The following is a 72,089-nucleotide window of genomic DNA, read 5'->3' on the forward strand; positions in this document are numbered from 1 at the left end:
TATTACACTAGCTCCTAATCCATATAGACAATGGATCAACACAGTCCCATGTTATGAAGAGTGGAGAAGGAGATACATTGCAATTGGACTCTCCTCAAATTCAGTGGAAAAAGTAATTAACAAATGGTTCAGGATTTTTACTATAAATAAAATAAATTATAAAAGACCATACTTTCTCATAAGAAGGGCATTATAATTTGTGGTTGAAAAGATATGACATTAAATAAATAAAAGAAAGAATAAAGTCCTATAATCTTTAAAATGGAAATATGCTTCAAGTCATAGAAAAGAAATATAAATGTGTTGCACACATTGATATATGATATTTTTATTTTTATTAACATTTATAAGACTTTATGACTTTTGAATAGTTTATGTTTTATGAAAACATAGCTTGTGGAAGTTTGAATTGCTATCCTCCTTTTTCCCTTAGTAAATGTCGTTAAAGTTAGCAGAAATAATTTAAGTTTTTCCACCTACCTTGGAGGACCTAGCAATGTTGAAATCATTATTCCTGCTGCGGGGCCTAAGCATTTGAAACTTTTCCAAAGAAATAGAGTTCCCCATTGCCTCTATCCTGCAGCATTGGATGGGTAAGCAAGTCACATCAAGAAAGGAGTGGCATAAAGGACAAGTACAGCCCTTTGGCTTTGGGCATTGGTAGGTGTTAATGGACACTGAGACACACTGTTATCCTTTGTCCTCCTCCTCTGAGTTATTACCCAGAGTCAATAGCATGAGGCACTACTTCAGAGACTGTGGAATGAGTTAATTATTCACAAAGTGAATTATAGGTGTTAATTATCCAGTTACACACATACACACACACACACACACACACACACACACACTTACCATCTTCTATATTTCCTAGTCACCTATCTTTCAGTTTTCTAAAATATCGTTTCTTAACTCTATATGTATTGGTTCCCCCCACTTTTTTATTTTAGAAAAGAAGAGGAGAGAGATAGAGAGAGGAGAGAGAGAGAGAGAGAGAGAGAGAGAGAGAGAGAGAGAGAGAGAGAGGGAGATCAGTGTGAGAGAGAAACATCAATGTGAAAGAGAAACATCAATCAATTGCCTTTCACACATGCCCCAACCGAGGATTGAACCTGCAACCTGGGTATGTATCTGACTGGGAATTGAACCTATAACCCTTTGGTGCATAGGATGATGCCTCAAACAACCAGGCCACACCAGCCAGAGCATATATATGTATTCTTTAGTGAGTATACATGAAGAAGAACATTTCAGAATTATTATAGTCAGGAATGTTATAAATACAGACTTTTATATATATGAATATTGAATCAAAAATTCAGTTCCCTCAGCTCTGGCTGGGTAGTTCAGTTGGTTATTGAATTGTCCCAATACACCAAGTTTTCAGGTTTAATCCCCAGGCAGGGCACATATAAGAATCAACTAATGAATGGATAAATATATCTCTCTCTCTCTCTCTCTCTCTCTCTCTCTCTCTCTCTCTCTCTCTCTCTCTCTCTCTCTCTCTCTCTCTCCCACCCCCCCTTATTCCTTTTCTCTCTCTCTTTAAAAATCAATTTCCTTCCTGCTAGAGGCATGTTTTTGGAAGTGATTTCTGATGCACATGATTAGACTTCCTTCTGTCTCCATATTGTGACTGTCATAATTACTGACAATTTACTGAAGCCTGCCCTTGAAGGCAAGTTGCAGTTCAATAATTCAGTAAAATTTTGGCTCTTCCTATAAGGGGTGTTTAGGTGTGTCACAAACTCAATTCAATGTGGCAGATTTTGCAAGTTAAGTCAGTCTCTTCATCCATCCAGCCTAGTGTGGTTCCCTAAGGGTCCATTTGCTGCCTCTTGGGACAGTGTGACATTTGCCTTTTCTATTACAGGTTTAGGATTACAAAGCTAATATTTCAGAGACTATTCATTTCAACCCAGAGATGTGACCTAAAATACAGGTACTGCCAAAGGTGAGTAATGGTGCCTGGCATGGGAATCCACAGAGGTATGGATTACTAAAAGGAAAAAAACAGCATACTTTGCAACTGAAAATGTTTTGTCTAAACAATACATTTGTTTCCATATTTAAGGCAATAATGTTAACTCATTCTTGATCATTAAGTCTAAAAAGTGGCACCTAAAGCAGCACAAAGAAGAAATTCAAACTTTCCAGTAGATAAAGTTCTCAAATAAGCATCTACAGTAAGTCAGGATCCACCTCATACTGAACTAAACATCTCTGTTTGACATAAGTTAACTTATCATCTTCCAAAAATGGCTCGTCTCCACTCAGCTAAGCCAGCCAACCTCTGAGTCTGCTGCTGCCATCACGACCCAATCCTTGGATGGAAGTTTCTGAAGGATCAGAGCATAATTTCCTGTCCCCTGATGTTCTTTGCCTCCCACAGCTGAGGCTATTTAAGCCCAGCCTACTCCCATTCTACAGCAAACCTAGATCCTTTGAAGCAGAAGTACCCAGGGAGTTCTAGCACCAGACTTGATCCAGCCCAAAAGCTGTGGCCTCCCAGATTCATGGCCACCCCTCCCCCATACCCATACCCACAACCTGGCCTGTAGGCTGCCTCTGTGGCCCAGCTCTGGCCTTTGACTGCTGCAGGTGCTACTGGAAACTGTGTGTTGATAACCTGCATTGATTTTCAAGGGTTTAACCAGGGCACGATGGAGAACAGGGTTCCTGAAATTGTTTAACTATAAGGTTCTCAGCTGTTCATAACAGAGCATCTGCATGAGGCGCCTGACCTAAATGAGAACTTGAGAGAGGCAGGAGAAATGGAAAATTGAACTTCATACTCATGTAGACTTTCTGTGTGATGTTAACACCAGTTTAGCACTGCATCGTTCTGACCACATTTGAAAAGTTTGTCAGTAATATTTCATCATACTTTCTTCTCTCCCCAAAAAACATTCCTGCAGCACATTCAGCAAGTCCATATTATTTCTCAGGACTTGCCATGAGTTTTACAGATTGCTTCTATTGTAGTTGAGCCCACCCAATCTCTGACTTTGCCAAGCCTATACCTGCCTTGACCTTTGCCACTGCTGTTCCTTCTGCCTCGAATGCTCTCCCTACAGAAGGTTGAATGGCTCACTGACTCCTCATTCAAGTCTCAACTCAAATATTCTGCTTTCAGAGAGGCTGCCTTTGACCGCCCTACCTAGCTAATGTTGTTCCCTCCAACAACATTCACTAAAGTAACATCCTTCTTTAGCATTAAACACTATCAAAACTATCTCATTAATTTACTTGTTTATTATCTGTCTCCTCCACTAGAATATTTATTTCCACGAGGACAGAGATCCTATCTCAGTTACTGATTCTAAAACAGTGCCAGGCACTGAGTATTTATTTAATTAATTATTTCTTTTAAGTTCATATTATGTTTTAATATCTGGTAGAGCTATGTCCACTTTATTATTCTTTTTTTTTTTAAAGAGGGAAAATAAAGTTTATTGAAAGACATAAAAGGAGACATGAAAATAAATAACATGATTCTGAAGATGAAAGAAAAAGGTAAATTGCATCATTTCTCTTTTTTGTCCTAATCTGTTCCAAATAATGTTCTAGCAGCAATTATTCTTTATAGTGTACAAACTGATAATAAAATGTTACAGAAAGAATTATTGTTAGCAATGAGGCTTTTACCCCAAATTATAATTTTTATTTTCACTTAATATTTCCTCACAATATCTATTTCTTCTGGATTCCTATTTTCTATTTCAAAGCCATCTTTTTATCTTGGAAAACACATCAAAATGCCTAAGGTTTCTGGCATTCATAACAAAGATTTGTTTTAAATTCAGTATCTTTCATCAACATTGGAAAATAGATTTGTGTTCCTGTAACCATTTCATATTAAATCTAAAAATAGGATAGTCAATGAAGGGGAGAGGTTTAAAAAGAGATGCACTTAGCTGAGCTAAACCTTTGAAATATGAATTAAGAGACTATACAAGTAAGGTGAAATTTTTCAAAGCTTCTGAAAAAATTAGTCTTACAACCCATGGGACTGATGAAACACACACACACACACACACACACACACACACAAAATCAACAAAAATAGTGCAGTTTCAAAAAGTTTGTGAGATTCTGTATCTCACAAATGATGAATGGCTTCATGACAGAAATATTTTGAAATTACAAAATTTTTTGGCAACTGTATTGCATCTGGCAGATTAAAATTTTTAATTTAACCATTATTATAATCAACATAATTTTTTCAATAAGTTTTTATTGTTCATATTATTACAAATGTTCCTTCCCCCCGCCCCCACCATTGCTCTCCTCCACCAGGTTCCCACCCCACCCTCTGCCCTTTCCCCACTCCCCATTGTCCTCATCCATAGGTGCACAGTTTATGTTCAGTCTCTTCCCACATCCCCCTCTCCCCTTTTCCCCAAGAATCGTCAGTTCACTCCCCTTCCATACCTCTGATTCTATTATATTCAAAAGTTAATATTGTTCATCAGATTTTTTTAATTTCCTTGGTTTTTAGATTCACTTGTTGATAGTTATGTATTTGTTGTTCATAATTTTTATCTTTATTTACTTTCTCTTCTGAAAGAACCCCCTTCAGCAATTCATATAATTCTGGTTTGGTGTTGATGAACTCCTTTAGCTTTTTTTTAATTAGTGAAGCTCTTTATCTGACCTTCGATTCTGAGTGATAGCTTTGCTGGATAGATTATCTTTGGCTGTAGGTTCTTACTATTCATCACCTTGAATATTTGCCATTCCCGTCTGGCCTGCATGGTTTCTGTTGAGAAGTCAGCTGACAATCGTATAGGTGTTCCTTTATAGGTAACTACCTTCTTTGCTCTTGCTGCTTTTAATATTCTCTCTTTGTCTTTTGCTCTAGGAATTTTAATTATGATTTGTCTTGGTGTGGTCCTCTTTGGATTCATTTTGTTTGGAGTTCTGTGCGCTTCCTGGACTTGTAAATCTAATTCTTTCACCAGGTGGGGGAAGTTTTCTGTCACTATTTCTTTCAGTATGTTTTCGATATCTTGCTCTCTCTCATCTTCTGGGACCCCCATAATTCTGATGTTGGTTCGCTTGAAGTTGTCCCAGAGGTTTCTTACATTATCTTCAATTTTCTGGATTCTCTTGCCTTCTAGCTTCTGTGGAGGAGTGTCTTCTGGTTCTTTATGTTCCAAATCTTTGACTTGATTCTTGCGATCTTCCATTCTGTTTTTAGGACTCTGTATAATATTTTTTATTTCAGACAATGTATTCTTTATTTCTTGTTGATCCCTTATCATTTCTTGTTGACTCCTTATTAATTCTAGTTGATCTCTTTTCATATCCTCATAGGTCTTATCCATCTTTTCTAGGAAATTATTGAAAAACCTTATAAGCATAGATTTGAACTCTATATCCAGTCGCTTTTTGTCCTCCATTTCTTTCGTTTGTGATCTATTTCGTTGTCGCATTTCACAGTTACAGATGGGACGGGATTTCAGGGTGGAGCCTACAGTCTTGGCTTCTGTCAGCCCCGCCCTATGCGGCTCCTGTGTCTCAGGGTTCTTCAGTAATCACTGCAAAGCGCCTCTGAGAGATAGGTGCCCTCGATTTTCGCCTGCTGCCAAACAGTCTATGCTCTCCCACAATGAGCCTGGTATTTGGGTTCAGTTCAGTTGGAAGTGGAGTTGGAGGTGGCGTTCAGAGCAGACTGGAGCCCCAGTCTCCTTCCGGCCAGGGCAATCCCGCTGCACAGCCCACCGTCCCTTCTCTGCACGCAATGTGCGCGCCGCCAGGACCTCCTTTCGCCGCTTCCCCGGGGTTCTGCCTTACAGCCCAGCTCCCTATGGATGAGCCTGGGTCCCCGGGGTCTGGCCTAGAACTGGGGTTCAGAGCAGTCAAAACTGGGGTCCAACACATTCGGAGTTTTATCTCCTTCCCGCTAGGGAACGCCCTCCAGGCACTCGGCCTCCCTCCTCTCCGGCTCATCCTCTCTGCGCACCGCGTGTCTCCGTACCTTGGGCTTTTACAGCTCCTCCGCGCTTCCTTCTGGTTTTCTTCTTGCTTCTCATTGTAGAATTTCCAGTCAGTCAACTTTCCTGTAGTTCTGGGTAATGTCCATTTTATATTTTAGTTGTATTTTATTGAAATTGTGTGCGGCTGCGGCTAGGTGTTTACCTGGGCGCAGCCATCTTGGATCCACTTTATTATTCTTTCTTGTCACCTCATTTTGATAAATGTGTAGCAGTGACTGAAACTGCTTCAATTGAATTGGACATAAAATCTGCTCTACACAGATATATGACTTAGTAAAAATAATTTTATTTTCTGATTCTCAAATTAATATTTGTTAATAGAAAACTTAGAAAATATAGCATAGTATAGGGGAGAAAATAAGAAGTCAACCATACTGCCACAACTCAGACATGGCATAATTAATATGTGATTCCTTCTAGTATTTTTTTTTCTAATTATATGTGTACATGTATACAGGATGTGCCCTAAAAAATGTATATATCCTTTATAGCTGATAACTCAATTGATTTATTTTTCACACTTGACCTATTAGAATTAATAATTATTCAAAGTATGTATACATTTTGGGTAATGTATACACACACACACACACACACACACACACACAAAATTAAAGGTTCTATATCCAATTCCACGATGTATATATTGGGGGCAGGGTTCCCCATACCAGCAATCAGTACTTGATCACCAGCTACCTGTCCTACCATTATACTCAATTCTGACATAAGGACATGTGGGATAATGAAAGAGAACTCCCTTAAAAGATGGAAGGCATCATAAAGGACTACAGAATACAATGCAGTGAAGGGGATCTACTGTGGCTCAGAATTGGGGCCTAATCAAGGAATATCCCCACCTGGTGTAGAGGTGCTTGCAGTGTCTGCCTGGTAGGATTCCATAATTGCCACATGCTGTTGGTTGCTATCTGAATCCTATTCTTCTCCTTTTTGAATGAGAGTGTTTGTGGTAGTTATCCTGTTCCTGTCTACCATTATATATTAGACTAGAGGCCTGGTGCACAAAATACGTGCACTCGGATGGGGGGTCCCTCAGCCTGGCCTGTGTCCTCTCACAATTCAGGAGCCCGTGGGGGATGTTTGACTGACAGCTCCTTAGCACTGTTGCAGATGCAGCAGAGGCTTCTGCCACCGCTGCTTCACTCACTAGCCATGAGCTCCTACATTTAACATATGTCCCCTGGTGGTCAGTGTGGGTCATAACGACCAGTCATTCCACCATTCAGTCTATTTGCATATTAGCCTTTTATAATAAAGGATATATAGGATATGGAGTGGGTGGAGAAGCACAGACATTTTGATTATTAGTTCATATGCCTCCATAAAGAGCAGATACATCCAGGCTCAACTACTATGAGATCACAAACTTTGAACTTGATACTGTCATAGGAGAGAACTTTTTGGGTTATTTTCCCAGAGGAGAGTATGCATATATTTTGTGTGTGGAAAGAAAGGTAAACCTAATACCTAATGATCAGAAGTGCTGAGGGCAGTAGTCACTAGTCTTACCTGCTCATGCTTCACCCTTTGGGCACTTTCTAGGCTCCTAGTGAGTAATAAGGCTGGCCATGTGACTGGTTTTAGAAAAGGGGTTGTGAACATAAGGGAACACTTAAACATGTATTTGCCATAGTAAGTTTCTCCAATACACTTTTTTTTCTAATAAATAGGTTGGCAACCCTTAGCCTGGGTTCCTAAGTAATGATGAGGAGCAAATTCCCCTACAACTCATAATTGACAGGTAACATTAATGAGATAAACCTTTTTGTTTTAAGCCACTATTATTTGGGGGTGGTGGTGGTGTATGTTATTGCAGAATATATTTTGTTCCAAGTAGCCTATCCTGAACAAAAATAACCTATTTATTGTCTGCCTTTTGTATTAGAAATAGACTTAATGAGAACCAGAATCTTATTTTTCTTACTGCAGTTATACGCCAGAAATTTATCACTACCATGGCTCATAGTAGGTGCTCCATAAATATTTCTAAAATTAGTGGAGGGGGGAATTCTCTTAGAATAATCAAGGTTTTTGTTCTAGTAACAAAACCTGCTGACAAAAATTTCTATATCAGTCAAGATTGGCTCAATTTTGAGAGCATTTGAGATCTTGCTCCCCAGCATATGTTACCAGAAAGAGAGTAATAAACACCAAAATATCAGTGTCTGTAAACAACAAAAGCTTAATTATTGTTTTACTACACATCTGTTATGGGATGGCAAGAAAGCTCTGCTCATGCTAGTCCTTCAGGAAACCAGATTGACTGTACCCATTGTCTTGATAGTTGCTGGTCGCCATAGCAGAGGGGTTCCAGAGGTCTATAGGGTCTTGTGTTGACTCATATTACTTCTCCTCATCGCCAATGTGACTCATGTTACTTCTGCTCATAATGAATAGGCCAAAATTAGTTACATGACATTACTCAACCACAAGGAAGCCAGAAAGAGCAATTCTCTCTTGTGCCCAGGATGTCAGACAAAAGGAAACATTTCTGAAACACCATGAATGCCAAACAAAGTAAGTAATCAAAACAAAAAAAGTAATGAAAATATTTGTAATAAGTGAGATGGAGGGGGAAATAAAACTGGGCTATATGGTAGAAATAATTGTGGGTGGTTTGGGAGGTCTCTCTGAGGGCACATTTGCATTAAACCTCAAAGGTCAGGAGTGAGCAAGAATTAAAACAATATTCCATACAGGAAACAACAAGCATAATGGCCCTAGGGTAGAATGAACTTGGTTTTTACTGAAACTGGCAGAAAATGGGATCTATGGTAACCAAAGAAGCAATGTAGGTAGGTCATGAAATCAGAGAGACCATCATGGTCAGGGTCAGACCATAAAGGGCCTGGAGAACCAGACAAATAATCAGGCTTTTATCCTAAATGCAACAGGAAGCCAATGAAAGATCTTAGGACAAGAAGTACATGTTTGATTTATGTTTTAAAAAATTGATTCTGGCTATATGTGGAATTTTTCTGGGTGGAGACTTTCATTTGCATTCCGGGATGATTGACAGAAAAGGGTCAATCATCCCTTTTGACTGCATTTTTTCTGTGCCTGCTCTTACCCATAATGCATATAGAAAAACCCACGGGGAGGTCAAAACTGTAATGCAAACTTTATTATAATTAGTCCAGGACCCTAGTAAGGTTGCATTGAGGTCATGTCGTTTTCCTCTGAGCTTGCACCAAGAACTAGCTCATTCCAAACTTGCCTGGAACAAATGGTAAAAATAAATAAATAAATAAATAAATAAATAAATAAATAAATAAAAATTAAATAACAACAGCAGCTTTGCGTTTTATGAAGCAGAACTTTAGGGGGTGGGGAAGGACAAGAGTCACCTTAGTGATGTGGTCTTAAGCTGTTAGGAGCTATGTTAGTGTTTGTTCAAGTCTTTATAGACCGAGGATGAGGCCTAGTTGGGAAGAGGGTTCCTGGTTAGTGTTGGGTCACAGAGACAGGGAAGACTAAGCAAAGCTAGGTTTAGAATTTAGAGGAGACAATCCTACTTTGGGTATGTTAAGTTTGAGACATTCTAATGGGTCACATAGGAGAAGTTTGAGCTGGAACTATAAATCAAGAGCTATCTATACCATATTTTCCCATGTATAAGACATCTCCATGTATAAGACGCTGCCCACTTTTCCAACCCAAAAATAAGAAATCAGTATTTCAAACACAAAACAGAACATACCTTTATTTAGTAATTACCGCAGGTAATGTTTATATGCCAGTACTATGATATTATGCATCATATCACTTTATCACTGCTCTCTTCTTCATCACTATTAGTTCCAGATATATTAATTTCTTCAATTTCTATTTTATCACTGCTGTCTTCTGAGTCCCTGACTATATATGTGAGATTGTCATCATATACTGGTGGCATTTTCTGAGCTAGCTTTATTTGTGTTCTCATGGCCAACCTCATGAAATTGAAGCACCATTTTGCCTTTCCTATAAAATCAACAATGTTCATTTCACTTGCAAACATTCTTGCCTGACATTGAATAAGCTTTGTTGACACACAGAAGCCACTCTGGCACTGCTCCATAATTCAAGTCTTCAGCCTCTGCACCAAGTTTGCCCATTGTGCTGGTTTTCCTCTTCAGGCCTTCTTCTTTTTTGGCATCTGAAGGAGTTGTTCTTCCTGTTTTCTCCACTGTTTGACATCTACTCAGAGGAAAGAGGTCAAAATTGTCTCTCTGCAGCTCTATTTCTATGCTCTTTGGCATAGCTGATTACATTCGGTTTGAATTTTGCAGAGTAAGACAATCGCTTACCAGTATTTATCTTTTTATTTTTTGGCATCTGTATGGACTTAGAACGCTTGGGTCCCTGTTGCATCTGCACACTCTCCACCTCCACTTCCACCTCCACCTCCAATTGTGGCATTAGCAGATGTTGGAAACAATAAGGCTCATGATTGGAGGAAGCCTATTTGACAAGGTATGGGCAGCTAGCACCTTTGTGGCTCCTTCCTCTGCTGACTTCCGTGTATAAGATGCCCCTCCATTTTTAGTCTGACGATTTTAGAAATAGTGTCTTATTCACAGAAAAATACAGTAACTCAAAGTTCACACAGGTCAGAGTGGGAGGCAAGAGAAGACTTGGGGATTTGCCTAACATATTGCTCCTTGAGATTTGTTTCCATCATTGTTAGGTATAAAGTTGTATTTCTAAAGGTCACAAAATAAAATGAACAGAAAAACAATGGTATGTATGAAGATTTCCTTCTGATTTCAAACCTACCTCTATTTGCTATTTCTAAATGATAGTCCCAAAATTACATTTATTGAACACTATTATTACCCCCATTTTAATTAGAAAACTGAACATCCTTATGAGTATTGTGAAGTAAGTCAGTTTGCCAAAGGTGACACAAAATAAGTAAGGGTTGGGTCCTCTATTCAAAACTAATCAATCTGGTTCCAGAGACTGTTCTGAGCCCTTATACTATATGGCAATAAGCATGATAAAGTAGTTTGGCTTAATAAATAGTAGTCTTTATACATGTATAATCTTTCCAATAAGAGTTTTATTGGACCTCGCTATGGTCATGTGTGTATATCTGGATTATTAGGGTTGAAGCATAATTCCCCTGGTGTCTGTGCCTCGAGGTACTAGAGACAAATTCTGGGGAGAATAGACTGGCTTCACTAGACCAGTCTCGAAGCTTCAAATCTTTTTTAAGAACAAATGAACATAAAATATTAAAAATGCAATTGTACAGAACAGTTAGGTTTGCTGTGCCCTATGGCACCAAACTGAAATCCTAGTCGTGGAACATAACTGCTCTCTGGAAGATGAATAAAGTTTTCCCCCAACACACGTTAAAGTTTTTCCCTCCACAGAAATTATACATAGTATTGGCATGTATTAAATATGTCCTTGCACACAGGAATTAGTTTATTTCATCTCTTTCTTTTTTTTCTCCTTCTTCCTTTATTATTTTCTTTTCTTACTATATCCTAGCAGTCTTAGGAGCCCAAGAGATGCTGACAGCTCAGAAGAGAAGGAGAGAAAGAAAAAGAAAGAGGAGAGAGAACTAGACAGTTCTACTGGAGACTTTCAGGTGAGCAAGATGCCTTCCAAGTTTTTCTGTTGTTTTTACTTTTTCCCTTTTATGGTGTGCACTGCAGGAACGTCCTGATCCCATCAGCAATACAGGACTCTTAACTCTCCCTTCACAATCTCACTCTGGGATTCCTGTCCTCTGACGCCTCCTTCCCCCTCTTCTCCTCCCCCCACCCCTGGGCCCCTGGTTGCCGGCCCAGACACCGCGCCTGCGCACACAGGCGGCTCCGCCAGGGCCCCGGGGCGGGGTCCCAGAGCGCTCGGAGGGGAAAAAGGAAGAGGAAGTTGTGGGAGGGCCCTGGCTGGGGGAGTGAACCGGAAGTGCAAGCGCCCGGGCTGCTCCTCGGCCAGGCGGAACCTGCTCTGTCGGGCCCGGTGGCTGCAAAAGAACTTTCTCCCGCCCCAACTGTCGCCTGGGCCAAGCGCCTCGCCCTCCTGGCAAGCCTCCCCCGCCGGCTCCGCTCTCCGCTCGGCGCCGCCCGGCTCCCTCTCGCCCGGCAGGACCCGCTCGCTCCCGCCGCCGCCTCGCCTGCTGCCGGCCCGGCGGCCCGCCCCGCTGCAGTGATGTGCGACAAGGAGTTCATGTGGGCCCTGAAGAACGGGGACCTGGACGAGGTGAAGGACTACGTGGCCAAGGTGAGCGGGCGGCTGGCGGCGGCGGGATGGAGCGGAGGCTGGGGGAGCCGCGGGGAGCGGGGCGGGCGGAGGCGGGGGGCGGGGGGAGGCGGCCCCGGGGAGAGGCCGGCGGGGGGGGCCGCACCTGGAAGGAGGGTCGGGATCGATCGCGGGGGCGCGTTCCGTGTCAGGTAGCGGCTGGGGCTGCACCCAGGGGCGCCCCTGCTTGCCTGGCCCTTGGGGGAGGGGAGGCGTGGTAACGGGCGCCTAGCCTCCCTCCCCCGTGAGCGCTGACCACTCGAGTCCGGCCCAGTCTCTCTTCCCGGCCATTGAGTTGTGACTTCAGTCTGTCTTTGAATGAAGTAAGTCTCCATCTTGAACCTGCCCTTGACTGAATGAAGTGACTCAGTGATTAGAATCAGAGGAACTTTTTTTTTTTTTTTTTAGCCGTGGGCCGTTAATGAGTGTAAGGTATTCAGTGACCGTGAAAAAAAAAAGGGGGAGGGAGGGAAGGAGGGGAACCAGAGGGCGGGGGGGAAGTGGGGTACCAGAAATAGCAATGGTTAAACTTAAGAAACTCGGTATCACTTCACCCTCGAGTCTACACTTTGGGTGTGGCCTTTTCCTCTCTCTCTCTCTCCCCTCTACAGCAAATACTTCATTTGCTTCAAGTGGGGAGTTTTCAGCAGCGTTGAAGGTAATCTAAGTAGCTTTCGCACAGGCACGTTCACTTGATTCTTTCTTCCGGATTCCGTCTGAAATGCTTACACGTGTGGTAGCAACGCAGTTTTAACCACAGTGTGCTTGAGGGTGGTGAAATCGTGATGAGGACAGTTCATCTCAAAACTAAACTCCAAATACAAAAACAGAATCCACGTTGTGGGAGATGGGTCCGATTCTAAGCTGGCCTGTCTTTGGACCTTAAAATTGTGCCTTTTCGTTAGGAGAGAACTTACACACGTGATTCTGGTAGGATGAGCATTGAAGAAGAAATCTTCTAAAACAAAAAGTATTTAATTTTATTCCTTTAACCGTGGAGGGCGTCTCGCTCACCTGAAAGTGTGAGAAACCCCATCCAGATTTTAGTTCCTCAGGGGGTGTGACCACTGACTGATGGGGTGCTGTGTTTTGCTTCAGAGATCTGTTAGGAAGCAAGTCAGTAGAGGCAGAGTTTCTTCTACTTGTAGGCTTGTGCAAGGTAAACTACTGATAGTTTTTACTCTCTCTACCACTACAATTCGGCCTTTTTGCACGCAGCTTAGTTGTTGTTTGCAGTGGGTTTTTAGGACACTATTCACCACCTTCTCAGGTAGTGGCGGTCTGAAACCTGACTTACTGGATATTTCAATGTAAATTCAAAGGGGAGAAATTACTTGGAACACTTCAGCCTGTGGTGCCCTTTCCAGTGGCGGATACTGCAGTACTCTGGGAGTGAGTGAGCGTTCGTGTTTGTGGTGTTACTGTGGAACCTTGAAATACGGAAAGTTTTTAAGTACTGAGCTTACACTTACAAAAACTAACACAATTTATGTAGTGTCTTCCCGACACTTTGTTTTTATGTTATCGTCCTTGTCAACCTTGCGAAGTAAAGGCCTTTCATTAGTTCCATTGTACAGATAAGATTACTGAGATGCAGGGTACTTAAGGGAAAAAAATTCAAAGTTGCAGAGATGAATGATGCAGCTAGAACTGCTGACTCCAAACGTAGCCTCTTTGCTCCCTGCATTCTCTCATTATCTGAAGTGTAGTTGCAGAGCATCTGATACCAAGATTTCTAGAAGGACATTCCCAAGGTCCATGTCCAGGCAGATAACTTGTACAGAGTTGTCAATCACACAAACACACTTATGAAAAAATAAGTGCCAATAACAAGGGATTCATTTATTTTCAGTTTTTTAAATTAGGTCATTATGTTCAGTTTGATTTTGGCTTTTTCCTAATGTACGTTACTGCCTATCCTCGTTAACAAAAAAGATGTGCACATATTAAGAACTTTTTATCCAAAAAGGTTGGACTGTAACGTAATCCTATAAAACAGATCATTGAGCTTTTTCCTTAGTTTTTGTTTTGTTTTTTCCCCATATGGTTTTACTGACTTCAGAGAGAGGGAGAGAAAGATAGAAACATCAATGATGAAGGAGAATCATTGATCAGCTGCCTCTTGCATACCTCCTACTGGGGACTGAGACCATAACCCGGGCATGTGCCCTGACCTAATAAGCAAACCATGATTTCCTCATCTGGTTCATGGGTGGATGTTCAACCACTGAGCCATACCAGCCAGGCATCCTTTCTTAGTTTTTATTAACTTGAGTCAAAGTATTTCTTGCTTTGTTAGTGAAAAATAACAAAAAACAACCCAAACCCAACTTGTAGGAATCTCTTTCACGTCCCGCATGGAAAGGGTTTCAATTCAGGGTTCGGGTTCTGGAGAAGGGCCACACACAAATGAAAAGAGACTTGAAGAAATTCAATTTGGCGATATGGGGGGCCAGGCGGTAGTCCAACTCTAGTGGGAGAACTACTCCTGCTCTGGCCCTGCCATCCCTTTTATTGAGTCTTTGGAGAAAACATCTTAGGCAAGATAAATAAAAATTTACATGTAGCCCTTTGGCAGGAAATAACAAACTTACATGGGACAAACAAGGTGGAGGCTGCTTCAGCTAACAGTGTCTCAACTAAGGAAAGGGTGAGTGGTTAGAGCAATTAAGGTTGTTGACCAGCCTTCCTGGCTTCCTGTCAGCATCTCTCTTTTAGTGAAACTGATTTGTTTCGGGCACTAACTCTAGTTTTTACTGACTGAGCTTCCTTACTGTACCTATTCACTCGCAAGTCCTTAGAACAGGGGTGGGGAACCTTTTTTTTCTGCCAAGGGCCATATGGATATTTATAACATAATTCGTGAGCCATACAAAATTATCAACCTAGAAATTAGCCTGCTGTATTTGGTCAAACGTTTAATTAACTCACATTATCCTAATGCCTTGGCAGGGCCAGACCAAATGATTTCTTTGGCCTTATTCAGCCCTGCGGGGGGTGCCTTAGAACATGGTTTCTCCTGCCCAGAGCCTTCCCCCTGCTTATTCATTGACTCACCCTTTTTATCCACCAATTAGTGAACACTTGTTACCATTTTCTGAGTTTATGTAAGTTTTATGCAAAGGAATTATAGTTTTAAAAGTTGAACTTGTCTAATTTTTCTCTTAAGGGGTTAAGAGCCTTTAAAATACTCTCCCATGTTCTCTTGTGAAGATCTCATTATTAAGTGAAATATTTTAATAGGCTCCCTTTTTTAAACTATTATATTTTTTAAATCAATAATTGTATTTTTCTACCTGCTTCTGACTTTTACACAGAAATGTAAAGTATGGATAGGCAAAAGTTGTTGGTTTGGGTGAGTTCCTGAACTCTGAAAAATCAGTTCAGAATTCCCAAACCGTTGAAAACTGTATAGTTCTAAATGGAAAAAGAAAAACAGCACATAAAACTCCCTATTAAATGTTCATCGGTAACATTAAAACAATACCTGAAACATTTTGGCTTTTTGATTGACCCTTTCAAAGACCATATTTAACTTATTGGTCCGAGGGACTTTGATGGTAAAGAAGTTAGACACAATGCTTCTGAAACTGAAGTGTCTTTATTCAGCAGACTATGTGGAATACTTTAAAAGTAGTATACAAGTAATAAGTAACATCCAACACAAAATTTAGTTTATCCAATTGGGAGAGGAGTGAAAGCTAACAATAATAGATATTCATAGCCCTATTTTTAATTTATATGCTTCCTCTGAGGGACATTTTTGCCTTCATCTTCCATTTCTGCCCTTATGTTAATTTCTCCCGTTGGAATTAATTCAGCTCTTACCTGAGCTCCAGAATGGATAGTTCTGTTTGATAAATTCCAAATTGAGGGTTCATTTTTTTTTCAAAAATTATTTCTGTTGGCTCCATTTTAACTAATGGCATCATGACCTAACCATTTGTCCAAACTAGAAATGGGGGGTATTTTCCCAAATTTCTGAGCGGTATCAAGACTACCTTCGTAGACTCTCTCATTCTCTCCTTATTGCTACCATTTTATATTAGTTGTTGCCTCTTTCTTGCCTGGACACTTTTTTCCTTGACTAATTTTTCCCTCCTTCCAGGTCAATTCGCATGTTTTAACTGGAGAGCTCTCTACAGTGTAAATCTGGGCATGTTATCTTTTCAGTCCCTTAAAATACTTTTGTGATTCCCACCCCCACCCTCATCTTTTTTTTTTTTTAATGGTCAACTCCTCCTTAGTTTGGCATACTTGGCTGTTCCAATCTGGCCTGTTCCTGCCTCTCTACACTCTGCTCCAGACTCTGCCGTGGTGTTTCTTGTACTGTATATGTGCAGTCATCCTCCTTGACTAAGTCTGCTCACCTCAATTCCTAACCCCCAACCTGGTGAGCTTCTGTTTATCCTCTTAGCTTAAATATCACCTCTTCTAGAAAATATTTTGACTTCTAATGATGTGCTGCTGCTTTTAGTGTTTCACTTATCAAATTGCTATGATTTTGTCTGCATGTCTGTTTTCAATTAGGCTCTAGCTTCTGGAGGGTAGATGTTACATTCTTTTTCATGTCTATATCCCCAGTATAGTGCCAAGGAATTTCACACATTAAAAGCATATGTTCCAAGGAAGAAATTCTTCTTATTCGTCACTTAGCTACAGTTATAACATACTTCATTAGTTATATAATGATAATTACCATTGACAGGATGACTTATGTTGCCAGGTACTATAAAGTGCTCTGCAAGATTTTTACCTAAGTTTTTATTTGCTTATTACCACAGCATTTCAATATAGGTAATAGTATTCCTATTTTAAGGATGAGGAGATTTAAGGGTTGAATTTAGAGAAATTAAGTAACTTAACAAGGTCACTAAGTAAGTAGCACAACTGGGATTTAAACCATGAGCTGTCTGAATTTACAGCCCGTATATTTTTCACCATATCAGTCTATCTTGAAATGATTATCTGATTTCTTAGCTCACAGAAGATTAGAATCAGCACATTAAAAAAAATGAAAAGAGCTTACAAGAGGCAGGCACAAGTTATCTCTGACTTTGAATGAAAAGTAGAAAAATGGCCATAATTAAACACTTTTTAATGTAACTATACTAATAAAAGGTTAATATGCTAATTAGACCAGTTCAACTGGCCATCTTCCGGATGTCCAACTTCCTTCTGGACAAAGCCACAGTGGTGGGGGCTGAGGAGACAGGTGGGTAGGGGCCATCAGGCCGGCAGGGGAGGGCAGTTGGGGGCCATCAGGCTGGCAGGGGAGGGCAGTTGGGGGCCAGCAGGCCAGCAGGGGAAGACAGTTGGGGGCCATCAGGCCAGCAAAGGTGGTTAGGGATGATCAGACAGGCAGGCAAGCAGTTAGGAGCCAGTGGTCCCGGATTGTGAGAGGGATGTCCTACTGCCGGTTTAGGCCCCTCAGGGGTCTTGGATTGGAGAGGGTGCAAGCTGGGCTGAGGAACCTCCCCCCCACAACGAATTTTGTGCACTGGGCCTCTAGTTTGAAAATAATTAGCATAGAAACAACAGCTCTGTAAACTTTAAATCTCATCAGAGGCTCACGATGTTTCTATAAAGAGACTATTTGATAGCTTATGGGAACTTTTGTATTTATAGTCATTCATAATTTATTGTTATAGTTTGTAATTGTGATTCTATACATTACAGAAAAAGTCAAATTGTGTCTATTTGTCTTAGAAAGAAACAATACACTATTGTGACATGTTCAGAATGCTTTAAATTAAATAGCACTCTTTGAAAAAAGTATCGTCTTAAAATTTTACCTATTTGAGCACTGTGGTACTATGCACAGGTATAATGCCATCTATCATATCAACCATAAGCATGATCCCATTTTATTTATTTTATTTATTTATTTATTTTTATAGTATTTTCACTTAATTTTATTTTTGTACCCAGGAAAATAAGTATAATTAGTATCATTTACTTCCAAGAACTGTATCCATCAACTTATTCAATTCTTTAAGTTGGACACAGATATTGGTTAAATGATAACATTTTTTTCATAAGAACCACAAAATTATGAGTTCACACATTTTTTTAATACAAAAAAAAAAAGTTCAGACTATGCAGTTCATTCCCTGTAGGCTGGGAGGGTATTTGTGATTATATTCACTCCCTCTTTTCCCCTCAGGGGGGATACTCCAAAAGTGTTTTATTCTTTTAGAAATATTTTTCTTGTGGAAAATTACAAATATACCCAAGGAAAAGAGTGGTATAATAAACACCCATAATATCCTTGTCACCCAGGTATATAAAAATATCAATTTATGGACAATTTTGTTTCATGAATACCTTCATCCACATCTAGTTTTACCTTATGGATCATTGTGAAGCAAATCTCACCCATAAATAATTCAGTGTTTATCTGTAAAAGATGGTACAGCACATGTCTCTTAAGTTTCTTCTTATCTATAGTTTCCTTTTTTCTCTCTTCCCTTCCTCCCAGCATGATCCCATTTTAGAGATGAAGAGACTGAGACAAAGATTAAAATAACTTGCCTGAGGTCATAAAGCTGTTGAGTAGTGAAGCAGAGATTTTATTTTTACTTATTTATTTTAATTTCTTTATTGATTAAGGTATCACATATTTGTCCTCATCCCCCCATTCCCATCCCCAACCCCTCCTTATTCATGCCCCCACCCCCTATTGTCCTTTACCACTGGTTAGGCTCATATGTATGCACACAAGTCCTTTGGTTGATCTCTACCTTTTATCTCCATCCTCCCTCTGAGTTCCAACAGTCTGATCCATGCCTCCTTGTCTCTGGGTCTGTTCTTGTTCATCAGTCTATGTTGTTCATCATTTTCCCCTAGATGAGTGAGATCATGTCCTACTGGAAATACACTTATAAGAACCGAAAATGAGACAAGCAATAATGGTTTAGAAGCAGAGATTTTAACTCAGTCTCTCTGACTTCTCAATAATGCTAGGTAACTCAGGTATTTACACATGTGTTAAAAAAAAATAATCATGCAGGATGGTAATTATCCATTGAGACTAGTTAGAGGTGGGCTTTGTGAAAGATTTTGAGGCTCTAGCTCGCTTACAGGTGAATGCTTATGAGTTGTATTGATAAGTAATTCCAGATAATCTCCATTAAGTCTAATATATGTACTCTTGTTTATAATGTGCTTCTATTTCACTTGCTGTGAAATACTATACATCAGGTCTCTAACTTCCCTCTCTGTGGTTTCCTTTCCCTCTCCAGCCCCCATTCTAATTACATCCGCCTTTGACACTGATAGGTTTGAAAAGCAACAAGTGTGTACCCTTTGAAAGGATAGGATCTCTTGAACCTGAGTAAAGTGTCAACTCTAATCTTTAGAAATTTCAAGACTTATTGGGATCACTTATCATTTCCTAATAAAATAAGCAATTTAAAAGGGGTCCTGATTCAATCTATTTTGCAGATATTAGTTTTATAAAATTTCCCTTTTTTCTTTGAATATAAAATAAAGGCTTTTTTTTTTTTTTTTTATTGGAAGGCAAATGTTCACTCAGATGTCATAGGCTGTTCATAGTGTTTTTCTTTGAGATTTTATTTTTTCCTTTGAGATTTTTAAATATTATCCTTACACTAGTTCAGACAGTTAAAGGTGTAATAAAGCTCATTTATATTACAAATATAATATATGCTTATTAATTAAAAGATAAAGCTGAATTAAATAAAGTGAAACTTGCCCATTTTCCTTACCCAGGTATCTTTCTTTAAAATATAAAATTTACAGGTATTTTTAAGACATGTAAAAAGATGAAAATTGGCCCATGACTTAGTTAATTCCTAGTAATTTTAAAAGATGAAATTAAATTAATTTAGATACAGATTAGAAAATGCAACACCTATGATTCTATTGCCCAGTCCCTGTGAACAAAGCAAGCCATTCTTAACAGGTTGGCAAAATTAATTTCAGGAAAAGATAGAAAATTCACTTATTCTTTTCTCTATTTAAAAAATTCTGTGCATATTTCTGCACTTTTGCTTTTTTAAAATGCCTTAATAATACATCTTAAGTTGCATGTTGAAATTTATCTACCACCTCCTATCTATTATTTATTTATTAAAATATATTTTTATTGATTTCAGAGAGAAAGAGAGATATAAAACATCTCTATCTATAGAAAAGCCTAAGCAACTGGCCAACCTTTCGACCAGCCAGCCTGTAGCTATGATACGCACTGACCACCAGGGGCAGACGCTCAGGAGCTTCCAAGCTGCAGTGACTTGGCAGCTGTGGTTCTTAGGTGATGCACCCAGAACCAGAGAGGAGGCAGCCCGGTTCTGGGGTGTGTCACCCGAGAACCATCCTCTCGTAACCTGGGACCCCTGGGGGATGTTAAAGAGCCGGTTTCAGCCTGATCCCCACAGGCCAGGCCAAGGGACCTCACTGGTGCCTCTGGTCGATGATAAGAGAGTATCATTGACTGATTGCCTCCTGCACTTCCCCTCCTATCCCACCCCCACCCCCCACTGGGGAATGAGGAACCCCCACCCGCGAGTGCATGAATTTTTGTGCACCAGGCCTCTAGTATAAAAGAATGAACATTTTAATACTTAGGTCAAAACTCTTGGTTACTGGAAAATTTAGCCAAAAAAGGGGGTTATAGATAATAACCTTTACCCATAGTATAATTGAAACTATAACACTGTCCTTTAAAAACTTAAAAGTACATTGTTGGTAAAACCATAGTGTAGCAGGGGTCCTCAAACTTTTTAAAGTGGGGGCCAGATCACGGTCCCTCAGAGAGCTGGAGGGCCGGACTATATGAACTACTAATTCCTACTGTAACACCTTGGCTGTGCTCACTGCCCAAAAAACCTGGCGGGCCGGATCAGACTCCTGCGGGCCGCATGTGGCCCGCGGGCCGTAGTTCGAAGACCCCTGGTGTAGAGCTTAAATGTATTGGCTTTGGAATTAAAATCCTCCAGCTTTAGCTTTCTTACTAAGTGTATCACTGAGGTGAACTAGTTAACTGCTCAGAACTTGAGTTTCTACACTTGGGAAAAATGAAGGTAATAATAAATTGTGTACCATTTTTCCTCATGTGGTGAATGCTAATAAATATTAGCCAATTACTGACATATAGTAATCATAAGTTTGTTTAGAAGCAGAACTGCTTAAAAGATCATCTAATTCAACTGCCTTATATTGTAAATAAGGAAAAATTAAATGTTAAAGGCTTGACCAGGATCATACTAATTGGGATTAAGACTTTAATTCCATTTTTATGAACCTGAACAGATGCTTTTCACACAACCATATGGTGTTTTCTAATGAAATACTTTATACTAGCTATTGCTTCTATTGGAATATTCTTTTTCTTTTTTTCTTTTTTTCGCCCCACTCCTATCTGCTTGGTAAAATTCTCCTTATTAGTAAATATTTTGTTCTTATAGCATATCCTGACTGTGCAGTTAATCCCTCATTTATGCCAGTGTGGTATCTAATGTAAAGCTTTCCTATTGTTTTTATGCTCTAGTGTAGAGTTACTTAAACTTGAGAACTATGGGCTCCTGACTTTCCTGGCAAGTCACTAGACTTGAATTTGAAAAACAATGGCTTAAGAAACTCAAATCTGTGGAATGTGGTGTGTTTTGTTTGTTTGTTTTTTGTGTTTTTTTTTTTTTTAAGAGAGAGCAAAGGAGAGGGAGAGAAAAAAATTATTGATGTAAGAAAGAAACATTGATCAGCTGCCTCCTGCACAGCCTTTAGGAGCATATTCCCTGACCAGGAATGGAACCAGCAACCTTTCAATGCACGGAATGATGCCAATCAGTTGAGCCATACCAGCCAAGGCATATGTCTTTTGTTCTTAATGGCTGTTTTTTATTTGCTTGTTTGTTTGTTTTTAAGTGCATGTACAGATGTGGATCATTTGTTTCCATTTAAATATGTGAACAGTGCCTGTCAATAATCTCTGAGAATTCAGAGACTCTCCTCCAATAATATTCCAACAGATCTTGGCTTAAGATAGTGTTGGTGGTGGGACATTGTCTTTTGGTAGGTGGGGGTTTCCCAGCATTTGAAATCCCTCCCTGTGTTTGAGGAGTTCTCTGGTGCATAGGGAACTGGTCCATATATTTCATGAACCTTGGTGAAGTGCAAGGCCTGGCTCCTACCATAGCAAAGCCAAAGAGGGCAAATGAATGGCTTTCTCCTGCCTCCACTTAGGAAATGGGCCCCTAACCCAGACATGGCTAATTGGGTGTTTTTATCTGGAGCTAAATACAAAAACTCAAGCACAGTAAAGGTTGTAGTGGCTGCAATAAGACATTATTTCCAAAAACAGAAGTGCCCATTGTGGCATCGCTTCTGTGCCCACGTCATTCTTGTGACAGATTTTGATTTTCTTTCTCTTAAACCTCCTTGGTCTTACTCATTTACTGAGTCTAGTTCTTCAACCTTCCCAGCAATTTAGAGAGCTATTGTACTTTTAACTTCTGTTCATCAATATGAATTGGTTACTATTCTTGTACTTAAGAACTCCATATTAATTTTTAAAAAAATATTTTTACTGATTTTAGAGAGGAGGAGAGAGGGAGAGATAAGAAACTTCAGTGAGAGAGAATTATTGATCGGCTGCCTCCTGCACTCCCCACACTGGGGATCGAGCCCGCAACCCAAGCATGTGCCCTTGACCAGAATCAAACCTGAGACCCTTCAGTCCACAGGCCGATGCTCTATCCACTGAGCCAAACTGGCCAGGGCCCATATTAATTTTTACCTAACTCCCCTGTGAGCTTTTGGAATATATAAATTAGTTTTGTATTCCCAATATTTATCACATTGTCTCTTATCTGCCATATAGTTTAGTTAAATTTAGGTTCAGTGGTATTTCTAGAAATTAACCCCTTTTGTTGATTTCAGTATTTTACCATATGCCTTTTTGTAACAAATGTTCTTAGTATAAATGATGTGTCATTGAGTTTTATTCAACTTTTCCAATAGTTGTAGAATAAGGTTTTAACAATAGTTGTATAAATAGTAACACCAGCTTTCAGTTAAAATGGCCAACATTTTAGAATTTTTTTTTTTTTCAGTTGTCAAATGGTCTTTAATTTGAAATCTTTTCCTTTGTAGTTCCTAACTAGCTGGGCATTCCACTGCACCACTGTTGATGTCATCTTTAATATGATGAGGGGTGAGGGTGGTCATCAACATTGCAGTCCCCGAGGAGCAATCCTCAGGATCTCTTTAATGATTGCAGAAAGTTCTCTAGCTAAAGATCAGTGCTGTCTATTGAGCATTGTTGACCATCACATCACAAGTTATATTTTCACTGTGCTTGATGTTGGGTTTATTCTGCTTTTTTTTTTTTTGCTTTTTTTTTTATGTCTTTTGGCAGTTCTTTGATGGTCAGGGCAGAGACAGAAGTACTACCTTAGTCTGGACCTGCCTGTTCTGAATGATGAGTTTCACTGTAATAATCAGACCCTTACAATCACTGATTGCATTGGCAGTGCCATCACCAGCCTCTTGGAGACAGACCGAGGGGCTCCCGAGAGCCAGGACAGACATGGCACTGACTTCCCCACCAGTGCACCTCAGATATATGACTTTGATCTCTTGGCGCCCAACTTCTGTGGCATGGTGGAAGAGGCTGGTGTCGATGAACCTGGATTCATGACCAAAGAAAAGTTGCACCTAAGCCGTCCCAAGCTGAGGGCTCATTTTAGAATTCCAGTTAATAATTTACTATATAGTGTCAGTAAAAGTAAAGATGGTTTTTATGCTTGTTCCTTTGTGAAGAATAAGAATCACCAGTGCTTTTTATTGTTACTAATGGATAAATATTAAAAATGCTACTCAATGCCACATTACTTACAACAGTATCAAAGAATGTGGAGCCCTAGCCAGTTTGGCTCATTGGGTAGAGTGTCGGCCCTAGGACTGAAGGGTCGTGGGTTCTATTCCAGTCAAAGGCATGTACTTTGGTCCATGGTTGCAGGTTTGATCACAGCCCTAGTCCCATGATTAGGGTGATGCAGGAGGCAACCAGTCGATGTGTCACTCTCACATCGTTTCTCTGTGTCTCTCCCCCTCCCTTCCACTCTCTAAAAACCAATGAGAAAATATCCTCATCGAGTGGTGAGGATTAACCAAGTGATCATCAACCCAGTCCAACTAAAGCATTCTAGCTGCAAACTTAGAAAATACCTTTATTGTTTGTTCTTTTAAAGCAGTGGTTCTCAACCTTCCTAATGCGGCCACCTTTTTTTTTTATATATAATTTATTGATTTTGTACAGAGAGGAAGAGAGAGAGATAGAAAGCTAGAAACATCGATGAGAGAAAGTCATCAATCAGCTGCCTCTTGCACACCCCCTGCTGGGGATATGCCCGCAACCAAAGTACATGCCCTTGACCAGAATCGAACCCGGGTCCCGTCAGTCCCCAAGCCGACGCTCTATCCATTGAGCCAAACCGGTCTCGGCGTCGCGACCCTTTAATACAGTTCCTCATGTTGTGGTGACCCCCAAACATAAAATTATTTTTGTTGCTACTTCATAACTAATTTTGCTACTGTTTAATGAATTGTAAGGTGAATATTTGTGTTTTCTGATAGTCTTGGGCTCTACAACAGCGGTTTGTAACCCACAGGTTGAGAACCGGTAGCAGGGTCTCCTAAGACCATCGAAAAATACAGATATTTACATTACGATTCATAAAAGTAGCAAAATTACAGTTATGAAGTAGCAACGAAAATAAGTTTATGGTTGGGGGTCACCACAACGTGAGGAACTGTACTAAAGGGTCACGGCATTAGAAAGGTTGAGAATCACTGTTTAAAAGCCTTCTGTAGAATAGTACAATAATTATACTTTCACTTCAGATTCCACTAGGCCTGGGATTGACTCCTAACCCTACCACTTAACTAACTAGCCTTAGCCAAGTTATTTAATTTCATCAAACCTCAGCTTTCTCATCTGCAAACGGGGATTGTATTAGTGTCCATTCATGTCTTTCCTAATTTTTAAAAGAGATAGTAGATGTAAAATCCACAAAGCAGTGCCCAACACATTACATTCTAACTGTAAATATTTGCCATTTTTGTTGTTTTTTATGTAGATCCTTTCCTCAAAGAGGTGATTAGTTGTGACAGAGGCTGTATGGCTTTGTGAGCCATGTCTGCTATTGTGCTAAAGCAGCCATAGATGCTATGTAAACAAATGAGCATATCTGTGTTCAGTAACACTTGATTTTTAAAAAAAAACAAAACAGCCGAAACCGGTTTGGCTCAGTGGTAGAGGGAAAGGTCCCGGGTTCGATTCCGGTCAGGGGCATGTACGTTGATTGCGGGTACATCCCCGGTAGGGGGTGTGCAAGAGGCAGCTGGTCGATGTTTCTCTCTCATCTTCTCTCTCATCGACATTTGTAGCTCTCTCTCTCCCTCTCTGTAAAAAATCAATAAAATATATATATATTTTAAATCTACACATTTCAAATATTAAAAATAATAATAAAATAAAAAATAAAAAAAACAGTAGGCTGGATTTGGCCAGTGGATCCTTGTTTGCTCACTTCTGTATAACATTGAAGTTGTAAAAACTGTGTTATCTAATGTCTTTTTCCCTTGAGTTCTTGAGATAAAAAATAATTTAAATTTTATGAGCAAATACAAAACTTCATTTTCGGGATCAGCATTTCCAAAAGTCTGATTCAGAAACTTATATGGTTAAAAGAGAGTGAACTGTCATAAAAAGCCATGTGTGGATAGGGAAGAGAAAGAGAGAGGTTGAACGAAGATCTCTTTAAAAAAAAAAAAAAAAAGCATAAAATCTCTATAGTAAATTTGAAACTTAGGGAAGGAGGCCTAGATTGTTTTGAAGTTAGGAATTGTTCCAGAATTTTTCTTTCCCCAGCCCTAGTGTCAGTCCTGAAACTCAGCTTGATTTTCAACTCCAGAAGTGAAAGAGGAGGCAGTTAACACAGTTTTCACTGGTTCATTAATAATTCATTCACCTAATATCATTTGAGCACCTACCATGCCTTCCACTGTATTCAGTAGCCATGGAAATACAATAATGAATAATTCTGAGAATAAGTTTTCTTAGGTAGGTTCAGTTAAAGGGTGTATATAGCAAACAAGATAGTTGTATGGGTTCTGAATAAATCATTTCCCTATTTAATAGATAACATGAATAAAACTTAGAAGCAGCTATACAGCTGTGTTAAGAAAACATACAACTAAAAGAATAGACTAAATGAAAAAATAAAACTGATGAGCAGAAATAGATCCAGAGGCATAGAAGCATCGAACAGACTGTCAAACCTCAGAGGGAAGGCAGGGGAGAGGTGTAAGGTCAACCAAAAGACTTGTATGCGTACATGTAAGTATAACCCGTGGACACAGACAGCAGGGTGAGGGCATGTGCTGGGGGTGGGAGTAGCCAGGGAGAGGTCAATGGGGGGAAAGGGAGACATACGTAATTTAAACAATAAAGAATTTAATTTAAAAAAAGAATAGACTATTTGTAAAAGCCAAGAAAGAATCACATTTGGTTGCAGCATAGAGGAGAATCAACACCAAATCAAATTCAGATGAAAATTTTATATTTATTTTTAATATATTTTTATTGATTTCAGAGAGGAAAGGAGTTGGAGAGATAAATATCAATGATGAGAGAGAGAGTATTAATTGGCTGCCTCCTGCATGCCCCCTACTGAGGATCAAGTCCACAACCCAGGCTTGTGCCCTAACCGGAATCGAACCATGACCTCCAGGTTCGTAAGTCAATGCTCAACCACTTAGCCATACCAACCAGGCAGAAATTTTAATAGAGAAGTCAATGCTAAATCAAATTCCAAATGAAAGATAATGAAAATTGAGTGCTTTCTTATTGAGTGATCTTTGAGTATTTACTCTATGCCAGATATGGCCCTACATATAAATTAATGTACATATAAACATGCATATAATTTAATTCTCACAACTACCCAGGTCAGTTTTCTCACTATTTTATAGTTAGGGAAATAGAAATTAACTTGCCTGAGATCCTATAGCTAAGAAGTAGAAAGACAGGACTTGATCTGACTCATTCCAGAACTGCTATATTCTGTATTCAGACATTTGCATTGAAATGTTTCAGAACCACAAATGAAATACCAGATTTAAAAAAATAGAAGATTAGCTTTAACCGGTTTAGCTCAGTGGATAGAGCGTCGACCTGCAGACTGAAGGGTCCTAGGTTTGATTCCTGTCAAGGGCATGTACCTTGGTTGCAGGCACATCCCCAGTAGGGGGTGTGCAAGAGGCAGCTGATCGATGTTTCTCTCTCACAGATGTTTCTGTCTTTCTCTCTTCCTCTCTGTAAAAAATCAATAAAATATGTTAAAAATAAAAATTGAAAATTAAGTATTATAGTAGATAAAGCAGATACTAAATTAGCAAAAGGTAGGGAAGAACATGTAAGTTTACTTAAGAAATGTTTTTAGTTTTTATTTTTTAGAAAGAGGAAGGAAAAGGAGAAGGGGAGAGATCAAGAAACATCAGTATGAGAAACATCACAGCACCTTGACCAGGGATCGTGCCCTGACCAGGAATCGAAACTGCAACCTTTTGGTGCACAGGACAGTGCTCAACCAACTGAGCCACACTGGCTAGGTCAAGAATAACAAGTTTGAACTGATAGATAGAAATAGAAGTTTTCTGAACTGAGAAGATCCAAGGTTAGAAATTGAGGGTCTCCATACTTCTGTTTAAATATTAGTAAACACAGATGAGCAAGACATATGTAGCTAAAATTATTAAATACAATTTTTTTTTTTTTTAATTTGTAAACTTTTGGGCAAAATAACAGTTTCAAGGAGTAAAATTGACTTACCTTTAGATTATTTTCTATGATAGTACTGGAAAACAAGCAGTTCTGTTAGGAATAAAAGATCTTAAAAAATAATTCAAGCTGTTAATCATGTAGGATGGCAACAGGAAAATAATCCAAAACATGGGGTGGGGCAAAAGTAGGTTTACAGTTGAATAGGTGAAACACTTGATTGTATTACTTATTATTGTATTACTTTTCATATGAACAAATGTAAGCCTACTTTTGCCCCACCCTGTATGTATCCCCCTTTCCGTACAATAGATTGCCGTATAAATCACTTCAGAAACTCGAGGGCTGAATTTTTCTTTCCTTCCCTCCTCTTCTTTTGCCTTCCCATTCCCTTCCTTTTTCTCCTTCCTACTTTCTCATGGGTTTATTTACAGATACAGCCTTTAGGAATGTAAACTGTTGGATCAGAACTTGAGATATTTCCCAGGCTACTTTAAGATTTTAGGAATAAATTTCAACTGTGGAGCCATGAATATTTTCTTAACAAGCTAATTTTTGTTCATATTAGTCTTTTGTCCAAATTGAAATTCTATTACAGTGTTTTGAGTTGATTTTCTTAATTTCGGTAGTTTTTCTTTCTATAAATACATATATTTTGGTTAAATTAGAATTTTTACTTTATACCATCAGTAGAAAAATTATTCAAATACTTCACTAAATTTTAAGTTAGAAAATGTCTATGACTAATTGCTTTTAAACTTTCCAAAGAAGAAAAATAAAGTATGCGTTTAATAAGTAAAACAGTTATATAAAACTAATTTAAATCACTAAAGTAGTTATTTTGGAAAGGAGGGGAAGCTTAAGTTAAAGTTCTATGTAGATGTGTAGATGGGGGAAATGTACCATAAGATTTGGGGCCTTAACTATCATGATTTCCATTTACAAACTTGTTAGAAAGAAAAATAGATGCTTAACACTTTTTTTTTTTTTTTTTTTTTTTGCTTAAAAATACAAAGAGTTATGCATTATTTTTGCTCTTAAAATTTTCCCTAGCTCATTTTTTTCTTTGATTTCCATTAGCTTGTGTGATATTGGTAAGTAAGTAAAAATAAGCCTATTATTTATATATGTATTTTAGACCTCAAATAGTTCTAGGTTAAGAATCCCAGAAACATGTAGTTATATGTATAATTGTCTTAAAAACACAGCATTTTATTTTGCAGTTTTTATTCTTAATATATATGCTTTGCTGTGATTTTTGTTTTTGTTTTAATGCGAACAATTTTTTCCCCCTCTGAATTCTAACTGGCAAAAGGTAATACTTAGTTGTAACTGAATTATTGGGGACAACTGTATAGAATTTGTTAAATTTAATAGTTTTGCTGCATTCTACTCTATCAGTTATCCAGTATTAATTTACTTGCAGTACTACAAAATGGTCATACATATGCTAATTTAGTCTCCTGTTTTGTTAAGTAGCTTTTGAGGACACTGGTTTCTTGTGACAGTACAGTATGTACTTATGCCTTAGAACTCAGATGCAGCAACCTGTACATATCTTGGAGATCAAAGGAAGAGAATTGTTTCTTTTTGCCTGAAGAATGGCTTAAAGTTCTCTGCAGGAATCAGTTGACCATTTCATTTAGAAATAGTATAAAGAATGCTATCCCATGTGAATGTTTATTATTCAAAGAAACCATATTGTGTAATAGAGTCCGTAAGAAGTACTGGATTTAGTAAATATCTCCACCACGCTACGTACACTTTTGAGAAAAATATAGAAGATTTTGCCATTTAAGAGCGGGGAATCGGAAACTATTAAAAATATACCTCACATTTGTAAATGGGTTTTTACTCCATATTAAAACTATTTAGAATAGCTTTGGGGAAAAATTGAAGATTGCAAAAAGCTAGGGGAAATCTACTAAAAGAGTGAGACATCTAACCCTAACCGGTTTGGCTCGGTGGGTAGAGCGTCAGCCTGTGGACTGAAAGGTCCCAGGTTCGATTCCTGTCAAGGGCATGTACCTTGGTTGCGGGCACATCCCCAGTAGTGGGTGTGCAGGAGGCAGCTGATCGATGTTTCTAACTATCCCTCTCTTACTCTCTGTAAAAAATTAATAATATATTTTAAAAAATAAATAAATAAAAAATAAGAGTGAGACATCTAGAAAAATAGAAAAATAGAAATACTAAGTACACTAGACTCTTTCTGACCTACTCTATATTTATATTGTAAATATTTGAGCTATTAACACTTATCACAGAGCCCCTTGAAATGATTTCTTGTCTTCACCAGTGTGTACCTAATCTGTTGTACCTTGTTTGCATTAAACTTCCAGAAGCTTGTACTTGTAATGATAGTAATAGCAGCCCATCAGAAAAAAATTTACAGTCTGAACCATATAAATGATTAGAATAATAATATCATAATACAGATAAAGCAAACCAAACCTAATATGTGACCTGTGTTACGAAATAAACATAACAATAATAATGATATTCTAATGGTCACTGTTTATGTTAGATTATTTGCTGAGTACTTTGTCTACATTTTCTCATTGGATTGTCATAAAATTTTTATTAAAAATAGTTATCTTGAGCCAAAACGGGTTTGGCTCAGTGGATAGAACGTCCATCTGCGGGCTGATGGGTCCCAGGTTCAATTCTGATCAAGGGCATGTACATTGATTGTGGGCACATCCCTGGTAAGGGGTGTACGGGAGGCAGCTGGTTGATGTTTCTCTCCCATTGACGTTTCTGGCTCTCTATCCCTCTCCCTTCATCTTGAAAGATCTTTTTGCAGGAATTCAAGTAACTTGCCCAGGGTAACCAAGCTAGTAAATGGCAAAGCCAGGATTTGTCTTTAGATTGTTAGATTCCATGTTCATATAATTATGAACATGAGTACTTTAAAAAAAAAAAAAAAAACTTTATCTTTTATTTACAGTTTACATTTTATATTATTTTGTGTTAGATCAGGTATACAACATAGTGGTTAGGTAATATAACTTTACAAAGTGTGTCCCCACCCTCACCTCCACCCCCAGTATTTTCAGTACCCACCTGGCACCATACTTAGTTATTATAATACTAGTGACCTGGTGCATGAAATTTGTGTACATTAAAAGGAAATTAATTAGAGGAAATATTTTAATATTGCTGTTTGCCCTTTCTCTATAATATGTGTCATAGATGAAAGAAAATTAGTAAAATGTATATGAAAATCTCCTTCTTGTCAGAGTCTGGGGTGCATCGTGGGACCTAGAATCAAGTCCCTGCCCACCACCCATACGTACTTCAAAAATGCAGAAGACCGAGACCCAACCAGCCCTACCCCCATCAAGCCTTCAGGCGGGGTCACAGACTCAGGTCCCCCAGCCTGGCATTGGGCTGGCCTCAGGTCCCCTGACCTGGCGCCAGGTATCGGGGGGAGGGGGGGATGGCGCAGTCTCACATCCTCCATCAAGCCCCGTCAGACGGGGCGCAGTCTTAGGTCCCTGCTGTTCGGTCGTGACATTACGGTGTCCTGGCTAATTTGCATATTCCTCTATTATTAGCATAGATTGTTGACAATATTCCCTTTACATCCCCATGACCAGTCTCCAAACCTTCCTCTCATCTGGCAACCATCAGTCTGTTATCTGTGTTGAGTTTTCTTCAATTTTTATCTTGTTTAGATTCCACATAAGTGAAATCAGATGTTTTTTGTCTTTTTCTGATTGACTTATTTAACTGAGCATAATACCCTCTTGGTCCATCCAGGCTGTCACTAATGGGGTGATTTTTTTTTTTTTTAATGGCCCAATAGTATTCCATTATCTATATGTACTACAGCTTTTTCATCCACTCTTCTTATTGATAGGCACTTGGATTGCTTCCATATCTTCATACTGTAAATAGCATTGTAATAAACATGGGGTGCATATGTTCTTTCAAATTAGTGTTTTTGCATTTCTTCTGTTATGCCCAGAAATGAAACTGGAATTGCTGGGTCATAAGGCTGACAGTTCCATTTTTAATTTTTTGAAGACCATACTGTTTGCCATAGTGGCAGCACCAGTTTGCATTCCCACCAATAATGCACAAGGGTTAGCTTTTCTCCATATCCTCAGGTAAACTTGTTTGTGGATTTATTGATGATAGCCATTCTGACAGGTGTAAAGTGATATCTCATTGTGATTTTAATTTGCATTTCTTTGATAATTAACAACATGACTGCATCTTTTCATATGTCTATTGACTATCAAAATGTCCTCTTTGGAGAAGTGTCTATTCAGGTCCTCTAATCATTTTTTTTTTTAATTGAATTGTGTTTTTTTGTTGTTGAGTTGTATGAGTTCTTTATAAGTTTTGGATATTAACTCCTTATGAGATATATTATTGGTGACTATCATCTTCCATTCACTAGATTGTAATTTTGTTTCCTTTGCTCTGCAAAAAATTTTAGATCAGTGTATTTAATCTTTAGTTGGTTTTTTTTTTTCTTTTGTTTTCTTTGTCTGAGGAGATACATCAGAAGAAAAAAATATTGCTAAGAGAAATGTCAGTTTTTGTTAAACCTCACCCGAGGATATTTTTTCCATTGATTTTTTTTTCTTTATTTTTTATTTATTTTTTTGAGAGAGTGGAAGGAGGGAAGGAGCGAGACAGAGAGAAATAGCAATGTGATAGAGACACATCGATTGCTTGCCTCCTGCACTCATCCAGACAAAGGCTGGGGATTGGACCCACAACCTAGGGAATCAAACCCTGGACCCTTTGGTCCATGGGCCAGTGTGCTAACCACTGCTCAGAGATTTTACTACCTATGTTTTCTTCTAGGAGCTTTATGGTTTTTAGTCTAACAGTTAAGACTTTAATCCACTTTTAGTTTATTTTTGTATATCTGTAAGAAGGTGGTCTGGGCTTATTTATTTATTTTATGCTTGAGTATGAGTACTTTTTAAAAGATTAAGCAGGTAGAGGAGGAATGGAGTTTCATTTTATGTTTGTATGACTTAGCACAAACCTATTGCCGAAAGAGAAGCTGGAACCACAGTGAGCATAGTCCAGCTCATGCTGAGCCTATTTGAGCAGTTACTTGACCTGATGAACTTTGTCTTTTTTGTTCACTTTTGTATTTCTACCACTTAGAATAATTTCTAGCTCATAGTGGGTGCTCTTAAATGTTGAGTGAATGACTGACCAAATAAATGACTAGTGAGTGAAAAGTTCTTTAAAGCTTTAAGGTCTTATAAAAGATCTAGAGCAGTGTATAATAGAATAACATGAATTTATATAGAAAGAGCTCATAGTTGTTCTCTATCCAAAAGGTAATATCAAGATCATGTGTGTAAACGTGAACATCTTTGGCAAAATTTAGAGTCTGAATGGCAGGCAAAGAAGATTGTCCAAAGTCTGAACAGGAAAAGGGTGTTAGCAGAGACAGAGTTTGGGTGAACCAGTTCACTTCCATCTTGGCTTTAACAAACTGGCAGGAAAAGGTCTGAATGGCAGGGAGAAGGGTGTATAACATCATGGGCTTTACTATTGTCTGGTCTAACTTTCAATGAATTTCACTATTCTGTGTCCTCTAAATTAATTTATAATCTAATTCTGTACTTCACACTCTAGCATCTTGATCCATTATATGTTAGTTTCTGTATTAAAGCCAGGCATGGGCAATGACTATTAGTATTTTTACAAAGCACATAATCAGCCCATAAGTTCCCTTTCTCTCTCACCAAGGCCAAGTGTTAAGATTTTTCTTTCTCTCTTATGACTCAGAGATGTTAAAATAAAGGAAAACATGTGTTTTGGAACCAATGACATATGATATTGTTTTATTCTACAAAATAAAAGCTTTAATGTTACTGGGTATTTGGTATTAATCTGCATGTTCAGAATTAAGAGAAATTTTAAGTAAACTATGACTCATCTACTTGATAAAATATTTTGTAGCTTTCAAGAATAACAGCAAGATCCCTCCTATGTTAAATAATTGTGTCATTGTAACTTTTAAGCAACTACCTTTCATAGGGAAAAAACAAAACAGAAGTATGGCAAGATAGTAATAATGGTTGTATTTTGGATGGTAGGCCTTACTAGAAAAAACATTTTATTTAATTCATGTTTTACTTATTAAGTATGTATAAGTGACAGTGGGATTGTTTGTAACACTTAAGAAAAAAATGCTTAGAATTAAGTCCTGCTATACTAATTTTTTTGTAGTTCTAGATTGTTAGATAAAGGAAATCTCAAACATTTCATTGACATTTAAATGTCTCAATGATATGCTTGGGGGAATGATGGAAAAGGATGATTGGATGAGTGAATGAACCAGATTCAAGACTCTGAATTGTAGTAGCCAAATATACTACCTCTTTATATAGCAAACTAGAAGGAAGTTTACTGAACACTGGTGGTGCTCATCCTTCAGTCTTACTTACATTTTTTAGAAATACCTTAGTGACAGTGATGAGGAAAGCTGGAGATAGTGTGGGGAGGATATGGACTAACAAATCTATATCTATACTAATAAAGGGTAATGTGCTAATTAGACCAGATAGACTGGGTGTCCTTCTGGATAAAGCCACGGTGACGGGGGTCGAGCAGAAGCGATTGGGAGGATCAGGCCAGCTGGGGAGAGCAGTTAGGGGCGATCAGGATGGTAGGGAGGAGCAGTTAGGGGCGATCAGGATGGTAGGGAGGAGCAGTTAGGGGCGATCAGGCAGGCAGGTGAGCGGATAGGACCAGTGGTCCTATATGGATTGCAAGAGGGATGTCTAGCAGTCAGACATCTCCTGAGGGGTTCCGGATTGGAGAGGGTATAGGCCGAGCTGAGGGGACCCCCCCACCCCCACACCTGTGCACAAATTTCGTGTGCTGGGCCTCTAGTCTGTGTGTGTGTGTGTGTGTGTGTGTAAAAGCCTAAGTGACTGTTATGACCAGATGATGGCCAGTAGCTATGATGCACACTGGCCACCAGGGGGCAGACACTCAATGCAGGAGCTGCCCCCTGGTGGTCAGTGCACTCCCACAGCCAACCTCCCATGGTCCCTCCCCCTGGCCAGTGGTCCCTGATCACTGGCCAGGCTGAGGGACCTTACCTATGCATGAATTCATGCATCAGGCCTCTGGTTTCTTTTAATGAGAATCTAGAAAGAACTTGGAGCCTGGGAAAATAAGATGAACATTATAAGATGCAATTGAATAGCAATTAATATGATGGCCTTACATATATACTCAGGAAATCAGTAGCTGAAGTTTAGGATAATAAATTGGAAAAAATTTTGTTTTATTTATAATGTGATGTTACTGCTAAATGTAATTAATAATCTAATGTGAAATAGGGACTGCTTGTTTCATGTGTCCCCAAGGATAGAACCAGAACCAGTAAATAGTGACTTTTTCAGCATTTAAACAGGAATGGATTGATCAGTAAGATCTTGAGTTGCTTTTCATTAGAGAAGTTCAGTTGCAGGTAGAGTATACACAAATAAGGATTCAACCACAGAATGGGTGGTTGAATTAGATGGCATTCAAAGTCCTTTTCAAAACAGTTTCTGTGGCTTTTCAGACACTTTAGTAATGATTTTAAAATACCTCTTTGTGAAGTGGTAGTTGTTTTGGTAACCAACAGGTTACATGGTATGACAAAGATGGTATAAGTAACTTCACCAATTCATTAAATTGGAATGTTACGTGAAAGTTGCATGTAGACATTATAAGTGATATATATATTTGTATAAGTAAGGCATTGTTCTTTCTTTAATGGAGGTTTTCATTGAGATTCATAAATAACAAATATCTTGAATAAAGATAAATGTAGTAAGAGACATAAACAAGAAGTGTGAGGATTAAAAGGAGAGAATCATTTATCAAGAGTATCAGGTAAAAGTTTTATATAGAAAATAGATCTTAAAGCGTTAGTAGAATTTCAGAAATTGAAGATATGAGTGAAAGTTGGGTACCGTGCCAAAGGAAGACAACAATAAGTTTGCCAAAAGTGGGAAAGCACCTGTTTATTTGGAGCAGTGTATGAATGAGAATAAAAAGGCCAGAATTGTAAATTGAAGATGACTTTAGTGTCACCATGAGGATTTTTGTTAAACAAAAGAAACAGTTGAATTTTTTGCATGATCATTTACTCTTTAGTAACATTGATGTACTTGATTTATATTGGTTGAAATGTTGAATATAGAAAAATTGGGTAGAAAGCTATTCAAGTGAGAAGTAGTGAGGCCTCTGATATTAATAGTGGTTGATGTTTATTGAGGGCTTTCTATATAATCGTAGGCACCTTACATTATTTCGGCGAAGCCTCATAACAATGATATGTAGTAGATACTTTTCCATATTAGCACCTGCTGGTTTCCAGTTGGTTTATGGGTATTCCATACATAATTATGTATTTATTTCTTCAGGCATATTCTCTCACATACACCCACAATCTCCAAATCAATAGACAGCGTGTCTACTACTGATATTTTCTTAATTTAGCATTTTATGATATGCTATCATAATCAACAACAAAGTGCCACATTTGGCATTGTGAATTTATTTAGAAGTAAAAGATGTAGTCTCTGACCCCCAAGGACCTTTACAATTTAATTAACACAAAATATAAATACATGAAAAGCTAAATAGCAATAAAAATAAAAATAGTCACTAAGTTAAATTATTGAGCATTCCCTCAATTAGAGCTCTTTTGTATCTTCCCAAGTAGGCAGCAAATTCATTAAGTCAGACTTTTCTATTTTATCCCAAGTAAGTAGCACAGTGCTTTTCTATTTTATCCCAAGTAAGTAGCACAGTGCCTAAGTAAATGTTTATTGAATTGTAAATAGTGTGTCTTTTTCTAATGCAGTGTTTCTTTCATCTTTTAAAATTCTTGAAACCATAACTAAGATTCTAAAAATGTGTTTTAAACATCTGATAGAAGTGGATGAGTCAGGAGAGGAAACAGTGAAGGCCCCAGGCAGAGTAGGAGGAAATGTGGTGTCACTAAAGCCAAAAGAAAGTGTTTAAAAAAGGAAAGAGTAGTCAACATTGTCAGTCATAACATGGAGATCATTGACATCAGCAAAAATGATGTTCCTGGTAGAAGTCAAATTAGAATGGAAGGTGAGAAATTGGAGATAGCGAATATAGACAGTACTACTTTGGAAAGTTTAGCCATGAAAGGATAGGAAAGAGAACAGTCACTAAAAAGTGGATGTCAGGTCCAAGGAGAGGTTCTTGTTGCTGTTTGCTTTTTTAGTGGAAGAGTTGTAAAAAGCATATGCTGATGAGCCAGTAGAGCAGGAACAGTTGAAAGCACAGACAAGAAAAGGGATAAACAAAGGAGTAAGCTTCCTAAGAAAACAAGAAAGGATAATATTTAACACATATAGGTGAGAGATTGGCTTTAGAGAGAAGTTCTGGAGGAATTCTTGTCTGGAGGCGGTGTTCTATGAAAAGAAGGATATGAGGTTATCTGCTGAGAAAGAAAGGAAATAGAGAAGTTGACAGTTTATAAACAAGGGAAGATATTTAAATCATCTCCATGGAGTGGAGGCCATGGCTAGCTGGAAACAGGAATCTATTCTACAATTGAAACTTTGTAGCCTTGAGCAGAGGCCAGGGCCGGCTGGGCACCGGGGAAGCTTGGCTTTCTCTGTTGCCAGGGCAACCCAAGCCTCCTGCTTGCTCTAGCTCCTGGCATACTCACTCCTGATTGGCTGGTGGGCATGTCTTGTATAGCAGATAGTTAATTTGCATGTTTCTCTTATTAGTTTCTCTTATTAGTGTAGACTGTTAGAATCTGTTAATCCTCAATGAATGGAAACTATTTTTGAGGCCTTAAGTTCATCATCTGATACTACCCACCTTCTGTCTATCACCAAGATTGTCATATTCCTTCTGAAAAGTATTCATGTAGCACTAAGTTCCTTTCCTTCATAGCAGTTATATTTTGAAATACATTTAAACCTGATTATACTAGATGGTAAGCTCTGTGCAATCAGAAGCCATGTCTGATTTCGCTCACCATTGTTCCCTGCATACAGTGCTTACCATACAATAGGACTATCATGAATGAAATGAATTTTTAATAGCTAATACATTCCTTGTGATAATGGCCGATGCCATCAAAGTAGTGATGCTTTCTTTGAAGAATTAAAATACATGTCATGTGATATGTGTAAAAAAGTCAGTATTTGAACTCATCAGTTTCATTTGGCCACCTCTTGATGTTATGCTGATTGAACTTCTTAGAAATGGAGCACTGTATATTTCATTACATTTAGCATTATTACTTGTTTTCAGCTTGACTAATCGTAGTTTGAATTACTATCAAACTGTGTGCAAGATTTCAAGTTTTTGGTTACTTCACTTTGCAAGAAATGCAAATATTTCACGAAATTCTTAGAGCTTTAAGAAAGTAAAAATATCAAGCACCTTCCCTCCAGTCTACCATCCACGTACATACTGTTTTCTTTGGCTTCTTTTATAAGGGAGAAGATGTCAACCGGACGCTAGAAGGTGGAAGGAAACCTCTTCACTATGCGGCAGATTGTGGGCAGCTTGAAATCCTGGAATTTCTGCTGCTGAAAGGAGCTGATATTAATGTATGTAAAGAACATTGTCATTCTAGAAAAAAAATTTTCCTGTTGTAATTATTTTATATAGATGTATAAAATAGTTCTTGTGGACACCTCATTTTAAATTATGCCATAATTTCTGTAACTTAGAAATGTATAGTTGGGATTTTAAACAAGCAAACAAACTGACTTTCAAGCTGAGGATCAGGATGTTTCCCCTTGGCTGCTGCTTTTCAGGTTCTAAAGCAACTTGAGAGTTGCGCTACCTATAAGTAGCAAATGCTATCTGCCAGTGGACCATGGAACCCTGCAGTCATGGTAAATATGGTGCATTTTTATTAAAAAATACATTTTATTGATCTTTTACAGAGAGGAAGGGTGAGGGATAGAGTTTAGAAACATCGATGAGATAGAAACATTGATCAGCTGCCTCCTGCACACCTCCTACTGGGGATGTGCTCTCAACCAAGGTACGTGCCCTTGACCGGAATCAAACCTGGGACTTTTCAGTCACAGACTGGCACTCTTCCCACTGAGCAAAACAGTTTTCGGCAATATGATGTATTTTTTGACAGAGGTCAGTAAGCAAGTGGTCAGACAGAAGCAGCCATCTCCTGACTCTTTTGTGGCCTCTGCATTTCAGAGTTTTAGAAAAATATTTAAGTAACCATGATAGCAAGTGAGATGAACTCACATTTCAGAGGACACTAAGTCACTTGGCTGAGCTGTGGCAAACTTTTCATTGGCTATGTTCTTCCCTTCAGCACCTCAATGGTATTTCTATATTAGTGGGGAGTAAGGCTCAGAGAGATTATAATTAGTCACACAGTAAGTGGCAAAGCCAAGATTTGAGCTGGGGTTAAAGCCCTGTTCCCTCTACTTTGGTGACTGCTGCTCTAGAGGCCCAAACCCACAAGCAGGGTTTCTCTTTGCGAGTCAGCAACCTTTCAGACCTCACAGACCACCAGTGGTCCGCGGGGGCGACTGCTGCTCTAGAGGGCAGCTCTCCAGAGACTAGAAATGTGTACCTATAAAGTGATTTTGGATAGAAAGGCAAATAGGTAAACATTGACTTGAGCCGAGACCGATTTGGCTCAATGGATAGAGCGTCGGCTTGGGGACTGAAGGGACCCGGGTTCGATTTCGGTTGGGGGCATGTACCTTGGCTGCAGGCATATCCCCAGTGGGGGGTGTGCAGGAGGCAGCTGATCGATGACTCTCTCTCATCGATGTTTCTAGCTTTCTATCTCTCTCTCTTCCTCTCTGTACAAAATCAATAAAATATATTAAAAAAAAAAAAAAAAGAAAAAGAAAAATAAATATTCAGTGTTTCCTAATTCCATCTAGAAAGAAAAAATGGATAAGGTGGTTTTATCTCTATTATTTCACAGGCTCCAGATAAACATCATATTACTCCTCTTCTGTCTGCTGTCTATGAAGGTCACGTTTCCTGTGTGAAATTGCTTCTGTCAAAGGTGAGCTCAATTACTACTTTTTATTGCCTTTTCCAGTGCTGTGTGACTGTTTCAGCTAAGTATTTGGCTAATTTATGTGTTTGGCCTCAGGGACAGAAATCTAGTAGTATCTAAAATTGAGGTCTAGAATATTATAACCCAAAATAGCTGGTCCACAAACTATTACTAGTTGGTAATGGGTAAGAACCTTGGGCTAGAATATAAAACAACACAATCTTCATAATTAAGAATAGTTGCTGTGAATGGCTCTGGCACAGTAGCTCAGTTGCAAACTGTTTAACTGAAATAAGCATTGTAGTTAATGAAATAGAAAATGTATGGACTAGAGCTATTTACAGACCACATTTTGAGTGGCTCTGGATTGAAATTTGTAAATTTCTTTTTCTATGGTATGTACTGAGAAGAATTCATACGGGGAAGAGTATTAGAGGCAGTTTACTCTCTAAGACGGTTCTCCAAGTCATCTGGTTTCTTGATGTTACTGCAATAAGGATAAATCTGGAATTTTCCAATGTTTTGTCTTTGCTATTATAAATTCTTAGATGGAGTTCAAAACCCAGCCTCAGTGCACCAGTTGCAACCATTTAGCTGTATTAGGACCTGCAAATTTAGGAGACAAATCTAAATAAAAGAAGGCACTAGTATTAATCTCAAACTTATTTTATGACCATAATCTAGAAAGTGTTATTTATAACATTTCATTTGGTATTTTAAAACTCCCTACTGAAAGAAGAAATAGAAATCAAATGAATAAAGCATTTTGCCACCATACCTGGTACATTAGTTATAATAAAAGCTATTTATTAAACACTAAGACTGAAGAGGATTTTATGCTTCACCAAGTCAACTCAGTAAAATTGGGAAAGGAGGTAGCACATTTGTCTTGTAATACTTTGAGAACTTTTAAAGATACTGTACTGTTCTGAAAGTAGTTAACTCAGGTCCTTTAAAACTCAGGGTTTTTATGGTAGCTTCATGTTAAACACAGTTACTGGATTTCTTTAAATATGTAGTGATTGTTTTAAGAGTTTTGGAGGGATTTTGGTAAATAGCAACAGTAATTTTTAGCTACTACACACATACTAATTCTCCTAAAACCAACTGGAAATATTTTTTGCCACTAATAGATACAGAATGTGTGGTGGAATGTGTGCACAAAGACTTCCAGTCACTGTCTTTCTCCTTACTGTCCATTCCTTCCCCCATATTCATGAAAAGATTCAAAAGCAGCTTTGTAAACTACCAGATAATTTACTGTATTAAAAACTGGTTTTCACAGGCTACAAATATTGATGTATAGTTCATGAAAGATAATTTCCCATATTTTATTAGTTTGGACTCTTTGTATTGCAAGTGACTAACCCTAGTTTAGATAGGCTTAAGGAGATCTTATTGACGCATATAATTCTACAGTTCAGATACTGCCTGACCCTGTGCTTAAGCCCCGGGACCAGGATCTGATTTTTTTTACCTGTAAGCTCCCTTCCTCAAAATGGGCTGTATTCCCCTGGCCTCAACCTATCTGCTAAGCGTGTAGTAAAAGAAACCGCTAACAAGACTGTTGTATATTTGAAAGCTACTAAGAGGGTAAACCTTACAAGTTGCCATCACACACAAAATTTGTAAGGATGAGAAGTAATGGCTGTGAAATAACTAAACTTACTCTAATCATTTCACAATATGTACAAATATCAAATTAAATTAATACAGCTATTACATGTTAGTTATCTCAGTTAAAAATAAATTCATAAGTCAGAATAAAGAGAAATTACCTCTTTTCATGATGTTTTTCTGAAAAGAAAATCCTCCGTGGGATCATGTTTAGCTTAGGTCCTTAGGCTCTGGTCATTTACTAAATAAGATATCCCTAAACAATCTCAAACTGTGGATCCAAACTATTTCATTCTGCTATGCCTCTCTTTCCTGTGGGACAAACAAAATAAGAAATAATTATTCTTATGCTAGAGAGGATCTGAACCATTCATTGTTGTCTATCCCTTATTGTCAAAATATATTCCAGTTCATTGTTGAAAGGAAGGCTTGATTTACATGAAAGCCCTAATATGTTATGCCAGAAGGATTGCTATAAATAAGTACTCTGTTGCTAAATTATTGGTAGTAAATTGAGGTGTCTGACAATTTTAAGTAGCTTATTTTTTTTCTTTTAGTTGGTGCCTGCAGTTTTGTTCTTTTGCTTGTGTTTGAGCCTTGATTTTTGTAGCTAAGTCAGGGAGGGACATTCAGAGATGGCTCTATTGATAGCAGATCAGTTTTAACCTTATAGAGCTGTTTTTTGTTTTAGATGGCATTTTTTTAACCTTTATAAAAGTAGTCTAGTAAAATTGAGTTCTGCTTTTTCAAAATTATTTACTTTCATTTTAGTATTGCATAAGCTAATCTTTAAAGTACACCCTATAGTTTTGTTAACCAGTATATTTTTTTAGGAACTGATTGTACTCTAAAAAATCCATGGCTGCTAAAATGAAGCTGTTTTCAGTGCCTTTTTTTTTTTTTTTTTACATTAGTCAATGTTTGTATTATGAAATCTAATTATACTTTATCAAAAATAGAATCCTTATGTATTATTATAAATTCATTTAAAAAGTAGTTTAAGAAGTTTACCAGATTCATTGACATTCTTAGTATACTATTCAGGTGGTTAGTAGCATAGAAAAAAAGCCAAACAATAAACAGAAATTTAGGAACTCAGTATAATTGCAACTAATGGGGGGTGGGGAGAGAAATAACAAAAACAAAAAGAAGATTGCTAAAATATTTGAAATTAACTATGTGATACTTGCTGGACTATTTTTAAAAATTAATGCAGTGGAAGATGAAATTTATGACACAAGAATTTAAAACATTTAATTCTTAATTCTTGATTGTCCACATAGCAAAAGAACTAACAAACTAACATTATATAATATTTTAAGCACTTCATGTATATAATCTCCTTTAATTTTTATCAACCCAAATACATAAGTATATTCATCTCCATTTTATGGATAAGGGAACCATTTTTCTCAGGTTAATTACTGTCAGAAACAGTTATGAGAAATTGAACATGTAGAAAAGCTGCTTGGGCTGATTTTTAATTGGTGAGCTAGCAATGTAGAAAACAACACATGTAGGACTTCCACTTCAAGGTGTGAGCACATGCCAGTGTATTCTCTCCCTCCCAACCATAGAAAAGATGCTTTTAAAATAAATGAATTAATATTTGGTGTGAACCATAAGAAATTCTTTGGTGTGAACCATGAGAAATTATAATGAATCCTTGAGGAACAGAAAGCAGCAGGATAGGGGTATAGAAAGCATTTCCTAACATGAGCAAGAGGGTGATTGTTACAAAAGGTAGAAGCTGATCCAAGGTTGCTCCAGGTCCAGAAGTGGTTAGTGCCCCTGAGCAACAAATAAGTGAAGAGCTGAGTGCACTTCAGGCAGAAACAAAATAAACCCAGCGGAAAAGATGAGACACAAGAAGGGTCATAAGCAAAAAATTAGTATGTAAATAAATCCAAACAAATATTAAAGTTTTTTAAAATAAGCTAATACTACAGATTATTAAATAATCTGTTAAATAATCTATAAGATGGAAGCAGAATGATCAAAGTTCCTGGTACTCTTTGAAATCTGGAGTATGTGAAAAACATTAATAAAACTAGTGAGAAGAGAAAAGGGAAAGGAGACAGATGAAACAAGTAAAAATACAGGCTCAAGAAGCATCCTGGGAAGCTTACCAGTAGCAGAGGAGGAAGAAACCCAAGTTGGAGAATGAAACAGACATCATGATAGAGAGGTGACAACTGAACAGCACAGCAGTCAGTAAAAAGGCCAAGCAGCCTGTTTTTATCAAAGCAAAAGTAGAGTGTAAGCACATGTCACTTTGAATTGTAAGTTCAATAAGCTTCCCTTTTCCATCCTAGAAAATCTTAACTGGCAAGTTTTTGCAATAAAAAAGGAAAAATTAAAAGGCGTTATAAAATATTCTGTAGTGAGAAGTTGCAAGCCTTTTTTTAGAGCATTAGACTCAATTTTGCAACCATGTGGTTTCTAAATGATTTTGCCACTGTCGCTCTAAAGCTGCCATTGACAATATAGACACAAATGGACTTGGCTGCATACCAGTAAAACTTTACTTATAAAAACAAGCATCTGGGGCATAGCTTGCTGACCCCTCTTTTAGCTCACAGCATTTCACAACTTTAACCCTCAATAGTAAAAATGTATATCGTTCTGGATGCTTTTACTAGACTATGCTAGTGCATATTTGTTGAAAATTTTTATTATCAATTAATGTAGCCAAACAATATATGGAATTTTCATTGTTAATTACTAAACTGGTAGTCTTGGTTAAAACCCCAGATACCTGAATAATAGAAGGCTTGCATTATTACATTATTTCAAAGAAAATCATGAAATGTTACTCTTGAACTATGATATTAGCCAGTAGACTTTCATAAGTCCAAAATCCATTTATTTTTCACAGCTGCATATATAATTTGATACCATAATCTAGTTTCCATGATTAAAGAAATCATTTTCTAAGAGAAATAATAGTAGTCCCTGTAACATTTAATACATTACCATGTTAGGCATTTCCTGTAGTATTAATGTATATCAAAATTTCTATAATAATACTAAAATTCCTTATAAATTATGTAATGCCTTGTAATTTATATAATGGGTAATAAAGGATTTTAAGTATCCTTGTTCCCTAATCCTAAGGGAAAACCATTTATAGATAACTCACTGTAGCATATTGTGGGGAAAGAAGAAATATTTAAATGTTTACTTCTTTATCGCTGTTTCAAAGATGTTAAGTTTGCTACAATTTAGAATTTAGACAGATAAGCTATATTTAGTGTGTGTTTATATTCCATCATTTATAAGGACATGCCACTCAATTTTCTATATAAGAACAAGAATTTTTTTAAATAGAAAAGAATGAAAAAAATCAAAATCTCATTAACTGAAATTTTCATTTTAAAACAATGTTTTACTCTTAAATTTTTAAAAAATGGCAACATATTAAATTATGAGAGGAAAATCCAAAAGAAACTTCGCTTTTTTGTTTTCCATTCTTGCCCCATTTCACACTTCAAAGAAAGTTTCCCCTTAGACTTTCTTACAACAAAAATATACATATACATATACTATATAACCACTGATTATATTTTTTCCATTTAAAATTTTTTTCTTTTTTATTGATAAGATATTACATATGTGTCCTTATCCCTCCATTGGTTATGCTTATATGCATACATACAAGTCCTTTGATTGATTTTCCCCCGTTACCCCCACCCTTCCATACCTTCCTTCTGAGGTTTGACAGTCTAATCAATGGTTCTCTGTCTGTTTTTGTTCATTAGTTTATGTTGTTTATTATAATCCATAAATGAGTGAGATCATGTGGTATTTATCTTTTTCTGACTGATTTTGCTTAGCATAATGCTCTCCAGCTCCATCCATACTGTTGCAAATAGTAGGAGATCCTTCCTTTTTATAGCAGCATAGTACTCCATTGTACTAGACGTAGTACAGTTTTTTAATCCACTCATCTGCTGGTGGGTACTTAGAGGCTGTTTCCAAATCTTAGCCATTGTAAATTGTGCTGCTATGAACATAGGGGTGCATATATCCTTTCTGATTGGTGTTACTAGTTTCTTGGGATATATTCCTAGAAGTGAGATCACTAGGTCAAATGGGAAATTACATATTTAATTTTTTTGAGGAAAGTCCATACCATTCTCCACTGTTGACCACTGATTATTGAACAGTATTTACTCATAGCTGGTTCAGACCACTCTAAGTTAACTGCTCCTGCTTTGGAGATAAAGGAGTGAGATATAGAACAAAGGTTTACTCAGTGCCTTTCTTTTACAATAAGTCAAAATCTTTACATCTTAAATACAACTGCTATAGAGCAAGGGTGGGGAACCTCTTTTCTGCCAAGGGCCATTTGGATATTCAGGCCATGCAAAATTATCAACTTCAAAATTAACCTGCTACATTTGGTCAACCATTTAATTAACTCACTCCTAATGCCTTGGCAGGGCCAGGCCAAATAATTTTGCAGGCTAGGCATTCCCACCCCTAGTAAAAAATATTAAAAGTTAGTTTGCTAAGAAAATGTAGAAAACAACCTTATCTGATGGCATTCATGTTTTGTTCAATATTTTATCTGTGCTACATTTAAAAAAAAATTTATACAGCCATTTATTGATTATGCTAGTGGTATTTGAGAGGGGTATTAATGTATTATCAAATCCTCAAAGTGGCACTGGTGCAGATTTTGCTGTTTGAATTGAGAATCAGATGTAATACTGTTCCAGTCAAGATGGCAGAGTAGGTAAACACTGTACTCACCTCCCATGACCACATCACAATTACAACTAAATTGTAGAATGACTATCATTGAGAACCACCTGAAGACTAGCTAAACAGAAGCCCTATAACTAGGGATGTAGGGGAGAAGCCATGTAGGGCCTGGTAGGAGGGGTGGAGACAGAAAAAGCAGGTTCCACACCCTACGTGTGTGGATTAAGAATTGGGATGTGTATCTGGGCTGCAGAGGTCCCCCCTGAGGCGCCTGGGGCACAGTGCTGGGAGGAGGAGCCCCTGACATCTGGGTATGAAAACCAGCAGGGATTGCATATCACAGTGATATGGAGGGCTGTGAGAATCCCAAGTATTTTTTCCTCTTGAGGGACCCATGCAAAGATTTGGTGGCTCACAAACTTACCCTAAGCTTGCAAAGGTAGCAGTTGAAAAAGCACCAGAGGGCCAGGACCGGTTTGGCTCAGTGGATAGAGCGTCGGCCTGCGGACTGAAAGGTCCCGGGTTCAATTCCGGGCAAGGGCATGTACCTTGGTTGTGGGCACATCCCCGGTAGGGGGTGTGCAAGAGGCAGCTGATCGATGATTCTCTCTCATCGATGTTTCTAACTCTCTATCCCTCTCTCTTCCTCTCTCTGAAAAATCAATAAAATATATTTAAAAAAAAAAAAAAAAAAAAGCACCAGAGGTATATGGGGAAAAACTGAATTGACTAAACTAGTATCATGGTGCCCACCCAAGTATCTCAAGCCTGGCACCTCAGTACACAGCATAGCCTTTCCCTAGGATCTCCAACACAAGCAGCAACCATATGCAGATTACTTTGTAGTTCTTACTGGTCACCCTAAGCTGGACACAAACAGCAGTTAATCTTGACCTGCACCAGAGCTCTTCCTAAGAAGCTCCTGCCTTCAGACACCACCACCCAGCCACCTCCACATCCTTACACATGAAAGGCAGATGTGGCTGGCACCAGAACCCCAGTAAAGACTCCTGCTCCATGGGATCAGCCCCCAGACAACAGCTTGTGTGCTGTAGTCACCAACAGCCCTCAAAGCCAGTCAACCCGAGAGTCAATCCCACCCACTGATGTGCCAACAGAAATCAAGGCTCAACTACATCAGGAGGGTGCACACACCCACATAAGGGATGCCCTGGAGCAACTGCCTGAGGTAAACAGGGAGACTGTGCCCCTGGGCCCCATAGGACACCTGCTAAGATGAGAAGAATAAGCATATCTACCTATTACATAGAAACAACACAGGGAGTCAGGCCAATGAGGAGACAAAGAAACATGTCCCAAATGAAAATACAGAACAAAACTTCAAAAAAGAACAAAATGGAGACAAGCAATCTACCAGATACAAAGTTCCAAACACAGATTATAAGGATGCTCAATGAACTCAGAGGAAGAATACATGAACTCAGAATTTCAACAAAGATTTAAAAAAACACATATAAATGAAGAATACAATAACTGAAATGAAGACTACATTAGAGGAAATTCACAGACCACTGGAACGGGGGGTGGATACTTTTTTTTTTATTGAGGATAGTTTAGCAGGGGTCTTCAAACTACGGCCCGCGGGCCACATGCGGCCCGCAGAGGAGTCTGATCCGGCCTGCCAGGTTTTTTGGGCAGTGAGCGCAGCCGAGGTGTTACAGTAGGAATTAGTAGTTCATATAGTCCCGCCCTCCAGCTCTCTGAGGGACCGTGATCTGGCCCCCACTTTAAAAAGTTTGAGGACCCCTGGTTTAAGGGAACTCTAAGGTAACATTAAGCATTCCAACATTCATGAGAGTAAGGGATTGAAAACCTATTTGAAGAAATGAGTGAAAATTTCCCTAACCTGGGGAAGGAACTAGACATATAAGTCCAGGAAGTGCAGAGAATTCGCCCATACCAATGCACATTAATATTAAAATGTCAAAAGATTAAAGATGCCAAAACCGGTTTGGCTCAGTGGATAGAGCGTCAGCCTGCGGACTGAAAGATCCCGGGTTCGATTCCGGTCAAGGGCATGTACCTTGGTTGCAGGCACATCCCCAGTAGGGGGAGTGCAAGAAGGGAGTGTGCAAGAGGCAGCTGATCGATGATTCTCTCTCATCGATGTTTCTAACTCTTTATCCCTCTCTCTTCCTCTCTGTAAAAAATCAATAAAATATATTTTTAAAAAAAGAAAGAAAGAAAGAAAAAAAAAAGACTCCGTGTCTTTATTAAAAAAAAAAAAAAAAAAAGATTAAAGACAGAATCTTAAAGGAACAAAAGAAAAGCATTTAGTTATATACAGAGGAGCTCCCATAATACTGTCAGGTGATTTCTCAACAGAAACATTTAGGCCAGGAGAGATTGACATGAAATACTCAAAGTAATGTAAAGCAAAGACCTACAAACAAGATTACCCAGCAAGGCTATCTATCATTTAAAGTCAACAAGGAGTTATAGTTTCTCAGTTAAGAAATAAAGAAATTAATCACACTAAACTAGCATTACAAGTAATGCTAAAGCGACTTATTTAAATAAAAAAGATTAAAATATGAATAAGAAAAGATAAATAAAATATTTTCACTGACAAAGGCAAATACTTAATAAAAATCAGTGGCTCAACCAACTACAGTACAAAGGTTAAAAGGCAAGGCAAAAGTTGTAAAGCATGTAATTACAACAGTAAATTAATCAACAGTAAATTAATAAGTACAAACACAAAAAAAGTAAATAATGACAAAAATATATGGAGCAGGTAAGTAAAAATGTGTTTGAATTTAAGTGGCCATCAAGTTAAAATAGACTGCTATAAACTTAGTTTGATAAATATGAAGTGCATGGTAACCACAAACCAAAACCTATAAAAAATTTATAAGAATAAAAGTGTATAAACATTGCACTAGAAAGTCATCAGCATACAAGAAAATAGGGAACACAAAACTACACAATTAAATGGCAATAAAATACATACCTATCAATACTTTAATGAAAATTTATTTTTTAATGAAAGTATATAAGCTGCCTACAAGAGACCCACTTCAGGTTGAAAGACATGCAGACTGAAAGTAAAGGGATAGAAAAGGATATATTATGCAAATGGAAAAGAAAAAATAGCTGGGATAGCAATACTTGTATTAAAGACAAAATAGACTTTAAAACAAGGGCTATCACAAGAAACAGGAATTTCATAATGATAAAGGGATTAATCTAAAGAGGATCAACTCATAAACATTACATATTATTTGCTTTATATCTGTAGGAGCACCTACAGATATAAAGCAAATATTAAGACATAAAGGAGAAATATATCTATTATCCTATCTAATAAAAATGTAATATGCAAATTAACCACCACTCTGTCACAAAGATGGCAGCACCCATAGCCACAAGATGGCGGTGCCTGTCCTCTCAGCCCCACTGGAGTCCCCCAGTCCCGGGGGTTGGCCACTGAGAGCGGGCAGCATGAGCGGCCTGGCAGAATGCTTGCTTTGTCACTGCGGGAAAAATGGGTCTCTGGGCCATGGAGAACCTCTGAAAAGTGGGTGTGGAACGGCCAGGCCCTGCAGAGAGCTGCTGGCACACAGATTTTGCACAGGGTTACTAGTTGTAATAGTAGACATCAATGGATAAATCATCCAGATGAAAATCAAGGGAAACGTGGTATTAATGTCATATCAGATCAGAATGATTTAATTGATATTTTTAGGACATTTTGCCTAAAAACCTCTGAATATACATTCTTTTCAAGTGCACATGGAACATTTCCCAGGATAAACCACATTAGGCCAGAAAACAAGTCTCAATTTAAGAATATTGGAATCAGCCGAAACTGGTTTGGCTCAGTGGATAGAGCATCTTCTTGCGGACGCATCCCTAATAGGGGGTGTGCAAGAGGCAGCTGATCGATGATTCTCATCGATGTTTCTATCTCTCCCATATCCCTCTCTCTTCCTCTCTGTAAAAAAAATCAATAAAATATATATATTTTTAAAAAGAATATTGGAATCATATCAAGCATCTTCTCCAATCACAATGATATGAAACTAGAACTCAATTACAAGAAGAAAACTGAAAAACACAATGACATGGAGGCCAAACAACATGTCACTGAACAATGAATGGGTTAATGAGATCAAGGAAGAACTATTTTCAGTTCTTGAGAAAAATGAAAACACAATGGCCCCAAAGCTGTGGGACACAGTGAAAGCAGTTCTCAGGGAAATTTAGCAATGTAGGCCTACCTCAAGAAACAACAAAAATCTCAGATAGGCTATTTAACCTTACACCTGACAGAATTAGAAAATAGAAAAAATAAATAATACCCAAAGTGAGTCGAAAAATGGAAATAATAAAGATCAGAACAGAAACAAAATAGAGGCCAAAAAAATAGAAAAGATTAATGAAAACCTGGTTCTTTGAAAATATAAACAAAATTGGTAAACTTTTAGCCAGATTCATCAAGAAGAAAAAAAGAATGTCCAAACAAATAGAATCAGAAATGAAAAAGACACCATGATATACAAAGTATTATAAGGAAATACAATTATATGCCTAGAAATTAGACCAGTGGTCACCAACTGGTGGTTCATGAGGTCTGAAAGGTTGACGACCACTGAAGAAGTAGATAACATGAAAGAAATTGACAAGTTCCCAGAAATATACATACTTCCAGGAAGAAACATATATAAATCAGGAAGAGATATTCTGAACACACCAATAACTGCTAACAAAATTGAGTCTTTTATTAAAAAACTCCCAACAAATGAAAGTGCTAGGTCAGATGGCTTTAACTTTTACCAAACATTCAAAGAAGAATTAACACCTATTCTGCCCATACTACTACAAAAATTTGAAGAGGGAAAACTCACAAACTTAAGTTACAAGGCGAGCCTTATCTTGATACCAAAACCAAACAAAGACACTACAAAAAAAATAAAATTATAGGCCAATATCCCTGATGAACATAGATGTAAATATCCTCAACACAATATTAGCAAACTGAATTCCTCAATACATTAAAAAGATACTACACCATGACCAAGTAGGATTTATTCAAGGTTGGTTCAATATCCACAAAACTATTAACATGATATACCACATAAACAAATGAAGGATGCAAATCATATCCATAGATACAGAAAAACCATTTGACAACATCTAGCATCGGTTTATAATAAAAACCTGTCAGCAAAGTGGGGTTAGAAGGAACATACTTCAACATAATAAATGCCATATATGAAAAACCCACAGTTAACATTATACTTAATGGTAAAAAGCTAAAGTGTTTGCCTTATCGGGAACAAGATAAGGATGTTGGTTTTCACCACTTACATTCAACTTGGTATTGGAAGTCCTAGCCACAGTAAACAGGCAAGAAAAAGAAAATACATTCACATTGGAAGAGAAGAAAAACCAGTTATTTGCAGATAGAACCCTAAAGAATCCATACATAAAAACTATTAGAACTCTCTCCCCCCTCTTTCCCTCCCTTCCACTCTTTCTAAATATCAATGGGGAAAAATACCCTCAGGTGAGGAATTAAAAAAAAAAACAAAAACTATTAGAACTAATAAATGAATTAAGTAAAATAGAATACAAAATTAATATTCAGAAATTGGTTGCATTTTTATACACCAATAAACTATCCGAAAGAGAAACTAAGAAAACAATCCCATTTACAATTGCAATAAAGAATAAAATACCAAGGAATAAATTTTACCAAGGAGTTGAAAGAATTGTACTCAGAAAACTATAAATTTGAAGAAAGTAATTGAAGGGAATACAAATAAATGGAAGCATATACTGTGTTCTTGAATAGGAATGATTAACATCATTAAAAATATCCATACTACCCAAAGCAATATACAGATTCAGTACAATCCCCATCAAAATACCAATGACATTATTCAAATAGCTAAAACAATCCTAAAATGTACATGGAACCACAAAAGACCTCAAATAGTCAAAGCAATGGAGAAAGAACAAAGTTGGAGATAGCAAACTATACTTCAAGGCTATAGAAATTAAAACAGCATGGTGCTGGCATAAAAACAAACACATAAATCAATGAAATAGAATAGAGAGCCCAGAAGAAAAAACCTATATTGTCAATGGATCGATGACAAAGGAGGCAAGGATATAGAATGGAATAAAGATAGTCTCTTCATTAACTGGTGTTGGAAAAATTGGACAGACACATACGAAAATATGACACTGGCTCATTTTCTTGCCATAGACAAGAATAAAAAGTGATTTAAAGACTTAAACTTAAGACTCAAAACTATAGAACTCCCTAGAAGAAAACATAGGTAATAAACTCTTAACATTGCTCTTAGTAATAATGTGTTGGATATGTCTCCTTTGGCAAGAAAAAAAAAAAATCAAAGGGACTATATCAAACTAAAAAGTTTTTGCACAACAAGGAAACTATTAACCATCTAGTTCTATGAAAAAATGAAAATTCAACTATTGAATAGGGGAAGATAATTGTCAATGAAACATCCAGTAGGGGGTTAATATCCAAAATATGTAAGAAACTCATATAATTTAACACCAGAAACAAAAAAATCTGACTCAAAAATGGGCAGAGGATATACAGATGGCCAATAGACATATGAAAGATGCTCAACATCACTAATCATGAGGAAAATGCAAATTAAAACCACAATGAGATATTTTCTCACACCTGTCAAAATGGCTGTCATCAATAAATTATCAAACAAGGATGAGGGAAACCTCATGCACTGTTGGAATGCAGGTTGGTGCAGACACTGGAAAACACGATGGAAGTTCCTCAAACAATTAAAAAGGAACTGCCTTATGACCCAGCAATTCCATTTATGGGGTGTATATCCAGAAAAACCCAACACATGAATTTGAAGGGATATATGCATGTTCATTGAACCATTCATTATGTACAATAACCAAGGTATGAAAAGTGCCTATCAATACACAAGTGGATAAAAGAAGTGGTAGTACACATTTATACATTGGAAATGGTTAACTACCCCACAATGCTGTACCTGAAACTAACATAATATTGAATATTAACTGTAATTGAAAAATAAGTTGTTTTTTGGCGTAATCTGAGTTCTGTTGTGAGTTTGTATTGTAATTATGATTTATATAATTTTTAAAAATACTCTGTAAGCTAGATTTTGGGGGTTGCAGATAGCAGAAATTGACTAACAAGTAGAAAGAATTTTGAAGATATTGGACTAGTCATAGAACCAACAGGAAAGCTGAGAATCAGACTCAGAAGAGGCCAGAAGTATGGCAGCTGTAGGACTTGAGAGCAGAAACTTCTCAATTGTCTCCTCTGAGTGATGCCACAGAAATAAACAGAGGAGCTCACAACTTCTTGTTCTCTCCTTTGATCTCTCCAGTCAATATTCAGAATCCTGAAGTGGATGCTTGAGTCAAATTATTGTTTGGCAAGCAAAGTACAGAGCACTTTGAGTTATGTTCCCTGGAGCCCACACAATGGGACAAATGATTTCCCAAAATGAAATTAAGATCTGGAAGCTGAAAAAGCAGCAGGTGTTCACTGTAATATTTAACTTTGTGTTAATCTAGAATTTAGTTTACAGTGCTAGTCATAAAAAAACTACCAAAACGTAGAAATTATTTTGAATACAGTGATCCCAATTATTGAATTTAACCTACGTTGGAGGATTTACCACATTGATGTTCTTACAGGTTTCTCTCCCTCTTAAGTATAGGTTCCATAAAGCAGTTAAATTGAATTAGAAAGTGAGGAAATAGAGACTTTTAAGATCATATTGAAGAGGACTTTGTAATAATTTCACGAATTTAAAGAATTTGTCGTCATATCCTTCCTGATTTACCTAATCATCTTGTACTTACTCATCAAGACTCAGTGCAGGCATTGCCTCATCCAGAAAGATTTTCTTTGTTATACCCTCCATCACGTCCCATTCTGCGTTACAGGCCATTCATCATGACGCATAATGCCATTATTGTTCTCAGCCCACTGATTCATACTGGTGTTTTGTCTGTCTCCCACACCAGCCAGGCTGGCAGATTGTCTTGTTTTTCTTTGATTCTCCAGCTCCTTATAATGTCTACCCATCAAACATTCAGCAAATATTTGTTGAGTGATTGAATGGATTTGCCAGGGGAAAGGTTAAGACATTCCATTTGGGAACCAGCATGTATAAAGGCATGGCACATGGTATGTTCAGGAATGGTGAGAAACTCCATAGGATTAAAGCATAGAAAGATTAATGGGAGAAGAGACTGGTGAGTTTGACTAGAGTTGGTCTTTAAAAGAACTACCTATGCCAACTTTAGTCAGCTCTGTAGGCTAGGCCTTAGGAACAAATAATGAGATTTGGCAAGGACAATAGAGACGATTTGGTGACTGCACTCTGGTTGGTTGGAGCTAGCAAAGAGACCCCTCAATGAGAGAATAATGCTGTCTCTGGTAGTTAAAGAGGCTCAGGGAGCAAATCACCTACCATGCACTCGGCACTTTCCTAGGCACTGGCGACACAGGAGTGAGTGATACAGACACAGTTCCTACTCCCATGGAACTTTTATTTCAGTAAAGGAAGACAGATTTAAAACAGTGGACAGACACAAAGTATAGGTCTACATTCCCAAACCTGAAATCTTGTTGCAAGTAAATGGTCCAGAACAGCAGCTTCCAGAAGCGCTGAGGTGGGCTGGAGACATTTCATCCCCAGAGAGCATCACAGAGCCCCTTTCCTAGCCACATCCCAGCACTCACCGCTAAGTGTCTCTAAGAATATTGACCAGTATTATACGTGTTCTTTAGGACTCTGTCAAAAATAAAAGTTTTGTAAGCCCCAGATTTTTAGAAATAATGTGTGTAACACTTAGGTACGCTCAAAAAAGTTGCAGAGAGGGGAAAAATAATTTCGTCACCATGACACTTCCTTTTTTAGCTAAAGAGCTTTTACACTACATCTAAGGGTATTAATTTTTAAAGATTAATTGGGCAAATACATCCTAGTATAAATAAAAGCCAGTCGTTGCCAATGTTTTTGGCAAGTTGTGTGTGTAGTTTACAATTTCTAGTGCCTAAAAAATAATCTGACATTTTTATAACTTTGCCGAGTGTTTAGGGTTTTTTCTTCAATAGGATGAACTCTGTTTAAGAGAATTTAATTCTAGGTGTAAACACTAGTGGATGCTAAGTAATCTAGTCTTCTCTCAGTTGTGAGCTCATTTAATAATAGAGGCTTTCCCCATTCTTCTCCAGGGTGCTGATAAGACTGTGAAAGGCCCAGATGGACTCACTGCTTTTGAAGCCACTGACAACCAGGCAATCAAAGCCCTACTTCAGTGATGGACGGATGGGCTGACAGCTCTGGAAGAATGACTCTCCTGTGGCCTCACACTGCTGCCTGTCTGTCTGTCACTCTCTATCTGCCAGCTTCTTCAGCTAAATACTTTAGGAGGGGTGAGGGGAGAGAGAAATTCATAACAAATCAGACTACCAGAAAACAAAAAACAAAAACAATGTTCTGGAGGAGAGGCAAAAACTACAATCAGGCTTTTACAAAGCCTCCTGATCAAGTCGGCCTCTTTTCCACTTCCAAAAATACACAGTTTATACCCAAGAGAGAGCAAAGACACATACCGTAACATTTGACCTTCTCAGCTCCCTAGCTAATTCAGTAATTAGATTGTGTCGAGGGTCTGATTATACAAAGGCCAACTCTACATAATTGGTAGCCCTAACTGTGCGAGCAGTAGTGGCTGCTGTGGTGTAAACTTAGGGTGCTGAGATAGCGATGAGCTCTAGCCTTCTGCCTTAAGGTGCACTCTGGGGGACCTCCCGGTGTGGTGAAGAGCGCACCGCCTGTGGTTGGTGACCAGATCCTCCCTCGGTGACTTTCAGCTTTACTCGGAAGCTCAGTGACGGTGAGGTGGGCACACCTAAATTGCTAGATGCCTGAACTTTGGATTTCCTCTCCCCTTTCCCATGGATTTCATGTATCTTTAGGTAAAACTGACTAGTTTTATTTATAAAATCTTAAATTTTGGAAGTCTAAAGGAGAAACCATTCCAGTATACATAAATTTTTCTCCTCTAGATTCAAATACTTATATAACATTGAAACACTTTAAAACTTTGCTGGTAGTAAAAGGGGATGTAAAACTAGAATCATAGCCATAAGCCTGTTAGTATCATACAAAGAGACAGTTGTCTTTGTAATTATAGTTGTCTTCATTTGCTATTTGAATGGATTGACCCCGGTTATGTGTGGAGAACAAGGAACATTGTAGGAATGTCTCTTTGACCCATCTTGGATGCTGATTACTTATTTATTGCACCAAAGCTATCATTGGGGTGAGATTTACTATTTGGACAAATTTAAGCCCCATCTCTTCAAAAATATGCTTGTTACTAAGTTCCCCCAGCTGTTGATAAACTTCTGCTGAACATATGCCAGCCCACCTGCACAGTATACTTTTTTCTTTTCTAAATCATGCATCATAGAAGAAAATGTGACACTTTCAAAATGTACTCTGTGCCCTTAAATACACCTTAAAATGATGATTATGACCTGCAGAAAATGTTTAGACATATTTTCAAATGTTTATTTCTTGAGCAGTATGACTAATTAAAGCATATACTCTTAATATTTTAAGTGTACAATAGCAAAATTTAAGATTCCTTTGACCTGCCACCCATCTAAGCTTACTAAAAATATTAGGATTTTTCCATAGCCATGTCATGCAATAACTAAACGTACCTCAAATTTTTAAAAACGGGGTTAGGGACTAGTATTCAGATTGTGGAAAATAAAGAATTATGGATTTTTTTTTAAGGCAATGTAGCATTCGACAGCAGAGTTAAACTATCAAAGAACTGTCAGCCTGGCTAATAACAAGTCTTATTGATCAGTTGCTGATTGGTTGGTGTGTGGGGTGAGTGTGTGTGTGTGTGTGTGGTGAGTGTGAGTGACATGTACACTTTTCCCCATGAACCCTTTTTTATCCTGTGGCTTTTTTCACTTAAAACTAGCCTAACCCTGTAATTTTTCTTAAAGAAAACAATCACAAAATGGTGGCTTAAATACTTTGATACATTTGGCTAATTCTGCTGCCTTAATGCAGCCTGTTAAGAGTCAAGAGTCAAAGTCAGTAATCAGTCCTTCATGATACCACTGAACTGAAACCTGGAGCCATCCTCATTGGAGATGGAGGGCACTCTATCAGTCTTGAACCATCAACAAGGTGTTTTGAAATCTTTGTTTTCACCTCTTGGCATACTGTGATCTAAAAGGCTTGGATTACCCTCTACACAGTTTGACCTTTACATCCTCAGTGTTTTGTTCTAGTTGGCTATTGCAGAGAGTGCACTGTCCTATCATTCCTGAACCTGGTCTGCTTCCCACAGTCACTAGTGTCGAAGCCAGGGGACTTGCTGTACAGTTTGCCCTGTGTTCCCTGTAATGCAGTGGAGGCTGCTTCGCCGCCTTCTTTCCCAGCCATTTTGTAAACCCCATCATTATGAAGCGGTTGCTTGAGAAAATAACATGTAAACATAGAATAGACTGGCCAAGATGGTTTACAATTTCTTTTTCTTTTTTTTAACTAGGTTATTTATAATGTATTTCTGAACCACTTGGCAGAAAAATTCACATCACTTAATGTTCATATTTTGAATAAAGGAAGTTAAAACCATGTCTGCATTTTGGTACTACATACATTAGTGAAAGGTTAAGTTTTTTTTTTTCTCCACTGAAGTAATATTTAACATCTCAGCAAAAACCTTGCATGTTCTGTAGTTTTGTATTAAGTCAGTCATTTCGTATGCACTATAGCAATTAAAAACAGGTGTATAAAAACACCCGAGTGTTTACTATGCTATTAGTATACTAACAAATCCCCCCTTGCAGCTTCAGACTGGTTATCTGTAGACATACAGTCCACGAACAGCACCTGAATAACCAAATAGTTCTATGCAGAGCTCACCTTCTAGACCCCGTGGGGCGTGAAGGGGAGGCAGGTGGGTCAGTGTGTGGAAGCTGCAAGCAAGTAGCCCCTTTATTCATTGATTCTTTCTCCTAAATAATGGAGTTCAAATCAGTGCGTACCTATTTGATTTCTCTCCCTAACACTTCAATTAAGCTGTTTTCTTCCATGCAATATTGCATACTCGATTGTGTATAGAAGCTGGTGAGAGTGCCCTCCTACATATGCAGTTGCAGTGTTTTGCATGCAAAATTTAAAAAATTTAAATTGTCCTGATTCTATTTTGTAAATGGAGAAACAATCATATCTTTCTAAGCAGTAATAGAGGAAGACTAATGCTTTGTGCATTTTGATATATTTGAGTTCATTTTTTCCACAATGTAATACTTTTGACACAATTGGGTTTCTCATATTATCCTAGTTCATGTACATCAGAATGCTAATACTGTGTTTAAGTTTTGTGTTGCAAGAACAAATGGAATAAACTTGAATTGTGCTACAGCTAACATGTTGGCAGCATTTTTCTCCCTCAGTTACTGTCGCCTTCCTTTTCCAGTCTTCTCCACAGCTGGACCAGTACTTTGATCAACTTAAACATGTAATTAATCCAAATTTTCTCCCTGAATCACACTTCTGGGGGGTTGGGGGAGGGGGGGGGAATAAGTGGAAAGAAAAATAAGACATAGGGATGATTTAATTGAAATAAGCTTGCTGCTCATTGGGAAGTTCTGCTTTTGTGTCAGTCTCCTGATCCAAATGGTTTTTCTATAAATGGGGTCCAATCACAAGGGACAAGGCAGCCAGCATAGCCTGGGTCACCAGGGTCTAAAGCACATGTGTCAAACACAAGGCCCGCGGGCCAAATCCAGCCCGCCAGGCCTTGCAATGTGGCCCGCACCGTGCTGTCATCACTGCACTCCGCTGTCAGTTTATGACTGTTCAGTAAACCATTCGGCCCGCGATTTAGGCTGGATTTTAGATTTTGGCCCCTTCTCTGATTGAGTTCGACACCCCTAGTCTAAAGTGTTAAAGTTGATCGATCTTTCACATGCTCATGTAAGTTGCTGCACCATCCTTGAAGGGTCTCCATTTTTTCCAAACTCACTTGACCCTGAGCACTTTTGTATGGCATGTTCTTCAGTATAAATGTTCTGATTTAACTTTAAATCTCAAAACTGAACATGATTGTAGATAGATTTGTGATTCTATTGTAATCTTGTTGATACCCCAAGACTGTTGTGTAGCTTACTTTGAAATGGTCCAAAAATATGTACAGATGCTAAAATACAGCAAAAGCTGTCTTTCAGAACTTGCATGTGGTCGACAGAAGAATACACACAGGAAGTATGGGTGGTTGTCGGTGAGTGTGTCCACAGAAAAGGTTATAAGCTCTGAAGTTCTCATTTTAAGAATTGAGGTCTATAAAAGTCTGGCTAAATATGTGTTAAAGGGGACAGAGCCCCCTTGTATAATTGAAGAGAAGACCAGTATCTGCTGATGCGAAGTACATCTGTAGGAAACAGAGTTGAGGGTGAGCTACTGTGAAACTGGTGATTAGAGCAGCTATGACAGGACTTTCACATGGCACAATGTATCGGACTGTTCTAAGATTTTGTTTCTTTCCTCCTGCATTCCTATTGATTCTCAAAAGATGGTCCTTGGACTAATATCACCATAAACAGAACTTGATAGAAATGCCCAGCCCGCTCCTACCGAAATCATGGGGCTGAGTCCAGCAGTCTGTTGTAACCAGCCCTCCGGGTGATTCTGATGTATGCCCAAGCTGGAGGACCAGTGTACAGACCAGAAAGGGAGAAACCAAAAAACTTGTAAATAATGACATCCAGGCTAGCTACCTAGAAAGTAAATGGAATCCTTTAACATGGGAGATGGCAAAACTCTGGCCAAGTCCCGAGCCCTAGACGCCCATGGAAATCTCAAGACGATATTCAAAGTTATGTTCAGGGCAAAAGAAATCAGGATAAGATGTAACGGTGGGTACAAAGATTGAACACTGGTGAGAATACCCCCTCACTTTTCTTAGGGCTTTTTCTCCTCTCACTTGCTGTGAATAGTATTTCCACAGTCCAGGGTTATAGCCCCCACGCACGGCCAAATTCCTGACATTTAGGCCCTGCCCAGGTCCGCTCCTTGAATTCCACAGGAGGGTGAGGGGAACATCAGGAATTTGGGGCGAAGCGCCGAGTCTCCTCAGGCTTGCCATGTGGCAGGTGCAGGGGAACTTACCTTAGAGATGCAATATGGCTCCAGCAGCCATGCCCCATGGGAGATGAACCTTTTTGTGACTGTTCAACTCTGTATCCTCATTCTTGGCTAACTACCCCAAAAACGGAATGCCACCCAAAAGGGCAAACGTCATGCCCTCAGGAAGGGGATTCATGAAGGTACAGAGTGTAATCACGGCCTGATGTTCCCTTTTAACTTTTCACACGGTGATACATTGTTCTCTCTGGAGGTCTGCACGACTACCTGCTCTCTGGTTTTGCTATTAACCCCTGGTTTCCCCTTTAAAAAGGGGCCCGTATAGGATGCAGCTGCTTTGCCCTTTGCCCATGTATGTAAGTTTCTCTTATTAAAGCTCTTATGAATTTGAATAAGCTACATGTCTGTTCTTTGGAATCAACCCTGACCTCAGACTTTTGGGTTTTTTCCCCAACAGCAGGTCACTTGGATTGCTACAGCTACTTAATGGTGTCCCTCTGGCTTCTGCCTGCCAGTCCGGCAGCAGGAGAGACCCCTCTGGGAGGCCAAAGGTTCCTCTCTCTACCCTCTCCACCCCACTGCCCTGCGCTGGCGTCAGTGCTGTGACTGGATTCTCCACTGCAGTGGGTGCAACCTCGTGCCAAGTATATTCAGTTTCAGGTCAACTCTGTCCCCAGTGCCAGCTAGATCATCGCACATCGGCATTAGGATTTTTTTTTTTCCTCAAAGCTTTTACTTCATTGAAATATAATCACTGATTGAGAAAATGTATCAGTAGCTTTAATAGTACTTGACACCTGGTACATGTTCACTGTATTTGTTCTGAGCCGTTAGTGTCAAACCATTATACAGCCAAGTGTGAGATAAGCTTTGTTTCAGTGACACCCGCTAAAGGATTGCTGCCGTTAGGATCACGGGGCCTAAGTGTAATTGTACCTACACATTGGCCAAGGAGCCTAAATACTACTGATACTGCAAACCACAATCAATGGAGGAAAGACAAAGATCGCAGTCACAATGGTCCTCTGGGGAAATGCTGCCCATGGGGTGGGATGCTGAGCCACTGGCTTGTCCTGAAGCACAGCTATGAAAAGAAGCTGAAGGATTGTCTGGACGCCCTAGCAACGTCTGCGCATCGCATTCCGCAGCGGCAGCCTCACTTACAGGGCTGGGGTAGATGCTGGCTCACATGTCGGGCAACCCTCCTCTGTCACAAAGGAAAGCGGGCAACGACGATTCCTAGCCAGGGGATGCCGGTTTTGAGGATACACTAGCCCAGTGGTCGGCAAACTCATTGGTCAACAGAGCCAATTCAAAACCAATGCTCAGACCTACTCCATTGCTAAACGCTGCTTCAGTCTGTGGGGTGGCTCTGTGGTGCTTTTTTTAATTTATAAAACAGTTGATCTCCAGAATTTATTTACTAGAACGTCGTGCATTTTAACCAACACCTCCCATTTCCCTCTCCCCCCGCCCTTGGCAACTGCCATTCTATTCTGTTCTGAGTTGGACCTCATTAGTTCCCCCTTATCCATGAGGAATACATTCCAAGTCCCCCTGTGGATACCTAAAACCGTGATAAGTACCAAACCCTATGTATGCTATTTTTCCCCTATACAGGCATCTGATAATGTTCAATTTATTAATTAGGCACAGTTAGAATAATAGAATAATTGTAACAGTAACTAGTAATGACTAGAAAAATGTTTGTAATATGCTGTAATAAAAGTTATGTGAAAGGCTTTGGGACATTATTAAGTATAATGAGGGTGTCTTAAACACAAGTACTACCATACCATGACAATTGACTTGATAACTGGGATTACTACCAAGTGACTAACAGGCAAGAGTGTGTACGGTGGAGAGATGATTTATAGCCCCAAGCAGGATAGGGTGAGATATCATCAGCTACTCAGAAGAGTGCACAATTTAAGACATAAATTGTTTATTTCTGGAATTTTTCATTTAACATTTTCAGACCACAGTTGACTGCAGGTAACTGAAACTTCAGAAAGCAAAGCCATGGGTAAGGAGGGGACTACTGTAATTTAGATTCACATATAAGTGAGATCATGCATTTTTGTGTGTGTGTCTGGCTCATTTCTTCCGCCAAGGTCTATGTTGTCTCATATGGCAGGATTTCCTTCTTTTTTTAAGGCTGAATAATGTTACATTGTTTACAGGATGGGGCAAAAGTAGGTTTTGTATAAAACAGTTTGTATAAAAAATACAATCATTAATAATAATATAAGAAAGTTTTTCATATTTACAACTGTAAACCTACTTTTGCCCCACCTGTTCCCCTCATTTTCTTTTATCTATTTGTAAACTGGTAAACATTTAGGTTGTTTCCATGTCTTGGCTCTTGTGAATAATGCTACAATAGTGCTACAATAAAGATCTGATCTACATTCATGGGATTTAGAACTCAATTGCTTTGGGTATATATCCCAAAATGGAATTGTTGGGATACTATGTATATATCAGAGGCAAGGAACCTTTTTTCTGCCAAGGGCCATTTGGATATTTATAATATTATTTGAGGACTATACAAAATTATCAACTTAAAAATTAGCTTGCTATTTGGTCAAACATTTCATTAACTCACCCCTAATGCCTTGGCAGGGCCAGACCATATGAGTTTTCAGCCTTAAATGGTCATGGGCAAGATGTTCCTCACCCACGCTATAGATAACCCTAAAGAATCCACCAAAGAAAAATGATTAGAATAATAAATGAATTCAGTCAAATAGCAAGATACAAAATTAATATCCAAAAATTGGTTGCATTTTTATAGACCAATAAAAAATACCAAGTGAAATTAAGAAAATAATTCCATTTATAATTGCAAAAACGTGGAATAAATTTAAGAAAACGGTGAAAAACTGTACTTGGAAAACTATAAGACATTGAAGAAAGAAATTGAAGATACAAATAATTAGAAGCATATACCATACTAATAGATAGGAAGAATTAACATCATTAAAATTTCTATATTACCCGAAGCAATCTATAGATTTAAGGCAACGCATATCAAGATACTAATGGTGTTTTTCACAGAGCTAGAGCAAATAACCCTAAAAGTTATGTGGAACCACAAAACCCAGAAGAGCAAAGGCAACCTTGAAGAACAAAGAGATATCACTTTATATCAAAGCATTCTACAAAGCTCTCATAATCAGAACAGCATGGTACTGGCATAAAAACTGACACATGGAACAGAATAGAGAATGTATAATAGAAAATACTCACACCTATATTGTCAATTAATCTATGGCAAAAGAGACAAGAGCATACAATGAGGTAAAGACGGTCTATTCAATAAAAGGTGGTGTAAAAATTGGACAGACATACCGTGTTGCCCCGAAAATAAGACCTAGCACGTGGAAAGATAAGACATCCCCTGAAAATAAGACCTAGCACAACTTTGGGAGAAAAAATTAATATAAGACACTGTCTTATTTTTGGAGAAACAGGGTACTAAAATAAGAAACTGAAACCTTTCCTTACACCATATACAAGAATAATCTCAAGTAGATTAAAGATTTAAATGTAAGACCTAAAGCCATAAACTCCTAGAAGAAAACACAGGTAACAAACTCTTTGACATCACTTTTAGTAATTTTTTAAAAAAATATGTCTCCTTGGGCAAGGAAAAATAAATAAATAAACAAACAAATGGGACTACGCCAAACTAAAAAGTTTTGCACAGTGAAAGAAACCATAAAAAGAAAAACAATTGAATTCACCAGTGATACATCTAATAAGGAGTTAATATCAAAATATATAAGAAACTCATACAACTTAACACAAAAAAAACCCTCAAACAATCCAATTTAAAAAAAGTGTCTGAATAGACACTTCCCAAAAGAGTACATACAATGACCAATAGACATATGAAAAGATGTTCAACATTACTAATCATCGGGGAAATGCAAATTAAAACCACAATGATATCACCTCACACCTGTCAGAATGACTATCATCAATAAATCAACAAACAAGTGTTTACAAGAATGTGAAGAAAGGGGAACTCACATGCACCATCTGTGGAAATGCAGATTAGTGAAGCTTCTGTGGAAAACAATATAGGGTTCCTACAAAAGTTAAAAACAGAACTACCATATGAGCCAGCAATTCCACTTCCGGGTATTTATCCAAAAGACATATGCAGCATTATTTATAATGGCCACGATATGGAAGCAACTTAAGTGTTCATCGATAAACAAATGGATAAAGATGTGGTACATATGTATATTAGTATGCAATATATGCAATGGATGTGGTATAAATATATATAATGGAATATTACTCGGCCATAAAAAATAATGAAATCTTACCATTTGTGGCAACATGGATGAACCTATAAGGTCTTATGCCAAGTGAGATGAGTCAGACAGAGAAAGACAAATACCATATGATTTCATTTACATGTGGAATGTAAAAATAACTACAGCAACAACAACAAAAAAACAGAAACAAACTCATAAATACAGAGAACAGATTGAGGGTTCCCAGATGGGGGATGGGGAGGGATGGGTGAAAAAGGGGAAGGAATTAAGAAGTATAATTTTCCAGTTATAAAAACAGTCATGGAGAAGTAAAGCACAGCATGGAGAATATAGTCAATGATACTGCAATAACTATGTATGGTGTCCATGGGTACTAGAGTTATTAAGGTGGTCACTTTGTAAGTTATACAAATGTCTAATCTGACTAATAAATGTAGTTGTATACTTGAAGCTACTATATAATACTATATGTCAACTGTAATTGAAAATAAAATTTAAAAAATAAGAATTGTGATTGCTGGATCGAGTGTTTATTTTTTTTATATTTGGAGGAATTTACATAGGACAGGGCAAAAGTAGGTTTACATTGCTTGTATGGAAAATACAATAATTAATAAATAATAACACAATAATAAACTGTTTCATGTCCTCACAACTGTAAGTCTACTTTTGCCCCACCTTGTATTGTTTTCCATAGTGGCTGCACCCATTTGCCTTCCCACCAACAGAGTACAAGGGCTCCCTTTTCTCCACTCACCCTTGCCAACACTTGTCCTTTGTTTTTTGGTTGTTTTTTTTTTTTTTTTCATAACACCCAACCTAATGATATCACATTGAGGTTTTGATTTTCATTCCCTAATGGTTACTGACATTAAACACTTTTTCATATACCTGTTGGCCATTTGTATGTCTTCTTCGGGAAAATTGTTCAGGTCCTTTTGCACATTTTTTCAATCGAGTTATTGAGGATTTTGCTATTGAGTTATACGAGATCTATACATATTTTATATGTTAATTCCTTAGCAGATATATGATTTATAAATATTTTCTTTTACTCTATAGGTTGCCTTTTATGTTATTGGTGGCTTTCTTTGCTCTCAGAAGCCTTTAATGTGATGTCCCTCTTGTCTATTTTCCTTTGTGGCCTGTGCTTTTGGTGTCATACCAAAGAAATCATTGTCCAGTCCAATGTCAATAGCTTTTCCCCTAAGTTTCTAAGAGTTATTTTTTCAGGGTTTAAATTTCACTTTTTTATCCATTTTGAGTTGATTTTTGTATCTGATGTGACGAAAAAGCCCAATTTCATTCTTTTATATGTGAACATCCAATTTTCCAACATCATCTAACAAAGAGACTATCTTTTCCTCATTGAGTATTATTGACTCCATTGTCAAATATTAGTTGACCATATATGCAAAGGTTTATTTATGTCTATCTCTGTAGTCTGTTACATTGGTCTATATGTCTATCTTTATGATGGTACCAATCTGTTTTGATTACTGTAGTTTTGCAGTATCTTCTGAAGTCAGGAAGTGTGATGCCTCCAGCTTTGCTGTTCTTGCTCAACACTGCTTTGGTGCTCTGGAGTCTTTTGTTGTTTCCAAATGTATTTTAGGATTTGTTTTCTAGGTCTTTAAAAGTGTTATGTGGGGAAAATGCTGAGACAAGGAAACAGATCACAAATGAAAGAAATGGAGGACAAAAGTGACTGGATATAGAGTTCAAAACCACGCTTATAAGGTTTTTCAAGAATTTCCTAGAAAAGGCCGATAAGACCTATGAGATATGAAAAAGGGATCAACTAGAAATAATAAGGGATCAACAAGAAATAATAAGGGATCAACAAGAAATAAAGAATACATTGTCTGAAATAAAAAATATTATACAGCGTCCTAAAAACAGAATGGAAGATCGCAAGAATCAAGTCAAAGATTTGGAACACAAAGAGCCAGAAGACACTCCTTTGCAGAAGCAAGAAGGCAAGAGAATCCAGAAAGTTGAAGATAATGTAAGAAACCTCTGGGACAACTTCAAGTGAACCAACATCAGAATTATGGGGGTCCCAGAAGAAGAGAGAGAGCAAGATATTGAAAACATACTGAAAGAAATAGTGACAGAAAACTTCCCCCACCTGGTCAAAGAATTAGACTTACAAGTCCAGGAAGCGCACAGAACTCCAAACAAAAGGAATCCAAAGAAGACCACACCAAGACAAATCATAATTAAAATTCCAAGAGCAAAAGACAAAGAAAGAATATTAAAAGCAGCAAGAGCAAAGCAGGTAGTTACCTATAAAGGAACACCTATACGATTGTCAGCTGACTTCTCAACAGAAACCATGCAGGCCAGACGGGAATGGCAAGAAATACTCAAGGTGATGAATAGTAAGAACCTACAGCCAAAGATCCAGCAAAGCTATCACTCAGAATCGAAGGTCAGATAAAGAGCTTCACTAATAAAAAAAAGCTGAAGGAGTTCATCACCGCCAAACCAGAATTATATGAATCGCTGAAGGGGGTTCTTTCGGAAGAGAAAGTAAATAAAGATAAAAACTATGAACAACAAATAGGTAACTATCAACAAGTGAATCTAAAAACCAAGGGAATTTTTTTTAAAAAAATCTGATGAACAATATTAACTGGTGAATATAATAGAATCAAAGATATGGAAGGGGAGTGAACTGATGATTCTTGGAGAAAAGGGGAGAGGGGGCTGTGGGAAGAGACTGAACATAAACTGTGCACCTATGGATGAGGACAATGGGGAGTGGGGAAAGGGCAGAGGGTGGGGTGGGAACCTGGTGGAGGGGAGCAATGGGGGGGGGGGGGGAGATGAGGAACATTTGTAATAATATGAACAATAAAGATTTTTTTTTTTTAAGTGTTATGTGGATTCTGTTAGGGACTGTACTGATTCTATAAATCACTTGGGAAAGTATGGACATTTTAACAATATTAATTCTTCCAACTTGTGAATATGAATTGCCATTGTATTTATTTGTGTCTTTTTTCTTTTGTTAATGTTTTGTATTTCTTATTATGCTAGTATAGTGTCTCATTTCCATGGTTAGGTTTATTTCTAAGTATTTTTTCCCTGTGAAAATTTTGCTGCACAAGCTGTCTGAGATTTTGCTATGTTTTTTTTTTTCAGTGATTTTTATGGTTTCATGACTTACTTTTAAATTTTTTTATTCATATTGAGTTTATTCTTGTGCATGGTGTAATTGGTGGTCTAGTTTCACATTTTTACATGTAGCTTTGGGTGGTTTTTTTATGCAGCAATAGATAACTGCTACACCACGCTCTCTGAATAACATCTACTATGAAGAATCAGTAGCGTCTCCTAAGGACAAGAAAAGATAGCTGAAGAATAAGAGGAAAATGAAGTTACACACACACACACCTGTGGGATAACAAACAAATATCTTTAAGGGCCCAGATTTCCTTTTCTTTCAAACTCTTGAAGGAAAGAAAAATACATTAAAAACCAAAAACCTTTCCCTCTGGGTAAGTGTAGGTACCATAAATAACAAACCCTCGCATTTCATTAGCATCTTCTTTATCCCTTTCTATCTGTGCAGACAGAAAAAAAAGAGTCTCTCACATCCTTGAAGGTGTTTCTTGTTCTCCCTGCAGGAATCAAAGGCTGGTGGGGATTTGCTGGTAGGAATCACTTAGTGGTTGTAAGACAAAAATACAGTAACAAGAAAAAGTTGTGGCTTACGTAATGCTGGGAGAGGCTGGGAAGTTGCATAGAGAGGGCAGCATGGCACGGGACAAAGAGGAGCCACAGGGCTAAGACTCACCAGGATTCCCAGGCTAACCACTGAGCACGCTAACCACTGCGCAGCCCAGTGTTGGCCTTCCTGCCAAAAATAAAGGCTGAGGGAGGTCAGGGGGGAGGGGCTCAGCACTATCTTTCTTTCAACCAAGACTGAATTCATTTCAAAGCAGCCTGCTTGAGACTCATACCAGCCACAGTGGCTCCAGAAACTAAAAGATTGCCTCCAGGTACAAGAGCAAGAAGAGAGGGGAAAGTGAAAGGTCAGGGAAGAGAGCCATGCCTGATACAGGAGCCACAGGGTCTACGAGATACCCAGAGAACCCAACTACGGAAGAAACCGGGGGCATGTCAGCTCAGTGTGAATTTAACGAAAGGAGGCAGTGAGGCTAGCCAGCTTTCTAAATGGGAGCTCATTCACTCAATATTGATTGTCTAAATATGTACCAGGCACTACAGTAAGTGCTACTGCCGTGACTCCAGACCAATGGGGCTCAGGTGCTGGGAGGAGAAAACAGAGAAAATCATTCCGTCCTGATGTGTGCTGGCAGGGAATGAGAAACCCGAACTAAAGAGCCCACAGTGGGCGGCAGAGAGGCCTGCTCCTCCAGGAGGGAAGCACCCTGGCCTGCTCCAGTGGGCGCCCCTGGTGGTGCCTGGAAATCTGCATGAAATGCTAAGGCCTCAGGTATGCAAGGCTCCGCCCAGGTGGACTTGCTCCACTGGTCGTGTCTGGACTTGTGTAATCCTGATGCGGGCGGAGACACGGGAGGGAGGTGGCTGGTGGCAGCAGCATTGAGGCCCGTGTACATGCCCAGCAGACCCCTCGGGGCATTGCCTGGCACCCTGATGGCCCTGCCTGCAGGGCAGCGATGCCCAGGGCATCACTCTGCACCGTGTCCACTCACTAACCAAGGAGCAGCAGCAGGCCCCACCCTGATGGGCTCTGCAGCAGCACTGAGAACCGCTAGCAGGGTCTCCTAAGACCATCGGAAAACACAAATATTTACATTACGATTCATAACAGTAGCAAAATTACAGTTATAAAGTAGCAACGAAAATAAGTTTAAGGTTGGGGGTCACTACAACATGAGGAACTGTATTTAAGGGTCACGGCATAAAAAGGTTGAGAACCACTTGTCTAACAGAGCCACGTGGGAGATGGAGTCCCAGCGCTCAGCGTCCACATCCAGGGAGAGGCTGACCAGTGCTCCGTTTGCTGCACAAACGGCAGCGTGGGCCCCGGCCTGATCTCCCCGGGGAGGGCGTGCCTCCTAGCATCCGCTCCGTGCACTGAGCACAGAGCACTTTCCTCCTCCTCCTCTTTGTGAATGTGCCCGTGGCCCATCTCCTGACCACAGCTAGGAGTGCAGAGCTTGTTTCATGCCACTATTCACAATTCTCTTCATAATGATATCAATAAAAAAAAATTAAAAAACCTGGATGTCTGCCATCCAGTTCCTGCAGGCAACTGAACGGCTCACTCAGGAGACATGACTGTGGTTTGATGATGGGGAAAAAAAGGAATTCTTCTCTGAGGATAACCAGACCAAGTGCCTACGTTTTGGTTGTGACCCATACTATTGATAGTTACCTCTTAAAAGTTTCAACTCCCTCATTTCAGAAGATTAAAAGGGCATGACTTTAAAAGGATATCTTACTACCCTAACCGGTTTGGCTCAATGGATAGAGCGTCGGCCTGTGAACTGAAGGGTCCCGGGTTCGATTCTGGTCAAGGGCATGTACCTTGGTGGCAGGCACATCCCCAGTGAGGGGTGTGCAGGAGGCAGCTGATCAATGTTTTTCTCTCATCATGTTTCTAACTATCTTTCTTTTTTTCTCTCTGTAAAAAATCAATATATTTTTTAAGGTGGTCTTACCGATTCAATATCAGGGAGTCAAAAAAATCTAATACCTCTAATGTGAACCAGAACATTTTCATTTGATTCAATTTATTTCTGTTTTTATGAGATATTCACTATTTTATTATGAAAGTCAAATGCATGCCTGCTCAATTGGGGAGTGACAAAGAAAAGGAAAATCTCTTTACTCTCTTTCTCTTGCCACATTCGTCTATTTGGGCTAAAGATTGCCTGGTGCTGACATATTTTAGGAAAGAATTATGTTTCCAGTTTTGCATGTCAACCTGACAATCTTTTTGCCAAAAATGGCATCTATGGTTTTGGCCCCATTCTTCCTCTTTGAAGTCGTCCTCTCCTTAAGCAGAAAGACATCTGTGCTTCCCTAAGCCTTTGAGCAAAAGATGCCAAAGCGAAGGGCGTGCCCGCAGATCCTCAGTACAGGGTGACGGGCTGCACGGGGATGGACACCCACGCATAGCAGCATCTCCTTCCTCACATCGTGTGATGTTCTCCTCTGCATACACTGAACCTGCACCCTAGACCAGTGGTCGACAAACTCATTAGTCAACAGAGCCAAGTATCAACAGTACAACGATTGAAATTTCTTTTGAGAGCCAAATTTTTTTAAACTTAAACTTCTTCGAACACCACTTCTTCAAAATATAGACTCACCCAGGCCGTGGTATTTTGTGGAAGAGCCACACTCAAGGGGCCAAAGAGCCACATGTGGCTTGCGAGCTACAGTTTGCCGACCACTGCCCTAGATCATCTCGTCCATGTTTCTGTGCTCCCGCCTGGCTGAGCTGACTTGCATCTGCCGGGAACCCAGAAACAATGCTGACACCAGCGATGAAGTTCCTTGTGTCCAAACATAAATCCATCCAACAGAAATTGAAGATCTTTGCTCAATCCTGTTTTCTCCCCCGATGATGCTAACGGGCCTGAAGACATTCCTCTTCTAAGACCCTCCATGGCTTCCATGTCAGGTTCAATATTTGGCCTTGCTCCTGAGCCCTGCATTTTTCCACCCCATCCTCCCTTTAGAAATGAGTCTCCCACTGTGTCTTCATGACCTTCTCTAAACTCCAATCCACATCCACACTGACCTCTCCTTTTTCCAAAGTCCTGCTGAAAAAGTTTTCATTAAATATCTTGTTACTATTCCATATTTATCTTTGCCTTCCCTATCAGTCCCATGAGAAAATAAGCTATGATTTTTTAATTTCCCCAAGCACACCAATACTGCAAAAGCACTTATAGATTAATTGATCTGGCAACTTTTGCATTGCTCTGCCCCTGACCTGGAATACCCAAGTAGGCTGTGAGCTACATGCCAGGGACCATTGTTTTAAGGTTTGTGTCCCCAATGCCTCGAGCAGTATCTGGCATTTCACAGACTTTCAATAGGTCCTTTACTTAATTTACTTTAAAAATCCAGCCTCGGGTATATATGTTCTGTGTCCATCCAGGCAAAGCAACAGCTGCCTTCTTATAAAGAGCTTGCTAGTGAATTACCTTGAAGTTCTTCAGA

At 38.5% G+C, this 72,089-nt stretch overlaps 1 protein-coding gene across 1 annotated transcript; it reads left to right on the plus strand.

Annotated features, from left to right (window-relative positions):
- Positions 1-11,501: 11,501 nt before the first annotated feature.
- On the plus strand, positions 11,502-58,907 carry MTPN (myotrophin). Its single transcript, XM_084896611.1, has 4 exons — positions 11,502-12,239; positions 38,544-38,657; positions 40,022-40,105; positions 55,677-58,907. Exons 1-4 carry the CDS (start codon positions 12,168-12,170, stop codon positions 55,761-55,763), a joined length of 357 nt encoding a protein of 118 aa, XP_084752737.1. The 5' UTR covers positions 11,502-12,167; the 3' UTR covers positions 55,764-58,907.
- Positions 58,908-72,089: the final 13,182 nt, after the last annotated feature.

This window comes from Pipistrellus hanaki (assembly GCF_964339955.1).
Source record: "Pipistrellus hanaki genome assembly, chromosome: 10".
Lineage (NCBI taxonomy): Eukaryota > Metazoa > Chordata > Mammalia > Chiroptera > Vespertilionidae > Pipistrellus > Pipistrellus hanaki.

Excerpts from the sequence above, each read along its gene's own strand:
- MTPN (XM_084896611.1), top strand. The coding sequence starts at position 12,168 with ATGTGCGACAAGGAGTTCATGTGGGCCCTGAAGAACGGGGACCTGGAC. Across the intron at positions 12,240-38,543 it reads TGAAGGACTACGTGGCCAAG|GGAGAAGATGTCAACCGGAC; the intron begins GTGAGCGGGCGG and ends TTCTTTTATAAG. Across the intron at positions 38,658-40,021 it reads TGAAAGGAGCTGATATTAAT|GCTCCAGATAAACATCATAT; the intron begins GTATGTAAAGAA and ends ATTATTTCACAG.